The sequence below is a fragment of the Corapipo altera genome, unplaced genomic scaffold, assembly GCF_003945725.1.
Source record: "Corapipo altera isolate COAL_440 unplaced genomic scaffold, ASM394572v1 114, whole genome shotgun sequence".
Taxonomy (NCBI): Eukaryota; Metazoa; Chordata; class Aves; order Passeriformes; family Pipridae; genus Corapipo; species Corapipo altera.
The window spans coordinates 498847-557634 of NW_020885009.1; the positions used below are offsets into that span (position 1 = coordinate 498847).

General features: G+C 38.3%; 2 protein-coding genes across 10 annotated transcripts; both read right to left on the minus strand.

Annotated features, from left to right (window-relative positions):
- Positions 1-7741: 7741 nt before the first annotated feature.
- Positions 7742-17811, minus strand: LOC113958848 (actin-like). Its single transcript, XM_027667423.1, has 5 exons — positions 17698-17811; positions 14225-14305; positions 13853-13981; positions 11000-11096; positions 7742-7822 (listed from the first exon to the last, which is right to left on the minus strand). The coding sequence occupies exons 2-5, from the start codon at positions 14276-14278 to the stop codon at positions 7812-7814; spliced, it is 291 nt and encodes a 96-aa protein (XP_027523224.1). The 5' UTR covers positions 14279-14305; positions 17698-17811; the 3' UTR covers positions 7742-7811.
- A 902-nt stretch (positions 17812-18713) lies between these two features.
- On the minus strand, positions 18714-56369 carry LOC113958849 (golgin subfamily B member 1-like). Of its 9 annotated transcripts, none has more exons than XM_027667426.1 (30): positions 56296-56369; positions 52915-52972; positions 52133-52276; positions 51210-51356; positions 50177-50299; positions 49428-49595; positions 48889-49074; positions 47905-48027; positions 47618-47731; positions 46446-46767; positions 45981-46090; positions 45522-45639; positions 44901-44992; positions 44267-44417; positions 40535-40644; positions 39826-39949; positions 38848-38978; positions 38035-38082; positions 37639-37748; positions 37181-37349; positions 36750-36854; positions 25944-36473; positions 25416-25567; positions 24585-24744; positions 23176-23328; positions 22479-22646; positions 21388-21485; positions 20926-21060; positions 20193-20307; positions 18714-19388 (listed from the first exon to the last, which is right to left on the minus strand). In XM_027667426.1, the coding sequence occupies exons 2-30, from the start codon at positions 52957-52959 to the stop codon at positions 19230-19232; spliced, it is 14310 nt and encodes a 4769-aa protein (XP_027523227.1). In that variant the 5' UTR covers positions 52960-52972; positions 56296-56369; the 3' UTR covers positions 18714-19229. The 9 variants fall into 9 exon arrangements, with proteins under 9 accessions (XP_027523227.1, XP_027523226.1, XP_027523232.1 ...); XM_027667425.1 differs by having other exon boundaries at positions 39859-39949; positions 40535-40688; positions 44266-44417; positions 56296-56361; XM_027667431.1 differs by having other exon boundaries at positions 26643-36473; positions 40535-40688; positions 44266-44417; positions 56296-56361.
- Between the last annotated feature and the right edge of the window lie 2419 nt (positions 56370-58788).

Consider the following 58788-nt stretch of genomic DNA (forward strand, 5'->3'; position numbering starts at 1 on the left):
AAAAGCAAGCAATAAATTCAGAGGTGTTTACTATTATTCCTCCTTTTTCTAATAAGAGAACTGAAAGCATCCCAGGTCAAAGTAACAGTTTAAGTTAAAAAAACCCCACCAGTCAAATTTTGCAGCAACAGTCATGGCTTAACAATTGTCCACCAGATGCTGATGTGGAAAAAGAGAGACACACTGTTACGACCCGCCCCAGGAAAGGGGGGGGGGGGGTAACCCAGGTTCTTATTAATAAATCCCTTGGGGTGGATTAGAGTGAAACAACATTAAATAATCGGTGTTTGAAAACTTACATATGTAGGGTTTATTTTAGAACAATTTTGTTTCAAAGATAAACAGGTATGTTGCCATTTTGGGTGTTATCATCTATATCTCTCATCTATAGCAATATGGCATAAAGATAACCTTTAGGGAAAATGCATTAAGGAGAGAAAGGAAAGACAGGATAAGGGTAAGGGAGAGTAAGGGAAAGCAAAGATGAGAGTGGAAAGATGTCTATAGTCACCGCCCACGGGGTCCAGCGATGGAACTTGGTAGTTGCAGCTTCCATGTCTGTGAGTTGAAGTGGTGGCCTTGATCCATTGGAGTGGGGGAGGGAAGCCCCCGCACTCCAAGAAGTTATGAGTTATTATATCCATGGATGGTGTCCCGGGCCATGCCACGAGCCTCCAACTTCTGCTGGGCCTGCGCAGAGTTCCCGTGGGGGCCTCGTAAAAGGGTTTTTCCTGCCTTTCAGGATTGGTGGGGGGAATGGGCTTTGATGGGCATACCATCAACCTCCAACATCTCGGACAGCCCAGAGCAGAGTTCATGTGGAGGGCGCGGTAAACACGGCTCTTCTCGCCTTTTCAGGGCTTGACACCTTCAGCAGCACTGGAGGGGGAGATGGGCCCAGCTGCCCATCAGAGGTATAATGCAGAAGTCCTGCAACAGCCTGCAAAAGTCTCCTGGCAATCCTAGAATGCATAAATCATTAACCGTTTCAGTCTCTGACACTCACAGAAACAGCTTCATGCTTGAAACAGAGAACTGTTACCAGTTGTTATGATGGCTGTTTTCAGATTGTTTCTTTAAGAGCTTGGGCAAGTGAAAAAAATTAGCCTGCATCTGTAGAAGAAAAAAATCAGACTGGGAGAGACCTTTGGTGTTCACCTGGTCCAACATCCTGCGTGACACAAAGCCAACTTGTAAATTAAATCAGATTGTTCATGGCAATGTCCAGTCAAGTTTTAAAAGTCTCTAAAGATGAAGATTCCCTCCAGTGCCCTAGGCAGCCTCTGCCAGTGCATATCCACACACAGGATAACAATTCTCTCCTTAAATCTAACTGGAAGTTCCCTTTTTCTTGTCTGTGACCATTGCTTTGATCATGTCCTTTGGTTGTCCTGAGAAGGGTTTCCTTCATCTCTGTTACCCACTCATTCCTACCTTTTGGCAGTCCTGCTCCAAGACTATAGAAAGAGGTATTACTGGATTTTGGACACAGACAAGAACTCTTGTTTCTCAGCATACACCACATTCTCTCCCCTGATGCTGAAGATTCCTGAAACAGGAGGGCAATGCAGTAAAATACTGCCAGTGGAAGGGGCAGCCAACTCCCCCTTTGTCTGCTCTCACTTGGCATCAGCCTTGACGGTTGCCAGGACTGTCGAAAAGACAATTCAACTCACTAACCCATCTGGAAGCTAATTAGTGAACACAAAACAAAAGAGGTCATTTGTTTGACCACCGCAGAGCAGGCAAAAGGAAAGGGAGGGAATTGAAGAGAGGGGAGAAAAAGCCCCTGCCTTTCTTATGGCAACAAGCCAACAGATCAACTAGGACAACTGTGAAACTGCAACCTAAAAACCACATACCTTTAGGATCCTAGAATAGTTATGATTGTTAGCCCAAGTGGCTATAGTTTTAAGCACAGAAAAATAATCTTTTAAATGGTTTAAAAATGGTCAGATGAGGGAAATTTAAGTCATCCTTCTCTAGATACTGAAGGAGATGAATGATGCATGCAAGTTCCTAAGCTATTTTGCAAAAGTGAACCACAGGCTGGTTTGTCAGGCTGATGCACAGTATTCCTCTGTCAAGAATGCCTCTTAAATATTAACCAAAAGTCTGCAGCAGCCTTCCTATCATGAGCACCCAGAGATGGTTTATTTTTTCTGCTCAGAATTTGAAGTAAAATTTCAGCTGAAATGAAATCATGTGCAAATTGCCATCTGTGTTTATTCCAGCAGGATTATCATTCTGGATTGTTTTATTGTGGAGAAAAAAAAGTCGGGTAAGGATTGTGACTTTAAGGTTGCAGCATGTACAGACTTCAGGAGGTGTTTTAAACTGCATTTCTTTGCCATTCATTTGTGAAGGATTTTTATTCCTGAGACCCTCACAGCTGTTTCACAGACTTTGTAAGCAGGTCTATATGTTGTGTTTTATATTTTGTAAAAATCTATAATTTTGCTTCTTTTTTTTCCCCCCTAAATTGATCCCTACTCTTCATTAACTCCCTTTTCAACCTTTGTACTTTCCTCCAGTCACCAGTGACATCAGCTGTTGTCTGGGAAACACATCTTGTGTTCTCCTGAGCATCCCGGCCCTGCTAATGAAAGAAATCCCTTCGCATCCCTGGGTCACATCATGTTAATTCAGCAGCTCTGTGAGAGAGCCAAGCAGCTGATTTAGCGAGCAACCTGCAATGCAAAATGCTCTTTACAGGACTCCCAGAGAGGAAGAGCTTCCAGAAGGAAAGCTTCCTGACAATCCCCAAGCAGTTGCCTGGCCAGGGAATTGCACACATTCAGAGAATCACATCTTCTCTCACTCACCAAGGACAACAGCAAAACATGCAGCAACTGGAATGGCCATAGGAAAAGATTCAGAGTTAGTGGTATTTTCTGCAGACAACCACCATACAACCCTTTGGAAAATAAGTCTGTATAAGAGATCAGAAGAGGATATTTTGTTGCAGAAAAAAAACCTTACCAAAAGTAAAATAAATTCAAACCCAGACCACAGCACTTAATTAATGCTTTTCAGCTAAAAAGTATGACAAAACTCTACCCAGTTCATCCTTCTCCACCTTTCAGCAGGGAAATAGGTAGATCCAGAAACAGAGCTAAGACTATAACAGCAGAAAGTGGGCAGATAGGATTGTCATTTGGAACTTGAGTAGCACAACCCAGGCAAGTTTAGGCAGACTGGAGCCATTCTTCCTTTTTTTCTTTTCTTTTTATTTTATTTAACTAAATAAAAGTGACACTTCCAAGGTCAAACTGCTAGGGAAGGTCAGTTCTGAAGGTGCAAGCTCTATGAATGGTATTAAATCAGGGGGTCCACTTGGTCAAGGTGTTCTCTCAGCTTGGGTATTTCACAGACCAGTGGAGGCCAGGACTGGATGAAATTCTTCTCTGATTTAATTAGAGGCTTTGAAGCCCTGTAAGAACCTAATTTTCTCTGGGCCAGATAGGAAATCAGTAAAGAGAGTAAACCTGCAAAATGTACACCTGGATCATGAACAGCTCTATAGAATACTGCTTAATATCAGCATCAACTTCAGTTAAACTCTGTATTAATTCATGGTTAAGAAAGGTTATTTGCCAACAGCCTAGAAGGAAAAAGACTGCTATAAAAAATGGCCTTCAGAATGGATGTCCTGTGCAAACTGAAAGTGGAAAGATACCCCTGGATTGTGTAAAGGCTAAAGGGGGGGAGTGTTCATCTCATCCCACTGCCCAAAAGAGAGCAGATTTCTGAAAAACATGGCAGCAGAAAACAGGAATGGATTTCAAATAACTTCCTTTTGCATAACTGTATTATTTGTTGTCTGTACCTACTGACATAACCTCTGTGATTTTTTAATGATCCACCACACTCCTGGTCCTTTGCTCCAGGGAAAGCAAGCCTGCATTAAAATGATAATAAAATAAAAAAAAAAAAGCCAAAGTCCTGGTGATTTATAGTCTCTTACTGAGGTGTGTAAATGATCCACTCTGCTCAGAATATTAAAGCTATTTGCCATTCAAACCCAGACCCGATTTTCACAGAGGACCTCTCCCATTAATTGAAGGTTAGATCAATATCGCTATTTCTAGGGAGTTTGAAATACATGCCAGGAAACATTTCCATATTAAAATTCAACAACATATCACACGTACAAACTTGCTCTTGCCTGAGGCAAACCTTAAGCAGGAGATATTTCAACCCCTTAATCTCATTCTCCTCCATATCAGTTGTTGTTGGGCTCGGCTTCCGCCTTCGCACATTTAATTCACGTCAGGCCTTGCAACTCTCACTGCTTGCTGTCACTACATTACTGTTCTTGGCTTCTTTCTCTCAGGACTGCTGTTTTCCAAAATGCTCTGTTAAACCAGCACAGAGTAATGGGTATTTTGAATGGTTTTCACTATTCCATGCTTTGGCCCAACTCTGATGTGATGAAGACTTGGCCTTGCTGTCACACTTTCAACATAACCCAGCACATCTTCCCACAGTTTCTAGATGAAGATTTACAGCAGAAATCAAGAGTTTTACCTAAAATTGATGCAAGCAAAACAGATTGAGTTACAGCAATTGCTAGTTAATGAATTGGGCCCCAAATTTTGTCCTTACCTTGACATTCACTGCAGTAAGACATGCCTCAGCCAGCAGTGGGATGGAAAACAGCCTGGATGACCCTTAGTGGTCTTTTATACTTCTAATAAGAAGAAAATGCACTGGGAATAGAATCAGAAATGTAAACATTGTCCACTATAACCTTTTAAATGTGTCAAGTGTCTTTTCCACTCCTCTTGTGGGATGTGAATGCACAATCAGGAGGCCCAGGTAATGAGATCTGCAGGGTTCACTTCTTACAGAAAATGCTCATCAGTATCATGTGTTATTAACCTCTGCAGTAAAAGATCACCAGGTCCTTTTCCTCTTTCATTAAAAGTTTCGCAGATAGAAAAAGGGGTCGAGTTCACCCCAACTGTGGTGTCCCCAGTGGTCTCAAGAAGTTTTCCACAAATGTGATTTGCTTTCATCACTCCATGTTTTTTTCTCTTCCCTCCCTATTCTGCATACATGAGGTAAAGCAGATGTAATTTCTTTTTCAAAGCCCATAACCCCCAATTAAAATGACCAACAAACACTTTAATCAGAGGTTAATGACTAGTTTTGGGATTTTCCATTTCCATCTTCTATCTCCAAAATGCTGCTTTTTTAAAATAGATTTTCCTGTATTTAGAGTTTCTTAGAACGTCAGCAAAGCCCTAATACGGAGCTCACTAATTCCAAGACAATACTATTTCATCACAGACATAACATTTAACTCCGAAGCAAAAACAGAGGGAAAAGCCCCCAAAACAAATCTTTAAAATGCTGCTTGTATTTTAAAAGTGAACATCAAGAACTGTGACATACCTGACCACAAGTGTCTCACACAGACATTATATCATTTAACAGGAAAACATTGCTGATGGGAAATGCAGAATTGAATTGCAGGAGACTAAAGTCTCAGAAATCACTTACAAGACAGCATTCCCATTTAAAAGCTAGATGTCAAATATTCCATAGGTTTAGTAAATTCCATGATGGTGACAATTTTTCTTTGTTAAAATTAATACAGGAGAAGGGGTTGTTTTGAAGTGACACATTATTTAACACGTTCCCAGGAAACCAATTTTGAGAATTTTAATGGAAATTTATTACTAAATTAAAAAGAAGCAACTAAGAAGTTCAGAAAAACTTGGAAAATTTTAAATTACATATGAGACAGCTTCTTGGACAGTCTGAAAGGAGCAGGACTCTGAAATAAACCGCACACACTAGAGAAGGACACCATATATATCTATTATATAACACCTAGTACAACCTGACTGTAAAAGGTGCAGCACAGAAAAAAACACCAAAACCTATAAACTGGTTCCTATTCATAAAAACTTTTTAATCTAAGAAAAGAGATAACACTGATGTGGCAAAAGGCAGGGCAACATCTGATAAGGACCATCTGAGCCTCTGAGTCTGATTAGGCTCAGAAGCATCAAGGCCTTATAAAGTTTTATAAAAGTATATAAGAGGATTGGAGTTGTGAAGATGTTTATAGGGAGCTGCTCCATCAGGGAAGTAAAGTTTCTATTTCTAGCTGTCAGCTAGAAATAGAAACACACCTGGCATTTCACTGAGGTGTTGGTTTAATCTGAATGCCAGTCCTGGGAAGTTTACATATTGCACTGTTTTTTGCCAAAGATAAGGAGCTGACCAGACAGAATCCTAGGAATACGGTTTGAGCTTTAAGCACTAGACTTCTAAACTAGTTTAACACACTCATTTTGACAGAGATGTGTGCTCCACAAAATCCTGATTTCCACCACTACATTCCTGATAGTGACCATCACTGAGCACCAACTCTGATCCCTGACACACTTCTGGCGCCAAATCCCTCTGTCTACTAAAGAGAATGTCTCCTGCTGAGGCTCAAACACTCAACTTGGAGCTACATTAATGCTTAAATAGCTTCATTTCTGCACACCAACATAGCTGACTTCACCATTTAGCTCCATGGAAATGGTGCCAAACTGCCTGCAGCCATTTTGTTCAGTCCTCCAGAGGGGAATTTAAGTGGGAAAATTGTGAGGGGCAGCAGGAGTTACTCACATGGAGTGTCAGTCATCCACTGGATAGAATGGGAACTGTAACACTACAGATAAAACTAGTGGAAAATAATGTTTGATTTGATTTTGAATTATTAAATCACAGATAATTAGACTAAAATGATAAGCTGAAGCATTATCTAGGTAAAAAAATCCACATAAACAGCACTGTGCAGTTCTGTATCAGCCATTCAAGATAAAAAACACAATCTCATAGTTTTACACACTCTACTCCATTTATAAGAGATTGAAACTATCTTGGGCTTCAGGTATTTCTCATCTGAAGCATCTTTTTGTCCAGCAGCAGCAGCATCCATAGCTTCTAAAGAATTGACTCCATTTGAGAATAAATAACTCAGTTCCTACAGCTGAAGGTTGTCTATACTTGCTAAAAGTTCTCCTTTTCATTGTCTGCCAAATCCCTAGAAAGAAAAGTCCTGTCCCACCTACAAAGGATGCCTGGATGGGAGTTTCTGAAACTTTCTTTCCCAATAGTGAGAACTTGTTCATCAGGAAGCTCATGGCTCTTTTTAACACAGGAGGAAGAAGCAGCAGTTGCTGTTTCATTTTCAAAATCCAATGCCACACAACAAAACTTTTCCTTGATGTCTCTCACCATCTCCTGTTCTGCTGCAGGCAGCCAAGAAGTTTTTAATCAACACACAGTGTGACGGTCAGGACACAGATTTTCCCAAACCCATTTTTAAGACAAGCTCCAGCACTTTACAGACGTGAAGTCATGTTCAAACTGTAAAAAAACCCCCCTATTTCTTAATAAAAATGTGAATCTCTCATTAAAGTAAAACACACCACTAGGAAAATATAACGATACCTGTGTAAAGCCATGTTATTCTTGGGTAGGAAATGAAGCACATGTTTTCCACTCAAAATGAATAAGGCATTTCTGATACACAAATAATTGAATTTTAAACATAAAACAAGTATTTATGACAGTCATAATTCCTGTAAGCTGCCCATCTTTGTATACAAAATTATATCACGGCATCAAGCTACAAAGGCCTGTGGTATTTTAAGTTTTTTTTCAAACTATATGAAGACTTAAGACTTCAAGAGAAGGACAGGTGGAAAATCCAACCCCCAGGAAGACTCATCAGTCATTGGTCCCAAGGCAGAGACAGCACTGCCTGAATTGCTCCACACATGGCTGGCACACTGAATGTTTTAAACAGAATCTGGAATGAAGAGTGGAAAAAACTTTCAGATCTACACTTAACAGGATCTGAAGAGATGGTAAATTTTATTTCTTTTAAAATTAATACTGACAGTTACTACTCCTGAGTCCCCTCCTGAACCACAGCTCTTCTGTGAACAGCATGTTATATTTTCTTTGGGATTTCATTTAAAAAGAAAATCACCAAAGCCAGTGGATATCTTTCTATTAACCCAGGTCAGATTTTTGCTGACAACATTAATTGAAGATGATACCCCTGGGATAATTTTCTTACACTGATGGCAGGACTGCACAGTGGAGAAATCTAGTTTTTGTAGTGGTTTGAACCTTGTTTTCCCCCCAGAGGCTAAGAAAAGTGGTAACCCCCAAGGGGTGGAAACCCCTGGAAGTTTTGAAGTTCTGTCCAGTGAGCGCTCCTGCAGAAATGTAAACATACCACAACCAGACTGGAAGAGAGGAGTTGTAGTTTGGTAGTAGTAGAAAGTAGCCATGTTGTAGGAGCCACGAGGAAAGGGGCCCGGAGCCCCTCGGGGCCTCTGGGGCCCCCCAGCCCCAATTGGGGGCTACAGAGACTTGGAACAGTGTGACGCTGGACTATGTGTCTGTAGCTGTGAGCTGGGAGATGTTTCCATCGTGAGTGAGCAGAGACAGAGCAGAAGTGGCGGCAGCGTCCAGAGGTTATGGCTAAAAGCCAACTGATAAGACCTGAACCAGAGAAGCAGCAGAAGCTAGCAGCAGAGCTACGGAGTTCTGGGGGTAAGAACTGATACCAGACCCCCCAAACCTCCTTTGAGACCTCCTGGAGAGGAGGAGGATGATGGACTATTACTTGAAAGAGCCTTGAAGTGCAACATGCACTGCAGAGAAGAGCTGAGAAGCTCAGGTCGTCCTGAGAGCTAAGCCAGGACGATGTGGGAGGTTGGCCTTGGGGGCCCTCCCTTGCTGCAAGCTACAAAGAAGCTCGCAGCCTGAGACAGGGCACAGAGGCCCTGCAAGGAGCTTGAATCTCCTGGAGATACCAGACCGTCACGAAGACCCCCTGCGTCTCGTGATATGACGTGGTGGAACGGCCTTGTCTGGGGTTACGAAGCCCACGGAAGACCCCTCGGTTGGTTGGCGACGGGGCCGAGGGAGCTTGGATACCTCCCTCCTGAGTGCTGGCAGAGATCCAGCAACAGCTGCATGCATGAGAGAGAGAGACAGACTGCTTCTGCTACTCTGAAGAAGCTGCTGCCCTGAGAGACTGGAAGGGATCTGTCTTTCTTTCCCTCCTGGACTTTTATTTGGAGGGGAGAAGAGATCTGATCCATTGTAAATACTATATGTCATGGTAGAGATAGTTGTGATCGTGTGTATAATGTGCTATAGTATTTATTTGTACAGTCATTGTAATATATTCCCTTTCCCCATTCTGAGTCTGGTTGTGTTTTGTCTGGAAAAACCCATCTCACATTCGGTTGAGATGTGGGAGGGGGGATGGAGCTAGAGAATTGGATTTTGGGGCTATCTCAAACCATGACAGTTTTATATCTATATATCTACACACACATAAAAAATGCACAGAAGACACAGCTGGAAGAAGCCATGAGGAATAATCTGTCTATTCCCATCTCAAGGAATAATAAGCCATTCCTCTAAGATCATTGAGTCCAACTGTAAACTCAACACTGCCAAGGCCACCACTAAACCATGTCCTCAAGTGCCATATCTAATGGCTTTTAAATCCCTACAGGGATGGGGACTCAACCATCACCATCAGAGCTTCTGATGTGAGGGGGTTAACTCAAATTTTGGATTTCAGAAGCTAATATTTTTGCCAATGAAGCCAACATTTAATGGAAACTATGCTTTCAATTAAAGGTTACATGAATTAACAATATTTCATAATTATGGTGATGAATTTAATGCAATCAGCAATAAACAAGAAGCCTTTAAACAATCTTGAAAGCAAGATTTATCATTACAGTATAATGACAGAGGAGCAGTCCTGGACACGTCTGTTGTATGAGCCACATCTCCTGGTTGTTAAAAAGTACACTGTTCTTATGGTCTGTTGTAGGTTGCTATCTCCCAGTTGTATTCTCTCCCAGTAATTCATTCTGTCAAACTCACTACTTAATTAATTTATTTACACTGTTGCTAAATTGATGCATAATCTTCCAATTAAATATATGCCAAAAGTTGGAACAAAGGGAAGTGCAGAGTCACATCCCATTTCCCCAGGTGATTCTATACCTATATCTGTATTTAAATCACATTTACTTCTCTTTCTATCACTGGTTAAACTTGTAACATGGACTTTTGGCCATAAAGTTGCTCCAAAATATATAAAACTTCAGAGGTCTGCTTTTTGTTCTGATTAAAGTTGGCTAAATCAGACTAGGTATGTCACAGGCAGGAACACTTAGCAAAGCATCATTTGCTAAGACAACTCACTTTCCCAAGACAACACAAACATTCCACTTTTGGAACACTTTTCCCCTGACCCCTGAAGAGGTGCTCCATTTGGAAGTTCAACAAAGTCATGTGCTTCATTCTAATCTTTCAAAACTCACAATTCTGGTATGACAAGTAGTATTTTGTCTGATGCAGAAGTGCTGATGAAGGGACAGTGTCAAGGGTAGAAAGCAGGAGCTGAGGAGTTGCGCTACAAGTTGAACACTCTTGGTAGCCAGAGGTGGGCACCTGAAATGTGCCACTGATCCAAAACTCACACTGAAGATTCAGCTGGTTCACAACCAGCACTTTCAAACCTCACTTTTAAATACATCAATGACTCATCAACTCCAACCAAAAAAAAATATCACATAATCCTGTGTTATCATTATCTAGATACACACCAAAACTCAGCATCAGAAGCCTCTTGGCTTCAGCTTTCCTACATCCAGAACTGAGCACAGTCTTGTGAACACACACACACACAAAAAATCACTCCAAGCTTTTAAAAGGATACCTGTGCATGGCAGTGACATATTTGCAAGTCTAAAATGTTTCAGGACCTTGATAATGCAAGAGCAGCAGCAACTCTTGCTCTCTGATCATGGCTTACCCATCTTGCCACACTAACCATAAGGGATTAGCTCCCAAATTAAGAACAATATTGAACACCCGGGACTATTTATATTTTTTAGCTGCTTCCATGCAGGAATGATCCATGGCACAGGTTTCAGACAATTACCTGAGTAATTTTTTCCATGGTTGGCCTTCAGATTCAAAAGGGTGGGATGTTCCTCCAGCAAAACCAGAGTTTGCTGTAGGAAGAATGATGTCAAAATCTAGAAGTGAAAAAATGTTTTAGAAAAGTGTCTCAAAATGGTTTCCTCTGCCCACAGAACTACAAAGAAAGCTCTTCAAATACAGCCTGAGTAATGGATTTTTAATATCTTTTTAGTAATGTATTAAATTATATGAAATAATATTATATTTAAAATACAAGTGGTATTATCATACAATAAAAATTGTTATTTATATATTTTATTTTATTAGTATTTTTACAGATATTAAAATAGACAGAAAGCATGCAAGTGCAAATCTGCCAAATTCACCTCTATTTTAGAACTGAAACCACTGTGCTGCAGTTTTATTCTTTTGTTTACCTCAGCTTTGCCTGACCCAAGGAGCTTATTTTTGAGCACAAAACATCAGGATAGTTTTATGGGTAAGTTTATTTGAAGAATATCTCAGAAACAAGTATTATTACGCTCCAAAATGAACTTAAATGGAAGAAAGATCCTCTTTTGTGAAGCACCTACAAAGTTAACAGCTGTCCAGAGCTGGAATTACTCATTAGGGGGAAAAAAAAAAATCAGTCCTAAAAAGAAATTTCAGTTCCATATCAATCCCCTAAAAAAAATGAATAATCAGATGTTTCCAGAAGTGGGGTTTGGGATGCCAGGCCATCTTCCATTTGAAGGTTTAGAATAGAAATGCAGGGAGAAGTTGAATAAACCAGAAAGTAATTATGTAAAAGTTTAAAAATATATATCAGTCAGATATAATTTCAGACAGGGAACACATAAGGGAAGAGAAGGTGCTTACATAATTTACAAAGTGCTGGTGATTTCAGCAGTGAGGAACAAACCTGGACTCATACAAAGCAGGACCCTGTCTAAATCTTGGGCAGTTTCCAGGTTTTCCCTCAAATCCAGGCACTGCACAGCCCTGTAACCACAATGTTGAGGGATAACGATATCCCCCAAGAACCAAAATAATTCAGTGTTGATTTTAAAGGCCATGAGACTCAAATGTGAGGAGCAAAGACAAATTACTGAGGAAGAACTATCCCAGATTACCCCAACACTTATATTAAACATTTATGTTGTCACCAGAGCCAGAAAAGCTCCATCCCTCCCACATGTTGTCAGGTCAGTTCCTGGGAACAAATTAACAGGGATGGACAATGCCCTGTATTATTATCCAGCGGAAAACAGAGCAGGCCCAATTTGAATATTGTGAATTGAAGCACGGGAGAAGAGGAATGTGCTCCCCGCTCCGCTCCCACATCCTGCAGCATCCCTGCTCCCACTTTCCACTCACACTCAGCCTCCTTCTTTGGTGATCCCCCTCTTTCTGCACCCTGTGGATGGTTGGGCACTGCACTATTGTGCCTTTGTCCCATTTTTGGCACATTACCCAGTAATTCCCTTGTCTCTTCTGCATCAAGATGCTTTTAGGAGTATGATTTCCAAGCATTAGAAATAAATCTGTGGCTTGGATCAAAATCATGCAACTGGTTTGGAAAATTTTGGGGGAAATATATATATATATATATATATATATATGCACATACAAAAGATATTCCCTTGGCATCAAAACTCTAGGAATTTTATTTCAGAAATTCTCTCAGCCACAGGAGTCTTTGTGTTTGTTACAGAACTTCAGGGGGACTTGAGATACATAACTGAATCACAAACGCCTGTATATAACCAAATATACACTTTTTTCCTTATTTGCGATAATCATAACAGTCATCAGCTCTGTTTCTTGTCTCTTCCCTACCAGAAGAAGGGAAGCTTGGAGACCCACTTCCACAAGTGATTTAAGTGACAAAGAAAAGCTAAAGCTACAAGGGCCCATATAGTACCTGACCATTATCTGAATTACAGCACGGCCTGAAGCCTCCTTCACATTACACCTTAAAACCAATCTATCCACCGATGAGTTCACACTACAGGAAAGCACATGTCACCTTTTTAACCTTCTCCAATTCCTTTTCCTAATTACATTTTAGATAGTCTGTTCTTGCATCCAGCATTACCCAGAGAAGGAACACACAGCAGTATGTTGTTGTGCACAGGACAATTTCCAGATGCGGGAACAAAAATAGTGACCTCCAATTTTTATTTTTTTCTTCAGCAAAATATAATTTCTTGCTGAATGCAGACAGCAGGAAAATTATCAGGGAGCAAAACATAATGGGATGTACGAGGTAGACAGAAAGGTGTCCTCACAGCAAACAGTGCAAGACTGAAATCCAAATATTGTGCTTCCACCTAGTGGAGTAGGAGGGCAATTTATTTCCAGATACGAACTGAGGAAGTCCCATTGCTCCTGTATCGACTTTGGTTTGTTCTCTGGAACACTCTGCACTCACCAGTTTGGGTTCATGAATACGACCCAAGAACTGACTTTAGATACAGAGATTATAACTGCACACACCTCATCCTGGAAAGTGTGAGTACAGAACAACCCCAGCCCCTTGTCATCCTTTCTGTGGTATTTTCCGTAGGAAAACATTACCAGGAGAATATCCCTGTGGAATTTTCTCCCCAGGCCATTTCACCTGCAGACAAGGGACCAAATAGCAATCCTGTCTCTAAAGAGGAGGAACAATATTTCCACATACACACTCAGACACTTCCCCAAGAGACAAGGCCATATGGAATATCTGAGATATTTAACAAAGTGAGAGTGTCCTTTGGAATTCCCATGCCTCTCCAGTTTCTCCTGCACTTCCCAAAGAGGTCACTGCTCTGGCCACACACCAAGGAAGCTGTGCCTCAACAAAATTACATTAAAAATAAACACCCACCTTTCCCATGTCACTCCAGTTACTGATAACTCCGTGTTCAATGGGGTATTTCAGGCTCAGGATCCCTCTTTTACTTGGTGCTTCAGCCTCTACATTGCTGTCTTTTTGATCCACTCCAACCATAACATCCTGCAAAGGATTTATTCCAATATTAGTGCAATATATCAGGCACATCAGAGATAGAATAACATTTTTAAGTTAAAGCTTCATGTGAAATACTGTACCTGTTACAGCCCTCACACAATGTACTCCCAAAACATGTAAGGAACTAAAATGTGAATTCATGGGAAACCACCTACTCTGGAATCATTCCTTCTACAAATCAACCAGGAAGAGCAAGGCAGGTTCAAAAATGAAAGAAGTATCACATACTTGGTCCTGCCCACACAGGAGTCCAGCCAAGGTGGGCACTAGCAAACTCATCATTCTCCATCAGAGGTGGGTCCTTTGTCACTGCACAAAGGAATAAAGGGAAGGAATTATAGGTGGAAAAGGTATAATCTCTCTAGATTTACTTATTTGGTTGTTCTTTCTGTCTAAGCAGTTCCATTAATGCCTTGAAACAGTGAGATTTCCCGTTGTTGGAAGAGAAATATATTTCTAAAAATGTACATTTTGGAGGGGGAAAAGTATTAACTTATTGCCATAGGTTTATTTGTTCTAAAAAAAAAAAGGGGGAATTTTTTTTCTTTCCCCTGCATCGCTGTAAAAGAAAGATGTTGAACGAGGGAGAAGTAGAGTGTTTGCCTAGGGTGATTGACACACACAAAAGAACTAGCTAGCAGGCCCACATTCCAGGCTGATAGCTCGCAGAAGACTTGAGGGGGGGAGGTAATGAGGTTCTTTTTCCTCTCCTCGGGAAACAGCAGGCATTTCACTTTTACCCTGACTCAGGGAGTGGATGTGTGTGGAAGGACTCTGAGCTCGCTTTGGTTTTGGCCGGGTCATCTGTCTGCTTCTGGCCCCGGTTCGCCTCCGTTCTCCTGCGCCCTGTTCTGCCCCCAGCCCAGACTTGCTCAGATTTCATCGGAGAGGCTTGACCCTTCTGCAAAGGAACCTTTGGGGGAGTTCTGGCCACAGCCAGCCGCTGACAGCGTGAGTTCGCGGGAAGAACCCTTTTTTCCCCCCTTTTCCCCTTCCCCTTCTTAGTTTTGGGGGGAAATCTCCATTTTCGGCCTCTCCCGCACCCGGGACCTCACGCGACGACTGCCAGAGCCCAACAGCGCCCCCTGCTGGCCGTGCTGAGAATTGCGCCAAAATTGGAGGGGACTTTTGGGTACAGGATTATTGTTTAGTTGTTTTTGTGTTCTTTTGTTGTTCTGCCAATACACATATAGCCTTTAATAAAGGGCTGTTAATTTTTTTTTCTCCATACTTCTTCCATTGGAGCCTCTTAATTTTGGATTTACAGTTTCTTAGAGGGAGGAGCTTGGTCTTCCTCATAACTCATCCTCCTTAGCAAAACTCTTCAGTCTCATTAAACTGAGACACTTATATATAAGACAGATTTTCTTTTAAAAAACCCTCACTTATTAAATAATAGTTTTACTAAGTTTATCACTTTTGCATTAGGAAGTGTATCACAATTGCCCCAAATAATATAACAACATATGAGGTAAAATATTTTTCATGACACAGAACTTCAGGGAAGGGTTTTGACAGTCCAGAAAATTAAAATCTGGCTCAGATATGAACAAAACAAACAAAAATCTGCATCTTGTATTTGCAAAGGAACTTTTAGAAATCTGATTAAGCAGAAAGACCCTTTTCAAGGTCAAGAAAAGCCACAGTTATCCTTTCCAGTCTTATTTGAGTTTATAAAGTGATGTGCTGGAGATCCTCTTTGGAATTTTATTGAGCCATACTGTTGCTTAATGGAACAAAAAGGGAACTTATCACTATTATTCATTTGGTTTCTCATGTTAGCAATGCTCTGCCAATGTTTTTAATTTGCACTGATTCAGCAAGTACTAATTAATTGAACAAGTTGGTTTGTTTTTTTTCCCCCAAAACACAACCATCCAAACCAAACAGAACTTTCATTTTGGTACCAACTGACCTGATGTCCAGGATGTTCAATGATGCATGGAAATAAAGCTCTTGGGGCATCATCTCCTGCAAACCCAACTTTGCAAAGCCCAGCACCACTGTCACATACAAGGGCAGTGGTTTCATCACCATCACACACAGTGCCTCATAATTTTGGCTGCAAAGCACCAATTTGGAGGGAGGGACACACTCCTCAGATGGGATGGAACAGGACAGAAGGAACACCCCATCATTTAGAGAGCAAACTCCTGTAGGAGGAGTAATGTTGGGAAAGAATAAACCTAAACAGCAAAGTCAGTGCTAAAGCTCTGATGTAACAAAGCATGTGAAGTATCCACACAAATTTCCACTTGAATGGGTTTTACCAAAGCAAACTAATCAGTCCTTTATTTTCAAAGGGGAAATCTGCTGCACCCCCAAGGATCCTGTGATATTCTGTTAATTGGCCTCATGACCATGGACAAGCTCTGCAAGAGGACACACAGTCAGCTCCACTTGGGCTTCATCATAAACCCCATCTCTTTCAAGGTTGAATTATCTTTTAGAAAGTTCATTTGTGCTGGTATGCACATACCAGCTCTAATGTTAGTAGTTCATGGTACATAAGAATCACCAAACTTTCATTACTTCAAAGATCGCAGTTGTTCCCTCATGGCTTGTTGAAATTTGCCTTTTTCTCAGAGGGTCACCATCAATCTCAAATGAACAACTAAAAATAACCCCCAGCAAAAGTTTCAGGGAAGCATTTGCTGTGTGTTTGCAGTGATAGCCACTCTGTAATGTGGAGTGCTCACTCTAGGCCCTACTTCATGTTTGTAAATGGTAAATACCTCATGGAAGTGGTTATTCTGGGAAAAAGAACAAGAGGCAGCTGGCACAACCACCCAGGAACATCTCAACTTCAGGAGTTGGCCATCACATCAAAGTGCTGATCTCCCTGAAATTCATGGCAAAATTCCCACCAAGAGAGGGCCTGGAGTTCACCAAGATGTATTTTGGATGCAGTGGTTATTTTTAGGATTGGACAATTGCTTCTTTAAGCATTTGAGAAGAGGGGAGGACTTTATTTTTCCTTTTTGGCAACTTCACTCAGTAAGGAAGGGTACTTCAGAAATGGGAAAGGAATGAAAAACAGCACTCATCCAGCAAAGTTCTTGTCCCTAACAGTGCAAAAATGGGATTTTATCACATGCATTTGCAAACAGCTTTAATAAAGGAATGTTTAACCATTAGTTCTGGTAGCTGGTATCTTTGAACATGAGTGAATGTTGCTGTGAATTGTTATTTTCTTCTAAAACCCTCAGGAAAAGGCTTAAGAGTGCAATAAACCAACTATTTACCAGTATCCAACATTACAGAACTGCCTGCAGATTCTGATTCCAACAATGTAAACTAGAAGGAAACTCAGCCCTTAAATACATCAGAAATTACATCACGAGACACTGGAATTTAAGAGTAGAGAATTTTAAAGCAGTTCCTAAATTTGCTTGATTTTAATTTTTAGTTTGTTTTTACTTGTCTAATTCCCAACTGCAAAATTAAATACAATTAACAGAGAACCTCCTTTTTGTTTTCTGATGTTCAGAGAGAAAACACTACTGTTCTTCCTCATTTCGTTTCACTAAGTTCTGTATTACCCTACACCAGCAGACCCTCTGGAATGCCTTCAAAGCCTCAGGTAAAAGGCATCCAAGTCCAGGAACCAGTATGTAATCCCTCAAAGATCTCAGACTAAGCAAAGCAAAGCATTTAAATCATGAAATGTAACATGAAAACACTCTCAGGGCAATACTCACCCAGGAAATGGTGATGATTTGTAGAAGCTGCTTCATAAATGACATGGTCTCACTTCCCAACATATTATATCAGCCTCTGGAATGGAGTTCACAGAATATCTACACATGTCAAGCCACTTGCAGAAACTTTTTTTTTCAGTTTGTGCTTGTCAGCGACAGCAAAAAGGCCTGGATGAATTAGGACAGAATTTCCAACACCTCTGGATCCTTTCCCACTCACTAACTTGCTCTGCCTCAGGACAGAGGGTTGTTTTCTCCCCTCAAGACAAAAATCCCTCACACAAGGTAAAACTGGAAGGACTGTAGGTCCAGTGTTGCCATTGAAAAGCATTCTGCTTCACTGTAACATAATTAACATAATTAGCTAACAATAGTTCAGTATCCTTCTGCTAACACCCATCTTCAGGCTGGAAAGGGATAAGTCAGCATGTACAGTCCTCATGTTATCCCAGTACTTGACACGAGGGCTGAAAACAGGGACTGAATCAGCCATTCAAAGGAGATGAGTAATTACTGTTATACAAAAAAAAAAATCATCAATTATATTGGAATAGATTGGATTTATATTAAAAAAATCAGACCTTTACTAGACTAAGAAATATTAAAGACCATCAAAAGAAGAAAGTTTACAGGATTTACCTACAGTGGTTTTTCTTTTCCCCACAAGATTCTCAGTTGAAAACTTACCCTTTACTGACTTGTACCTTGAAGCTCAAACATGTAAAATATGTAATGTTGTGCCTTTATAAGCTTGAATTTCATGTGTTCTGCAGCTGAGGAACATTTTGCACAAAGACAGGCAGTGACTAAACCCCACCAAGACAAGAAATGCAAGTCAATTAAAAAATTACCAAACTCCCCACAAGTTACAGGGAAAAAAATCACAAAGAAGAGAATATAAGAAGTTGAAGACATTTCTCTATGTCATCTCAATTCTTAATCTTTACTGAATCTTTAATCATCAGCTTACCTCATTACCACACACAGAACTGGGCACAAACTGAATGGCAAAGAACAACCTTCTTAATTCTTTTATTTTCAGCCAAAAAACCCTCCAAGCAATGAAAGAAAATCAAAAATTCAGTAGTTCTTCCTTTATTGCACTCTATAAAACTTCTTGTGATAATCAAGAAGCCAATATACAGTAATAGCTTGATATTCCTTTGAAATTTATAGTTTGACTCTTAAAATAAAATTTGTATAGAAAAGATATCATTTACAACCCATTCAGTAGTAACCAATCATTATGTACTCACAAACAATATTAAATAACTTGTATGCAGCAGTTTCTTTAGAGGGCAGGGGGGAATATTTTCTCCTTAGCAAATATAATATTCCACTGTGAAAGAGCCATTCAAGTCAACTTTGGAGCAAAGTGTGATAAAGACAAATTTCATTGGAGAAGCTAAAGATTCATGTAGTGTCACAGGAATATTTACAACTGTGTCCAGTGCATAGTGTAACAGCAGCATGTGAGGAGTCTATTATCCTAAATTGGCACACCAAAATAATCCACCCAGGAAATGCAGTATTCAGAGGACACCAGTGAGGCACAGGAAAACAACAAGGTGGAGAGTGACCAGGTAAGCGAGGAATAAATAGCGAGATTTTGCTCGGGAAGTCAGCAGTTTGGAACAGTAAAGGCTTCGCCCTCGGAGCCACCTCCGGAGGGAAAGGGCTCCTCCTTTCATCTGGGTAGGAAACAAAAAATTCCATATCAGTAATCATGAATACGAACAAGAAGCTCCACTGCAGCTTGGATTTCTGAGGCACTGTAAACCTGTGACATAGCAATTGATGCCACACCACAGGCTATAAAAACATAAATAATATAAAGTTCAAAAAACCAGCATTATTAAAAGGGGAGAGGAATGAATATCAGATATTTGTGTATTATGCAGTTACACAGACATACTAGAGATGCATACTGCATTTTGTGTATGCACATAATTAAATGCAATGCACATTTTATTTAATGGACGTGTGTAGTACAAATATGATTGCTACTATTTTAATTTTGACACAGGCAATATGTCTTATGATGCAGTTTACACAGCTGCTTGTATTTGACTCACAGCCCAAAGAGAAAGAAATTAAAGATGTTTTTTCAGTGAAATGGAGTTTCAGAAGTAGTTTGCTGCTTTGAATGATGGCCTGCCCAGCCCCTTGATACCAAACACACAGAGTACTTCAGTCAGCTTTTCAGAGCCAAGGCACATCAGACAAGTAAGCTGCCTTGTGCCACTGCTTACACATAAAGGGGACAACAAAAAATCAGTGATTTCCAGTCACTCAGGAGGGAAATTGCACTCCAAGAATGAATGACAGTTGAAAATAAGATATAGGAAAGGGAAGACAGAAAAAAGAAAGCAGTAGCATGAGGGGGATCATGAGCTGTGCCATTTCAATCTAGTATGCAACCAGCAGGATACAACATGCACACCCTTTTTAAGTAGCTGGTACTTCAGGGTTTTTGAAAGCTTTCATCTCCTTACCTTTCTCACAACAACATGTTCACTGGGATTGATTATTAAGGCTTCTCTCTCCTCCTCAGTTTCCATCTGGACAGTGTATTCAGTGGGTACAGATCTGTAACTGCTCACTTCAAATCTAGAGAAAAATTACAGAGAGACATGGAGTACTGAATTATCTCCTCTTAAGTACTGAATTCACACAAAAACATTATTTTGCATTCTTACATTACTAAGGGAAGGTCTCCACACAGAGCAGTCAGACTCACTTTATATTGCCAGGTCTTTTTCAGTCTCTATTTACAATCTACACTTAAGATGTTTCATTTATTCAGAATAAACACCAAAATTACTACCTGACTGAATAGTGATTATCAGATGATGGTTGTGAGGGATACTTTATGTAGGCAGATGGATAACGATATTTTAAATCTAACCAGTGGCTCTGCTAAAGCTGTATATGTGATTTTTTTTTCTAACTTGGAAAAAAAGAAATACCACTGAGCCCAACAGATGAAATTAAATAAAGAAAAAAAATCCAAAGCTTGTAACACTTTCTTCATCCAGGGTTAAACTTAGCTTTTTTTACACAGTTATACGTAGATTTCCATTGCTTTGGGCATTGTGGACTCAAAAGGAGGTTCTATTATCTGTTTGTTCTATTATTTGCTCACAAATCTAACACCCACAGGAAAACCTATCACTAGCCTCTCACTAAAAATAAAAAGCAAACAAATAATGTGACACGGTATTTTACCTGTTACTTGTCTCTTCAGAGAGCCCAAGAGCCTCTTCTGCAGCTTCTCTCCTGCTCTTCTCCTCTGCCAGTGTTTCTGTCAGCTGGGAGAGAGCCTGCTGCAGGGACTCATACTGCTGCTCAGTCTCTGCAAGCCTAGGACAAAACGTAACCTGAAATCAGTATTTTATGTACTTAAAGAATTACTTTTTTGCTCTTTTTTTATTAAGAAATCTTCCTTTTTCTGACAGACTTAATTATAATAAGATGCTTTAGCTTTATATTGAAATGAAGTAAGGTACAAAACCAAACCACAGATGGTAACAATTCAAGGATATGACTTATGCTTTATTTAATCCACTGTAAATCCACTTCTTTCCCTTCTCCACACAAATGCCTAGAGGGATACAAAAGCATTACTTTCACACTCACAACACAGCTGTCAGGAAAACAATATTGCTAATACATGCTCTGAGTCCTGACCTTTTCCTGAGCTCATTTAGCTCCATATTGTCTATCTCAACAATAATCCCAGATCTTTCCCGTGGCGCTCCAGGGGGAACTTCTCCTCTAGTTTCATCCTAGGAAATATTAAGGGAGGGGGGAAAAAAAGCCAGTCACCATTTTTCTACTTGCTAAAAGTCTTTATTTCAATTAAAGAAGCCATAAGCACCACAAAACAGTGGAACAAATAATTCTTTGATGCCATTTAATTTTTTGATTTCCAGAGCTGAAATTTTCCAGGCCTGTTTTCTAACAGAAAGTTGAGGAATGCTGTGGGACCTGAAGGATACAGGTACACCTGTTACCGCAGCAATCTCTGAATAATTCTGAGGGGAAAGAAATGCATCTATATCCACATAACAATGCAGCACTGAGTACAGCTTCAAAATATTGCAGCTATTCATTTATTTTTAATTTATAGTTCTCCTTGTTTGGGTTTATTCCCATTTATGGAAGAGTGAGGGTTGTTTACTATAAGTATCCACATATGTTATTTTAGGGCATTATATTAACTGATTGTTAATGAATAGCCAAGGCAGTACAGGAAAGCTTTTTAAAAATTAAAATCTCACAAAGGAATAATGATAGAATCATAAAGCATGGGCTTGGAGGGGACCTTAAATCATCTAGTTCCAGCCCTCAAATAATAACCTTATTGTTATTATTAACCTATGTGTATGAGGGGTTGGCAAACGGTACCAAAATGCTGAAGTGGTGTTATAAATCTCACTTCTGAAAATATTACTCAAACACCTTGCAAAACTATTCATGAATGATGTGAAATTATCACTAAATTTCCTGATCCATTGATAATTCATCATTCAATTACCTCTGCCAGTTGTGGATCAACTGAAAAAATATTCCAAAACAAAAGAAAAATCATGTATAAACAGTTTCTTTAAATGAAAAGTCAAATTAAACCAGCTTTACAACAATAAAGACAGTTATGTTCAGCACACATAAAGGGCTAGCAAAAGGACTGGATCGGTACAACAAAAAGTGAATTTTTGGCATGAAATATGTAAGCACAGAAGAAAAAACCCTAAAAGTATTTCCATAAATTTGTTTACCTGAACTGAGCCTTGGAAAGATGCCACTTGCATTGACTGATATTCCCTCTCCAGCCTTAAATATCGATTTTGCAGATCAGTGTAATGAAGCTGGTTATCCCTCAGAGTCTGAGACAGAGTCTTCAGCTGGGCAGACAAGACAGCATTCTCCTCTGCTGACTGCACAACCTGCAAGGAATTCACATTTAAAGAACTAAAAATTAGGAATTAGCTCCTCCAGGAAATTCCTACAGATTTGAGACCTGCTGTTTCAAAATTGCACAAACTTTTTGGCAAGGTCACAGTTTCGCTGAGGTTTAACTAGTTGTTTTATGAGACCAAATAAAGAAACATGAGCATTGATTTCCCCTGTCATCAAAATACCCAAACCAGAAGGAAGAATCTTGTTCCAGCCTGTTTCTGTCTATAATGAAAAATATTTTGAGTAGAAGTTTAACAATGCCTCATCAACAGCTTTAGAATGCAGAGTCAAATAAACCTCTCTGTCAAATAAGTCAGAAGAGCTTGACAGAAGATAATACTGACATTTAATTTGCAATTTCTAGTCTGACCCAACTGGGTTGTTTGGAAGAATCTGAGTTTTAAAGTAAAATTAACTGTCAGTCATGCAAGACACCACCAATTTATCAATATTTCTGTGTGATCCCAGCCCAGACTGCATGAGCTATTGAGGATCAGAGCTGTTGTTCTAAATTACCTTGGAATTAATCTGCTGGAAATGCAGGTCCTTCTGGTGGATCTCCTGGAGGCAGCGCTGCAGCTCATTCTGCAGCTGATTCTTCTCAGCCAAGACACATTTGATTTCCTCTGCTGCATCTCCACTTCCAGCAAGGGAGGCAGTTTCTAAAGCCTTAAAAAATATTCGGATATTCAGGGTAAACGGTACAGGAGTTCTCTAAATAATACACAACTCCAACACTAAATACACAGAATTTCCTTTGCACAATATAATACCCTTCTCACAATGTAATACCACATTTGCAAGACACTTTAAGTAGAAGATGGGGTCTTTTTAATATATAGTGTTTTCAACCTAAATATTTGCATTAAGAAACAATAAAAAACTACAATGAAAAGGCAACCTGACTTAATTTTTAATTTGCAAGTAGTGTGAGGAACAAAGAAAGGTGGTAAAATAGAAACATATTAATATAGAACACCTTTCAAAAATTATTATTATTCAAAAATTATTTTCAAGCTAAGAATGTCTTGTATTCATGACCTGCAGAACAGTTGTTTGGAAATATGGATTTTAAGCTGAAAGAGTCCATTTTGAAAAGAAAAACACACCTGATCTTATCATCAGTTTACAGCTTTGGCCTCCTTTAACTCTAATGCTTTATGGAATCTTTTTACCCACATAATCCTGAAATAAAGATTTTTATCACATACTCCATAACCCACAGATATTACTGTTCAATAGCTCTTACTTGTGATTTTAATCACAGAAAATGAACAGCATATGAAACTCAAACCTGACCAACTAAATGTTGGTTCTAATGAAATTAAAAATTCCTTCCTTTGGCACAGAAAAGGGAAATAAGAATAGTAGTTAAAAAACCACTTTCCTTGAAGCTTTAATGACAGTTTAAAAAAGCAGACAGCAATTGCCAGACTGGGTGTCAGCTGCTGCCTTTCTAAATCCAGGATTTTGTTCCTGGCAGAAGCCAATTCCAGCTGCTTCAGGGGAAAGGCAAGAGCACTTCCATTAGGACATCTCCCCTTTCTCCCTCCAGTTAGATCCTGCTCTAATCTGCAGGAATTAGACACTGATTTAGGCTCTGAAGAATGAATTTTATTAGATCTTTAAAATTTCTTTGCACCAACTACACAGATTGTGAAATTTGTTGTCAGCATGAACTACCAACCTCTTGATCCTCTTAAAAAGCATGTCCCTAAAAATAGGTTGCAGCCATAATAAATCTGAAAAAAAAAAATCCATTTAATTTTTTTTAACTTCTTCCTGTTATATTCTGGATTTAACTAACATAAGATAACACTTGCCAGATTGCTATCACGTGCCGCATAGTTCTCTGGAGGCTGCAAATTCAACACAATAAACTGCTAAATTCCATTCTACATTCCTGCTGCATTCCACTTCTTTACCTTGACTGGATAATTGCTGCCAGCAGGGACTGATTTCATAACAATCATGTCTTGTTGCAGCTTCTGTAGCTCTGCAATCTGTCGATCTTTCTCAGCAATTGTGATCTGACATTGATTTCTCAGTGCCTGGGACTCAGAGAGGAGGAGGGTTTTTTCCATTCTGAACATAAAATATTGTATGTTAAAGAATTATACACTACATACAAATCAATGAAAAGGATAAAGCTGTACTTACTGTTATTTCTGTAATAAATAATGGTAACTTTGGAAGAGTAATATGCATATATGTATATATTTATGCTGTTCACTGGTTAAGTCTACAAGTTAAAATGAGGTTTGAATATTTCATAATTTGCTCACATTTACAGAGAAATGTGGGGCTGGCCTTTTGATCTACATCCTCTCCCCTAAAAACTTGTAGTGTAAGATAAATAATACCTTACAAAGACTTTATAATTAGAGATCTAGAAATTGCACTATGGACCGTAAAATGAAGTGAGGCACCAGGATACTGCCTATGGCCTCAAATTCAAACAGAATTATTGTTATTCCACACCAAGCATACTCTTTTACTGTAGTTCCAAATACCCAAGCCACCAACAGAACAGAAATCATTTAAATAAGACTCTGAAACTTCACATAAACCAAGAGACACAAAAACACAAGGAAAACTGTGCACAAAGACAACCCCGTGGAAGTTGATGTCACACATTACAAACATTCTTATCCTGCCTCCTGCTAGTTCTGGGTGTCAGTTTTATGTTGGGTTGTGAAGTCGGTGATGAATTCTAAACAAGAACCACATGCACTATTTAAATTTAAAATTCATACCTTAATCCAGCCAGTTCATTCTGGTATGATGTGATCTCTCTCTCAGTTTCTGCCTGGAAGGCTTTTGTCTGATGCAGTGCCTTCTCCAAATCATCAACCTTGGTCTTCAGTTTTGTTATTTCCACAGCTGCAAGGTTGGCTCCTTCCTTAGCCTACATTTAATAAACATCATTAGTGAACTGGAGTGAAAACTCTATGATTGAAGTTTGATTACAGAATGTTGGTTTTCCCCATTTGCTCCATTTAACAGGATAACTAACCCCCAAAATTGTAAACACACCTTTAGTCACACAGTGCTATCATAGCACTTACACAACCTACGAAGTTAAACTTCAGAATCCACAATGTCTCAAAGCATTCCCTGAACAAAGAATAAAACTACAAAGTGATGTGGCTATTTACAACTTACCAAAGTGTTACCCTATTGCTCTGAGGCACATCCAAATTACTTTGACAGTAATTTCTCTCATTGATGCTGTTGCAATCAATGGGATATCGGGCTGTGCCCTGTCTGGTTTCAGAAGTTACCTTCTGATTGCTGAGTTCCTGCAGCAATTTGTCTCGGTCATTCTGGAGACTGGCCATAGCCTTGGAAAATGCTTCAATCTGCTGGACATAATTTCCACATTCAGATGAGAGCCTGCTCACTTCCATGTCCCGACTGACTAAAGTCCTACAGAGACTTCCAACTTCACCAGCAATCTGAGCAAGTGTAACTTTATCTGCAGCATCAAAGACACCCCAATGCAGAAGAGGATTTTCTTTAAGGATACTGATGAGATGTAATTTAAACCCCTCCAACTCAGCTTCAAGTTCATCTCCTCTCCTTTTTTCAGTCTTGAGCTCAGCTGTGTATTTGCTCTGAAGTGCCTTCAAGTCCTCTAGGACTCGATCTCTGTCATTCTGCAGAGCAGTCATTGCCTTCCCAAAGGCCTCATTTTGGGACCTCAGCTCATTGTTTTGAGACTGAGCTTCCAGCAGCACCTTCTCTGCAAAAGCACCAGGTTTATCTCCATACTGAGGTGTCAAAAGAGTCCTGCTGGATTCCTCACCTACATTTCTGCCTCTGCATTTCTGGAGTTCTTGAACCTTTTTCTGAATGTTTTCTCCATGCTGTCCACTTGACTCTTTTTTCTGAACACTATCACTACTTAGCAGTTTCTCTCCAGATTCAGAAACAAGTTTCTCTTTGTTTAAGGAGGCAACTAGAGATTCTAAATCACTTACTTTAGATGCCAACTTTTTATTTTCCTGTTCCAAAGACACAGCAGTCCCCTTCTGCAGTTCACTGGAAAGCTGCATTTCTTTTATTTGCTTTTGAAGATCGTATTTTTCACGCTCAAGGCTTTTGATACAATCTAATTTCTGCTTCAGTAAGTCTTTCAGCTGATGGTCTTTCAGAGACAAAACCTGGTTAAGATCTTCCCTGTACTTGATCAGCTGTGCACTCAGCATTGCATTTTCAGAATGCAGATCATCTATTCGATTGAGGAGTATCCTTAATTCCTGCTTCAGAGCATTATTCTCACTTGCATTGCCAACTATAAGCCCGTCCCTCTGATTTAAGACATCCTGGTGAAGATGCTCCAGCTCTCTGTATTTGGTAGAAAGCTCATCCCGATCATTCTGAAGAGATGACATTGATTTTTTAAAGGCATCTATTTCACTGGCAATGGCAGCCTTCTCTTGCTCTGCTTTTTCTGCTTTCACCTGGAGATTTCTCAGCTCATTTTCCATCCTCTGACAGGATTCCTCAGCTTGTTGTCTGTCCACTTGCAAAGACCTTAACTGAAGTTCATATTCTTTGATTTGATTTCTGTGTTGAGTTTGTACCTGAACCAGATAATCCGAAATTTCATCGCCTTTTGAGGAAATGAGTACGGAAATTTCTTTGTCTTTATTATTTAGCATGACCTTCATTTGCTCAGAAATGGTGATCTGCTTTTGCAACTCAGCATTCACCTTTTCCTTCTCTGCTAGAAGCTCTTGCAATTCCTGCTCCTGTCTAGTAAAATTACTTTCCAGAGCTTTTATCTCTCTTCCTGTGCTTTTACTATTCTCTATGAGATGATTAAGAGAATTATTTTCTTTAAGGAGTGCTTGCAAAGCTTCTTCTTTGGACTGAAGAACACTCTCCAACTCTTGTTGTCTGTTAAAAAAAAAGGTGTTTTCTTCCTTTATCCTGCAGAGCTCTTCATAGCGCTGCATATCAACAGATTTCTGCCTCAAGTACAGTTCATCCTTTGTTTCCTCTACTACAGAATATTTGATATTCAGTTCTTGAATTTGAGTCATTTTATCTTTCAATTCATCCTGTAAGGCCACTATTCTTTTATTACTGTCTTCTATCTGTCTCTCCTTATTCTGGATGGCCTCTTTGAACTGCAGTTCCCAGGTTTTCATCTCAGTGATGACCCTGTCTCTGTCATCCTGAAGAGAGGACATACACTTTGTAAAAGCAGCTAATCGTGCCAAGGCTGCGTTCAAATCCACCTGGAGTTGCTTGTTTTGAGAGTCTTTAGTGCTGATTTCCTTTTGCAAACCCTGGATCTCACTAACTGCCCGATCCTTTTCTCTCTCAAGGGCGCTGTGCCGTTCCTCTAGGTTTGAAAACTCCCTTTTGTGAAGCAATTTTAGTTGCTGAAGATGAAATTCCAATTCTCTCTCATATTCTCTCTTTTGGAGTTGCAGTTCTTCTTCCTTCTTCTTAAGTTCTTTTCTCCAGTTTAGATTCTCATCTTTAAGCCTGTCCACCTCATTCTTTGACTGATTCAACAAGTCCATCTGTGCTGAAAGCTTCCCCTTGAGATGATGGATTTCTTCATTTGATTTCACCAGCTTTTCTGATGCATTATTTAAGTCCTTTTCCAATTTTTCACTTTTTGACTGTGACACTTTCACAGATCTTTCCAAGTCCAGGATCAGCTCCTGGAACTTAATGGAATCCTTTTGCAAATGGTTGATCTCCTGTTGTTTCTCTTTTAAGAGTTCTTGCAATTCTTTTGTTTTGCTTTTAGTTCCGCTGTTATCCCTCTGAGCACTTTTCACCTTCTCCTCAAACATCTTTACAAGATGGAGCTGCTGTTCTTCCTTTTCTTTAACCACATGACATTTTTCTGCCTTTAATTCTTCCAGCTGCTGTAATAGCAAGTTATTCTGCACCTGTGCTGATTTCATTCTATCAGTAAGATGATCAACTTTTTTAACATGATTAAGCAACTCTGTCTCGAGAAATTCTCTCTCATTCTTTACTTTGTAAGAACTTTCTTGTACATTTTCTAATTCTTCCTGTAACAGACATTTATCATCCTCTAAAATCTTGACTTTTTCATTTAGACTAACAATTTCTTGTGTAAGGCTTTTACACTCCATATCCAGCTTTGTTAGACAATGATTTTTATGGGTCAAAGATTTTTCAGTTTCTTGTGCTTTTTCTGAAATTAATTTTCTTTCCTGTTCTAGGACAAGCACATCTTGCTCTTTTTCAGAGAGTTTATCCTTTAACACTTTAATGTCCCTTAACAGTGATTCATTCTCACACAATGCATCACTGATTTTAGATTGTGTATCATTTTGGTACACTTCCATTTGAACCTGGAGCTCTCCCAGGGCTGCTTTAGTTACAGTGATGTTATTATGAAGGACATCATTTTCATTCTGGATTTTCTCTAAGGCCTGCTTTAAGTTTTCAGAAGTTTGTTTCAGCTGCTCATTCTCCTCCATCAGCTGGTGGTTCTGCTCAGTGAGCTCATGAAGGCGATCCTGGTGTTCTTGCATCCTTGCCTCCTGCTCACGGATCTGCCTTTCTGCTTTGCTTTGCAATTCATCGACTTCCATTTTCTTGGATTCACTGAGTTGTTTCAGTTGACTCTTAATAACCTCATTTTCATCCATGAGATTTTGTAAATGCTTCTCCAGAGCCTCCTTCTCAGATTCTCCTTCCCTGAGTCTTTGAACAGCCTCCTGCTTCTCTTTCCTACTGAGATCAATAACTTGCCTCATCTCTGCCACTTTACTACTGATATTCTCATACGCCTGAAGAAGTGATTCATACTCCTGTTTTAATTCGCTATGTTTAGCCTTCCAGCCTGTCAATTCAACTGTCTGAGAATCTTTTAAGGTATTTAGCTGGAAAGAAAAGGCCTCTTTTTCCTGAACTATAGACTCCATGGTGGATTTCAGACTTTCACATGCCGCGCTGAGGTTCTCGTTTTCCGTCAGCAGCCTTGCGTTTTCAGAGACAAGGCTTTCCTCTCCAGCCAAGGGAGCAACAGCACTTGAACTTTGCTTTTCTCTGCCAAGCTCTAACAAGTGTTCCAGCATCCCTGCCTTGTTCATCAGCTCTTCTTTTTCCAACATCAGCTGATCAAGCTGTTCTTTTAGACATTTATTTTCTCTCAGGGCTTCTTTCCGTGATATTAAAGCCGCCTGTAGTTTCCTCTGAAGGCGCTCTTTGGATTTATCTTCTGTTACAGTTCTTTGCTCCTGGGGTTTAGAATCACTTATATTTGCACGTTTTCCCAGTGGCTCTTCCATCATTTGCATTTGTTTGTGCATTTCACATTCTGTTGCTTCTCTCAGTTTAGTTTTCCCAGAGTAATCAGCCTCTGATAGTTGAAAAATGGTGTCTTTACCTTCTAACCTCCCTTCAAGGAAATTCCTTTCTGAACCAACCTCTCCCAACTCCTTTTCAGTATAATTTTCTTCCTTAAGCTCTTTGCCAGACACCACAGGTCTACTCATCTCAGCCTTCTCACGCAGCAGACACAGCTCTTGCACGAGTCTTTTGTTTTCTTCACTGAAACGTCCTACCTCCTTTTTCATATTCATTAGTTCCGAATTGGACTTTTCTAAGCAGCTGAGAAGTTCTTCTTTTTCACTCTTCATTTCTTCCAGTGCTGTTTTGTAACTGTGGGCTTCGTCTTGGCCCTCCTTAACAGCTTTGCTTAATAATTCCTTTTCCAAATCAAGTTTACCTTTGAAATCCGCAAGTGAACACCTCAATGCTTCTATTTCCTTATTCTTTTCCGCAACCTCCCTCTCAGCTTCAATTCTTGACCTCTGCAGTTCCTCCTGGCTCAGCTTGTAGTCCTCACCTTTTTTAATAAGTGTTTCTTTCTCATTATTCACATGTTCAAGCACTGTCTTAAGAGCTACAATTTCAGCCTCATACACTTTCAGCTTTCTCTGTAGCTGCTTTATGTCCTCCAACAAGCTGCCCTGACATTGCTCCTGCTGACTCAAAGACACTAAGTTGACTTTTTCTTCTCTTTCATCACCAAATTCCAGCAATATTTTTCTCAGTTCTTTCCCTAACATTGCTGTTTCCTCCTCAAGCTTTGCACAATCACTTCTTAGCTCTTTTATCTCAGTGTCTTCACTTGCCACTGAATGTTCTTGTTTGAGCTGCTCAAGGTGGGTTTTTTGTTCCTCAAAATCTCTTGCAAGTTTCCTGTGCTCTTCCCTTTCTTGCTGAATTTTTTTCATATCTTCTTTCATGACCAAAAGCTCCCTCTGTAAAGCTTCTTTTTCTTTTTTTAATTGACTCATGACATCAACATCATTGTTGGGGTCCAGACACTCCTTCCTGTCCCCAGCACTTAAACCAGGTTCTTCTAAACTGGAATTCTTTGACAATTCTTCCTTCTTCTTCAGTTCAGACTTCACCTGTTCAAGAGCTAAGAGCAGATGAGAACGTTCCTTTTCATATGCACTTGCTTCTTCATCAAGCATAGACTGCATGTGAGCAAGCCTGCAGTCCTTTTCCTCTAAAGATTTTAGGTTCTGCTCACAAACATTTTGTTTTTCAGCAATGACATCATTTAGCTCTGTGATATTATGCTGAAGTTCCTCTAAATAAGAAGCTTTTGAAGATAAAATTTCAGTTAAATCACTTATTTTGGCATCTTTTTCTAGAAGTTGTTGCTTCAAAGTGCCAAGATGAGACTCAAAATCATTATTTTGTCCTTCAGTTAGTTTTAATTTGTCTGTTAACTCATTAACTTTCTTTGACAGCTCCTCTCCTTTTTTTTGCTCTTTTTCTAGTTCTTCCTGTCCACTCTTCTCTAGTTTTCCAACTTTTTGCATTAGATCTCTTCTTACTATCAGCGCTGCTTGAAGTTTCTTTTTCAGGTTCTCTTTTTCCTTGCCTATTTTCTCGAGGTTAAACTGCATCTCCTCTTTTTCACTCATTAAATCCTTAAACTCAGCTTCTCTACTGTTTAACAGAACCTGATTATGGTCCAGTTCTTTCTTGCAAACCTCAAGTTCCTGCAGCACTTGGTTTAGCTCTGCCACAGAACTCTTATGAACAGCTTCAAGGTCTTGCAGTTTGGCATTTAATGCATTTTTCTCTTCAGAGAAATTCAGCATTTCATTAGACAATGATTCCATGACCTGAGTAACAGAACTGTCTTTTTCCTTCAGTTGCTGGCTCAGACCAGAAATTAAATCCTTCTGCTGATTTACCTGGGAAGTTAAGTTTTTGATGAGTTGATCTTTTTCCTCCACTTCTTCAAGGAGACTTGCTACTTCTTTACCTTCAATCTGCAGCTTTTCTTGACTGGCTCTTATTATTTTTTCTGATTTATTTATCTTGTCTTGCAGAAATTCAACCTGCTTATTTATTTCTGCAAAGGACTCTTCCCTTTCTTTCAAGAGAGATTGTTGTTCATATAATGTTTCCTTGAGTGTGAGCATTTCTTTGGACAGACATTCCATTTCAGATGTGTATTCCCCCTTCATCTTTTCCATGTCGTTCTGCAGCACCTCCTTCTGCTTCTGAAGCGACTCCATACTTTTTAATTCCTCTTTCATGGTGTCTATTTCTTTCTGTTTTTCTAAAAGCAGGAGTTGCAGTTGCTCTCCTTCTGTTTCTTTGCTCAGAATCGAATTTATCAGAGCAGAGAATTTTTCCAGCTGAGTTTTACTATCAGTTGGCTTCAGTTCAGAATCTGAAGTCTGTGCGTTTTTTTCCATGCATAAAAGCCTACTACTAAGTAATGGAGACAAGCTTTGAGTTAATTTCTCTTTTATAAGATCCAGCTCTTGCTGCAAAGACTGGATTTTGCTATCCTTTGATTTCATTTCACTTTCTAAACTGCTCACTTGCTCAGTAAGATTATTATTCTGCAAATTTGCCCTATCAAGTTCTGTCACCCATTTGTTTTCTGACTCAAGCAGACTTTGTTCTAGAGTTTCACACTTAAGTTCTAATTTTGAAAGTTCTTCACCCTTCACACTAACCTGCATCTGTAACTTCTCTTTTTCAGTCTTCATATGCAGTTTGACAGCATCAATCTGCATTCTTGAGTAATGCTCACTGGTTTCTAGTTTTTCCTGGATTTCCTGGAGCTCTTCCAATTTCTTTTGCAGATCACTCTGAGATGCCCCAAGCTGCGTGTTTTCAGCCATCAGTTTACCAACATCTTCTTGTAACAGATTTTTTTCTTTCTCTAAAGACTCCACCTGGCACTGGAGACTGTTTATTAAAACCACATTGTCATGGCAGTCTTGAGATGATTTGGAATTTAGGTTGTCCAACTCTAACCTCAAACTTTCCAAGTTCTCTGCCTGCTCAGTGTACTTCACACGCAGAGACTCCAGAGCCAATTCTTTCTGCTGCAGTTCTTGTTCCCGTGTGTTTATTCGGTCTAGTGCTTTTTGGTGCTCATTTTTGAGAAAGTCAAGTTCAACAGTCAATGAATCAATTTTTTTCTGATTAATATCAAGCTTCTCATTCTTTTCCTGAAATTCCTCAGTGAAGTTTTTCATGGCTGTTGCACTTTTCTCTAATTTTTCTCTGAGAACCTCAATCTCACTGGAAAGAGCATTAACATTGCTCTCTGCCAACTGCACCCTGGCATCTTTCTCCTTTAAGGAATTAAGGAGTCCAGCAATAACTTCTTCTTTTTTCCCAAGAGCCATGTTCAACTCAGTTCTCAGTTCATTCTGTCCTTCAATGTTCTCCTGAAGAGATAAAACGGTGTTTTCTTTCTCGTGGAGTAGTTCTTTAGATTTTTGTAGTTCCTGTGTTAGTTCATGTACCTGATTTTGGAGCTGAGAAATTAAATTTGTTTTCTCTTCATCTTTCTTTGCTTTCTCCTCCAGAGTTTTGAGGAGACTTTCATTTTCCATAAGAGAGGATTCCTTTTCTGATAAGGACTGGTCCATCTCAATTATTACATTCTTCTGCTGCTGTATTTCTCTTTGGAAATTCACTCTCACTTCCTCCAGCTCCACCACCTGTTTCTTTAAGACATCACATTCAATCTCTTTCTCTTGAAGTTGCACCTTTAAATTCTCACTGAATACTGAAATATTGTTGATGGCTGATTCTTTTTCTGAAACAAGTACTTTTAACTGTTCTGTTTCAGAGGCTAAAAGCTGTAATTGTTTCTCCTGCAAAACAGAAGATTCCTGTACCTCAGAAAACTGTGTTTTTAAATTGATGTATTCATCTACTTTTTGCTTTAAAGATGCATCTTTCTGTACAATTGAATCGTTCAACTGGGATGACTGTTCTGTCAGGTTTTTAAGCTGACTCTGAAGGTCAGAAATAACCTCCATATTCTCAGACAGTTGAATCCTAAGTACATCAGACTCTTCAGATTTATCTTTTAATAACTTTAATTCTTGGGCTTGCCTCTTAAATTCATTTTCCTTTTCCTGCACTGTGTTTCTGAGCTGGCTAGTTTCAAAACCTAGGGTTTGTATTTGGTTTTGCAGATCTGAAATGATTTGCATGTATTGCCCTTCTCCTGCCACTTTACTGTCTTTCATTTGCTTAATCAAAGCCTCCTTTTCAGAAAGGAGAGTTTCTTTTTCTTCAAAGGCCATTTTTAAGTTTTCTTTCTCAATCAACAGGCCATCAATTTGGTCCTTGAGAGCTAAAATATTATGACTCTGTTGGGATAAGTGTGAAGTTAAAGCAGCTACTTCCTCTGACTTTTTCATTGCTGTAACATTAACTGTTTCAATGTCTGCTTTCAATTTTTCATTTTCTAGAGCTGCTGTTTGTGCTTGGTGCTTTGCTGAAGTAATTTCAGACTGAAGGAATTCACATTCACATGATTTCTCATTTAATAAGATTGAAAAGTTCTCTTTTTCATGCCTAAGCACCTCCACTTCTTTGCTTAATAGCTGGAGCTGATTATTTAACACTCTGTTTTCCTCCATTTTTTCAGAAACTTGCGTCTGGAATTTCTCAAGTTCTGAACCCTGATTTTTGACAGCCAGGTCTCTTTCCTCTACCAACTGAGACAGATTTGTCTTTTCATCTTGAAGATTTTTAATTTCACCCTGCAACTCTACAACACAAAGCTTGGTCTCTTCTATTTCCTCACACAACAAATCATTTTGAAGGTTTTTCTCTTCTAGTGACCTGTTTGCAGTTTCAAAATCCAAAGTTATGCTTTGAATTTGTTCCTGCAGGAGTAAATTCTGCTCCTTACTTTGGCTGAGCTCTTGGATTAGGTCACTGCATTCAGATAATTTATTATTTAACATTTCTCCTTTCTTTATTTCTTCACCTCTAATATCCTGCAGCTGAATGAGCAGTGATTGCACTTGTTCATGCAACTGTTGGGTCTGGTCCTTGCTTTCAGACAAGTGCTCAGCCAGCACATCACATTCCTTTGTTTTCTTCTGCAGCTGTTCCACAACTGAACTTTCCTTTTGCTCAGCAGCTGCTGAAAGTTGTTCAATCTCTTTTGCCAGAGTGTTTTTATCACAATTTAGTGCTGAGAGTGTTTTTTCGTACTCAGCAGTGCTAACAGACAACTTGTTCTCTATTTCTGCCACAGCCTGGGTTTTCTTTAATAATTCACACTCTTTTACATCCAGGAGTTTGGATAAATTCTCATTTTCTCTGATGAGCTGCTCCTTCTCTTTTTCCATGGTATCTATACTTTTTTTCAGGTGTTCATTTGCTTTCATTTGCTCTGCCAATTTTCCTTGTTTCCCTTCAAGATCTGCCTGTAATTGGTTATTAGCTGAAGTTTTCTCCTGTGTCTCTATTTGCAGTTTGTTAATTTGTTTATGTATTTCATTTAATTGGTTATTAAGTTCTTTGCAACACATCTCTTTGGCTTTCAGATCTCCAGTTAATTTAAGTTTAGTTTCTTCATTTTGCTGCTCCAAAACCCCAAGTTTCTGCTCTAAGGAAATAACAAGCTCTTGTTTCTCTTGCAATTCTTTTTTTACTGTTTCCTGATGTTCAGTATGTTCTACAAGTTTCCTGGATAACTCAGACAACTCTTCATCTTTTTTAGCATTTTCCAAACCCAGTTTGTTGTATGAATCTTTAAGTGATTTTAACTCATTTTCAAGTGTCTCTGCTTTACTCTCTTTCTCCTTAAGCAAATTATTCCATTTTTCCTTCAGAGCATCATTTTCCTCAAGCTGAGATTTCAAATACTCAGTTTCTTTTCTTTGTTTATCCTCAGTTTCTTGTAGTTTTTCAGATGATTTACTAATCTGTTCTTTCAGCAAAGTAATTTGTGACTCACACTCTGCCAGTTTGTTATTGTAAGCGACACTGTTGGCCTTAATTTCAGCTCGGAGATCCTTAATTGTCATGCTGTTCTCAGTGCTTTGTCTTATTAATTCCTCATACTCTTTGGTTTTAGCCTCATTCTCAGCTCTAACTCTCTCCAGCTCTCGTCTCATTGTGTTACTCTGCTCAGAAAGGACAGAGATCTTCACACTTGCATCTCTCACATCAGCTGTTTGTACTTCCTTCAGTAAATGAGTTTCCCTCTCAGCCTTTGACAAAGTCTCTTCCATCCCTCGCAATTCCTCCTCTTTGCATTGCACTTGGTGCTTCAGGATCATAACCTGCTCAGAATATTCTGCCATGTTCACAGACAGGACAGACATCTCCCTGTCTTTTTCTGCCAGTGCCTCTTTAAGATTATCAATTTCTCTTTCACGTTTCTGGAGATCCTGAATGAGCTGAGATCTTTCCTCTAAATGGCTTGAATTCAGTTTGTCAAGCTCTTCATTGGTCTGGTCCAGATCCAGCTGCATTGACTCCACCACACTGTCTTGTTTCAAGGTCTAAACATCAAGAAAATAATGTTACAAGAATATTTCAAACATGTTAGAGGGACAACAGAAGTTACATTCTGAGTGTAGATCAAGTACTTAAAGTAACAACCTGTACCAAACTGTAACATCACAAGGTAACCACGTTATTCTTTAGATTGTTTTTGCATACAGAAGGTTCAGTGTATAAAATTTAAAGCAGTTAATGCTGTTACTTCTGTTGACATTTAAGTAGGCCATGACAAAAAAATATAACATTTCTTCTCTTACTTTATTTTTAGGAGTTACCTTTTCTTTCAGTGTAGCAACTTTTTCTGTGAGATCACTGATGACTGTTTTCTGCTCAGTGTTCTCCACTTCATACACGCTGCATTTCTTTAAGGCTTCATTCAGCTTAGCATCAAAAAGAAAAATTCATGCGATAGAAATAAACAGAATTATATTAAAATTCTGATGTCACCAGTTATAATATTGAGTTTACACAACAGAGAAGTTTATACTTTGAAGTTAATAAACCATGATAACTTATCACCCCAATAAAATGTAAATACTTTCATGCAAAGCTGTGCGGGGTCTAAGAAATCCTTACACCAAACTTAGAGCAAAAATTTAAATGAACAAAACTGCAAAAACACAGCAGAACCTTCAGATTGGGAAAACAAAGTTATGGCTAAAGCTCATTAGTTTTAATAAATGAAATGCTAATAAATTTAACTTACTTTTTGCTCAGTATGTACAAACTTTTCACCAAGCTCTTTGTTGAGAAGATCCTTTTCTTGAAGCAGTTTCCTCAAAACTTCAATTTGCTCCACTTTTTCTGTTGTGCTCAACAGTTTCTGTTCTTTTTCTCCAAGTGAATTCTCAAGGAAACTATTTCTGTCACTTAATCTAAGAAGAAAATATTTAGGCATTTTGAAAACAAAGCTTAAGTTTTTTTAGACTTACCAGCCCCAAACTGTTTTTCTAAGAGAGTAATTATTTTTATACTTTCCATTTAAACTTTCAAGTACAAAAATATTATGACTGAAAACAACTTGCAAATACAAAAATAACATCATTGCAAACAGAAACATGAATCAATGAACTCTTTTTCAAGTGTTTTAAGTGATTATACTCCTCATTAGAAGTTTAAAAGCAAGCTAATCATGCTTGGAGTTGTAAAGAACCTTCATTTTACCCTTTAAGCTGCTCATTCAAGCCAGAGATGAGAATTTGATGCTTCTCCACATCTCGCATTTGTTGGTTGCGTAATTGGGTGAGTTGAGTTTGCAAACGTTCATTTTCATTCTGCAACAAAACAGTAACGAAGATTATTCATAATGAAGAGAAAATTAACATCCGCACAGCTCTTCTGGCTTTTTAAACACAGTACAAATCTCCTACTCTAGTCAGATCCACTGCACCAATTCAAAACTAAAACCACAAAAAAAAAAAAAAATTAAAGGAATTGTTCAACAGCAATCAAAAAACCAAAAGCAAAACACATCCAGAACCAACAGCAAATAGGACAAACATGGCACACTTGTCACCAGTCATGAAAACAAGGCGGCATTTTGGAGGAGGCAGAACACACCTGTACAGCCCTCAATAGCTGCCCTTCTTCCTCTACACCAAACGTTACCTGTATTGAAAGGCTTGGTTACAAGATTCTCAAGTAATAATTAATATAAGCTTGTCTTTCACTTGAAAATCATATTTTTTTATATACATACTCATAAAGAACTATGAGTAATGCACCAAGTGGTTGAGTCAGAGATCAGATGTGTCATTTAGTGAAAAAAGTTCACAAATTATCATTGTAATTTGTCAGTCAGGCAATATTAAGTCTTACTTTGAAAAAAACTTTGTGGGGTCTTCACTGAATAATTTTACAATATAAATATATGTCTAATATTGGAAATTTAGATTGTATATATATATAAAAATATTCAATTATTATTTTTCTATACAGTTTCTTTTCTATAAATGTGCATATATATATATATATATATATATAAATACGACATACACACTCATGGAAAAGAAACTTGAGGGACGTAAAGAAGAGGGAGTAACAAAATCTGATTCTGGACCTTCTGACAAAGGCCTCCACAAAGAATAATGAAAATTATGTAGTCTTTTCCTATGTTTCTACAACAAATAAAAAAGCTTAATCCTAAACATGTTTCTCCATGAGCTGAACAGAAGCAACCAGCTTCAACTTCAGAGCATAATGTAGTAAGTGTACACTCTCTACCAACGTAATTATGAGTATAAATTGGGCTTCAGCCATTTTTGTTAGCTGCAAATTGATGTTTGTCATACTGTAGGCTATGACTGTAAGAACATAAACTGAGAGTAAAATGATCCTCTAGAATCATCAGGTTTACACAACTCAAAAGCTCACCTGAAGAGCCTCCATTCTACCTTGAAGTTGAAATCTCTCTTCCAAATCCTGACAACGCTCTTCCAGAAACAGAATTTGTTCCTGCAGTTGATTCCTTTCCAATTCCAACTCTTCCACCACACTCCGTAAACCTACTCAAGTCAAAGGAGAAAAATTATTTCAAGAGAAGTCAACTAAAATCCCTGAAGTCTAGAAATGGTTTCAGCTTTTTGTTCATGATTCTCACCAGTGCTGGGCACACTCAGACCTCACCCATTTCTCGTGGAAATGCCTGAGGCCCTGCATTTCCAAAATTTAGATGGCAAAAGTACCCTTAACTGTTGAAAAACCAAAAGAGTTGCAGACCTCAAGAACTCAGAGAAGGAATATTCTTGTTATATTGAGACACAACTACTGTGGTTCAATCAATAGTGTGGCTCATGTTACTTAAACCACAAGTTAATCAGGTACTTGCAGGATCAGATCTTAAGTAATCATTACTAAACTGGTGTGTATCAAAATTTGTTAATGAACCTATTCCATCTTAACAATGAGATGTATTTGCAACCTTTACCACTGATATAAAAACATCAGCATTAAAAATCAAGAATTGTGGTTTTGGATGAAAAGCAAACAGCAACGGGATGCAATTCCAGTTTGCAACATAAGTGTGATATAAACTGGGAACACATTCACAGGTACAAGACTCATAACTTAAAAAAACCCATGATCTTGCCACAGAGGATATTTGATGGGCACCAAGGCTCATCCAATCCCAGTGTCCAGCCAGATCCATACGCTACTACTGAAGCAGAACTAGGCAGTTCATCCAGCACGCACATGCTTTGAAATGAAACGGGAGAAAACACAAGCCAAAAAAATTCAACAAAGATTAGAATACACCACAAATGGGCTGTTAGTTGAATTTGAAAACAAAAGTGGACACAAAATACAGATGCTGTGTGCATGCTTTAATAAACTGTCTAGTCGCTGTCACACCTGCATTAGGTGAAGGGTACTCTGGCCACCAACCTCCCATGTTCTCTCCTTCAGCTGAGTCGGTGCTGTCCAAGGTGACATTCAGCTCCTGAAAGCATTGTTTGCCATCGAAGTTGTATTCTTCCTACACATAAAACATGAGAATGAAGTTGAATTTAAAGGAGAAATGCAGCAAGGGTAAAACTGTTCTGTTACTAAAAGCATAGTTTCAATTAAAAGGCCTAAAACTCAGCAAGCAATTCAGGTGCCTAAATGCAAATATAGGGGATTACTGTGGACATTGGAGCTATTATTTCCAGAAAAGCCAAGTCTCCCACAGGTTTTTTAAGGTATCTGCCAGCTTTTAAAAATACCCTCAGGCATCTGAGAGGGCAATGGATAACTATGTTTGGATACCTTAATTGGTCCCCTGATTTCTAAAGATATTATAGTTAACTAATCATAAAATTATTCTTCCAATATGTTGATGTGACAATGACATCCTAATTCTTACAAAAGTTATCATTTTTTGTGCAAGTTACCGCACCAACTGCCTAGAAATCCACCTAAATGGACAGGTACTAATCATTCAATCGAGCTCCACCAAGAGATTGTATCTAAACCAAAAAAGCCTTTGATGTTTTGAAGTCTAAAGCACCACATAAATAACATCACTCCCCATATTTTTATGAACATACAAGTAAAAATAAACTTAATTCTTTTCACCCACCTGAAGCTTCCTGCTGGTCTGGCTGCCTTTCCTCCTGGGTTGCTGCAGCCTGCCCATTCCTTGAGCTGCGGCCAGTTCCTCCTCCAGCTCCTGCTGCCCTGAGACTATGGCTGGATTGGAGCAGCCAGGAAAGAACCAGTCATCCTCAATCAGTTTTGTGCCACAGGAAAGCATTTACATTTATATCAGACACTACTACATGAAGAGAGACCAGGGACAGGGTGAAGACCCTACAAATGACTGACAGGAAGATTAAAGATTAAAATCCACTGCGTTCACCTTGTGATTTCCCTCCAACATTGCTGTGTAGAACATAAAGTCTGAGTATCTCACTAAGGAGAAGCAAACTGAAGTCTAACTTCACTTCTTCACCAGCTCTAAATGAAGACTTTACACAGGAGAGTGGAAAGGGTGAGGTTATAGCAATACACAAAAAAAAAATTAAAATGCCAAATTCCACCTCAATTCAATTTACCAGGTTAAAATATATTTGTGTGATAAAAACCAGAGTTTTTTCAGCTGGTGACTGCATAATCTGAACAATCACATTAATTTTTATAGAAATGACGTGTCCCTTCCAACTTTGATTTTAGTATGAGCTATAAAGCCAGATAATTTGAGGGAGTCACAAGCACGTGTTACACTGCAAACTGGTATCAAACCACCTTATCACAAATTAGTTACATCACTCTTTTTAAGACAAATACAGAATCACTAGTAAAATAAACACACTGAATAAACTGAGAATATGAAAGTTTAGGTATGCATCCTGTTCATTGTTAGAAATGATTTGTCATTTAAAGGACATTCCCATCTGTTTTGTGACACAACAAAACATATTTGGGGGAATAGATTAGGAAATGGACGTTTCATGCGAAGCAGACAAAACACAACAGCCAGGGAAAAGAAGGGAAAGTAAAGGTGGCTCCATACTTAAAGGAAAATTAATTAGATAATTACAAATTTGGCTTTGATTTTAACCACATCAATCCACAGTTGTGCTCACAGCATGCAAAATTCATGGAACTTATGTCGATGCAATTGTGAAACTATTTGGAGATTCGGGCCTATCAGGAATACTCTGCTCTGAATTGAGTTGTCCAAGGATTACTTATCCCACGAATTTCATTACCACACAATTCTCTAACACCTGATAGATTTAAATTCTTCCTGTAATATTTCAAAATGACACACCTAATGTGTCGTCAGAAAAGATTAGTGGAAAAAAGTTAAAGAAAAAAATTAATGATTCTTTTAAAGTGGGGTTGATAAACTGGATTACACTTCTGATTTCAATTACACTTTGGCTTCTTGCACTGTCAATTTATCAGCATTTGTTTTACACACCTTTGTTTATTTTTCAGCTTCTACACTTTTTTATACTTTTTCAAAGCTGTAAAAAAAATGCCAAATGTTGACCACAGGTCTTAAACCTCTGCTTACAAGAGTTCTCAGTGAAAGAGTTCAAGGAATAAACATTATTCCAGATAAGAATTTAACCCCCTTCTTTGACACGGTCATTTAGGAATCCAAAATATTTAGGTTCCTAAGTATCTGATAATGAAAAAACCAAAATTACCATTGTTACATGAAAATGAAAGGCTAGAAATTGGAGCTTTAGAATGACTTAGAGCACTCAGACAACTGTTAAAACATTTCCAGTTAAACTGAGCATTGCTTTAACAACCATTAGTAATTAAATATATTTTCTAATGTTTTGTAGATGCTTAGGGGGGAGCTTTTCATTTGCAATTACATTAAAAAAATCTGAAAAATCTCTAGAATAACTTTTTTCAGATACACAGTGCATTTAAACTAACTAATGATGTGTCTGTATTTCCTTGTGTCACTATTCATGCTAAGTAGCACAATCTTTGGTGATCTGCAGAGGAAACAAGCCCCAGATTTATAAATGTAACTAATATTGTCATCCTTTAAGCTTTTGCAGCTCCCCACATATTCAGCCCAAAAGAGACAACTGTCATATATGGCAAATTGTCACAGACCATGATGGCATGAGTAGTGGGGTTATATATTGCTTAAATTATTGGTAACTAATATTAATGCAGCCAAGTTCTGCTATTTATGGAAGGGAATATAATTATGTGAGGGTTTTTTTAAAATATTACTGGATTTCAAGTACTACCAAAAATATTGAAGTGATTTTCATTCTTAGTCACAACCACTTGTGGCAAGCCAAGAAATACAACATGGATAATATATAAATATGGAGTCAGCTGTTCCCACAAAGAAATATGGAGATGATCTGGTTAATGCAAAAGAAGAAACAGGTATTGCAAGGCAGGAGAAACTGAAGTTAAAACCCAGCACTTGTTACAACGTGTTGCTAAGAACCACATACCATCAATGGCAAATTTTATAAGGTACTGCTGGCGATTTTCTCCCAAAAAAGCCAAAAAAGAAGAAATCAGCAGCAGAACATTACAATTGCCATTGCTGCAGGAACCTGCATGCACAAAACTGATGGGAAACTGTTGTCCCTGGCTGCCCAAATCGCAGCAGAGGGAGGAGTGGAGGGGGAAGGGACGCTGAGGGCTCACCAGGAACGGCAGGAAAAAAAGAAACAGAAAGGTCATGCTCATCCCAAGGGGAAAAAAAAAAAAAAATGTAAAATTAAACCTGGACTGAGGTAGAGGAAATTTTACAACTGTTATTAATGTTGCATGTGGCTCTGTAGGCACCACAAGTAGATTTAATGGAGGGATATTACTCTCTTTCAATCCCAAAGCATCACATGACAAAATCCCTCAAAAAGAAGAGTCGTGATCCTGAAAACATTTCTGTGCTTACACACTGAACTTCAATTATTTTCCATTTCCATGACCAATTTGCAATTAAAAAGAGAAGGCTCAAATTAACTAACTGCAGTAATTATGATGGTAGGTAGGCCCTGTGCATTAAAATTTGTCATTAATCCCCATACAGTTAACTCAGAGGACAAAAATTACAATATAGTACCCAGCTGGCATGGAAAAAACAGTAAAAACTACCTGAAATTTAACCAGACTTATAAGTTTTAATAGAAACTGCTTCAGTTTCTCATCACCTGATTAATTCATAATTTAACAAACTATAAAACCTGACATTACTTGAAATGTTATTTTTGTAAGTAATTTAATATTTTTAACTAGCTCCAAGCCACAGCCAGTTAATGTTATTCAGCTGGTCTATACAAGTGACACTTATTAACAGATTATAGAATATTCTAAATATAATTAGTAAGGAATTTCTTAAAGAGAAACTCCATCTCAAGCACATTTTTGCTAAAGCAACACCTTCATTCATCAAATTCGAACCAACACTACAGTCCCCCACACCTTCATCAGCTGCTCTAGGCAGGCAGCTTTAATATTTCAATGGGGAACTCTTTATTAAAGTTTTTTTTACCACTTTTATTATTTATCATATGCTGACTGTAAGCTTTTGAGGTCAGTTCAAGGAGTCTTACAGAGCAGCAGCTCAGATGGCAAACAGAACAAGCACAACTACTCATAAAAATTATTCAAAAAAAGACGAATGTATGAAAAACAAACTCAAAGAAACAAGAAAAAGTAGAAATTGCAAATTTAAGCAATTTCACTAACTATACAAATTATATGACTACAGAAATGAGTCATGGTGGTGTGCTATCAATTCAGCCTGAAGCTCAGCAGACACACACGTACATATATATAAAAACATGATTATCGTACTGTAAATAAAACAATTCACCTTCTCTCTCCTCCTCAATCTGAGCCATCCTCAAGGCCATGGCAGATTTCTCTTCTCTGACTTGATCCTGGGACTCCTCTGACTCTGGGACACTTTCCTGCCATTCCAAGAGCTGACTCTGCAATTCATCCACACTACCTGATTCACTGGCCTAACAAGAGAAATTGTGCATTAGAATATATTTACCAAACCCCACTGCAAATGTGAATAATACTTTAAGCTGATAAGCCATTATAATTCACCACTTTGCATAAAAGAAATCTATGAAAGTGATAATTGCTATCACTGATTATGTGAAAAACAAGCCCCAACACTTCATATAGTATCAAAAATATTTTGCCTACAAAATAACAGCCACACTTTGATGACTCATGTTAAACATAACTAAATAAATAGAAACTGCTTGGAAAAACGTAACTTAAGGTACATGGCAAAGGAGGTAGAAATTAATCTTTTTAAGTAATTCAAAAGCTGTCATCTTGTTATCCAATTGAACAGTTACTGACACTGACAGTTCCATCTATCACTAAATTAATTCTCAGCTCCAAAATCCAGCTGACACTTTTCAAAGTCCAATTAGCACCATTAATCAGTAACTCAGTACAAATCAGTACAAATCAATTTGCAAGTTAACCTGGGAAGCTGCTCTCTTTGTAACTTGATCGAGATCAGCCTGTAGCTTCCTTTGCTGCTCTTCATAGACCTCCAGCTTTTTCAGCAGTTCCTCTACAAAAACATAATAAATTTGGTTCATTAGGACACATAATTAAATGGAAGATGAAAATTTAAAAGAAATATTCAAAATGAAAGTTCAGAGCAAATGCAATATTAATAACAGAGCTCTACTTTAAACTACCTGGGGTTTTAAGCAAAAATTCCCTCTCAAATCCTTACAAAAGGAAAGATAATTCTTAATTTACTCACAACTCACTGCTCTCAAAAGTTTACTGTATACATGCTGATAAATATTCCAGGTATATTTGGTCTCATTTCTCCTCCTAAGATGCCTCTTCCTGAAAAGTTTACACCTATTCTGCCTAAGCCTGAATGCAACAAGAATTATGCACAGGTAGATTTAGGGAAGGCAAAGCTGAGCTGAAACTCTGACTTAAAACACTGTCTGCTATTGTTAAAAACTGCATGAAGTTACTTCAGAATCTGTTTTTTAAAAAAAAAAATACACTTGGAAACTGAAAATTCATTTGTCTCTTTACTTTGAATCAACTGAAAAAAGAAAAAGAAGATTTTCTTTTACCATTGTGAGTTCTGATTTCATACAACGACTGTAGTTTTGACTGCAGTTCTTTATTTTCGACTTCTAATTCTGAGACACGATTGTTTAACGCAGATACATCACTATTCTTTGAGGAAAACTAAAAGAAAAAATAGTTACAGGTTTTCAAATGCAGCAAAAGCACAGTGAAGTCAATGCAACCTTTTTTTTATTTTTTAGGAATATTTAAAGTGCAATAAAGTAGCTCATCTCTAACAAACTTACTCTTGAATGCTGGTAATATCAGTTTGTACTATTTTTGTTTAAACTTCATCTTGTATCAACATTTTTTGTCCATTCCATTTTTATACATTTATTCATATATTCTTCAAGTAAATTATTTTAATATTCTATTTATCCCATATTTTACTTTTCTTCAATCAAATCTCTAAGCACAGTAGTTTAAGACAGACATGGAGTACTAAAGAAAGTTACACATACATTTTTTAGTTCATCCTCCAGCTGTTTGATTCTTGATTTAGACCAGGCCTTCATCTTCAGAAACTTTGCTTCAGATTTGCTGGCCTCTTCTGTTTTTAATTTCACTTGTACTAAAAAACAAGAAGTAAAAATTATTTAAAATTATTTAAAACTATTTAAAACAGCAGAAAGATTAACTATGTTAATTCCTTTAGCAATTGGAAGTTTAGAGAAGAAAAAGGCATTTACAGAAAAATATAACAATTAGAAACGTAGTGAGAAATTTATAGCTCATGTGATTGTCTTGGTGATCCTCTAATCCTCATTATTAGAGCACTTGATCATAGATACTTTAATTGGTGTGGCAATAATATTCCACTAAATTTAATGTAGTTCTGCTTGCAACAGGTACAGAATTGGCCTAAAATACACAACAGTCTGAGGCAAAGAAACCCTTTCCATTCGACAACTGTTTAAAAAGGATACCTTCCAAATCTTCCATCTTCTCTTTGGTTATAGATTCCAGATCTTTAGCTTCTTTGGAGTTACTCTGTCCACTCCCACTCAATTCTGCCACTTGTTTCTGAAGCTGAAACAGGGCCTGATCCTTCTCTTGCAGCTCAGTTTCATGTTTCTCTTGAATTTCATGCAGTTCAGCATTATATTTCTCCTTAACTTTTGTCATTTCAAGCTCATGTTTCTCCATCATGTCTTTTAATTGGGCTCTCATTACATGTTTCTCAGCATCCAGTTTAGACTGGAGGTTTTCTTTTTCAGACAGGAGACGTTTCAGGTTTTCATTAATCTCCTGTTAAAAAATAAACACAACACACAAAAACATTTATATTTAAATGCAAAGTATTTTTGCTACCACTGTCAAACATTATACTGGTATTCCTACATACATTACAATCAAAAATTAGGGCTACCGTTGGTAACTTGGCTCTACTACAAAAGCTTCTCAGCTTTAACTTTCAAAAAACTTCATCTAAATGGCATCACTATTTAAGTGCACCACATGCAACCTCTCCCATAGGTGAAAATGTAATAAAAAAGAATGTTTGGTTCTATGAAATACTGAAGAAAAAGGAAAAAGGCTGAAGTGCTGGACCTGGCACTCCAGACAGGCCATAATGTGCCTGTTTTAGCTGAGAGACCGCAACATCCTCTTTCTACACTGTTGAACTGAAGCAGCATCATTCAGAGGTTAAAACGAGAGATCATGGCAGGTGCTTCAACACAAAGAACCTTGATCAGGTATTGCTTTTGCAACACAGCAAAAGGAAAGGCACAAAACTAGCAAAACACCGTCTTTGGCAGGAACAAAAAGCCTCAGTTTTGGGGCTCACTGCAGTCACTAACTAGAGAAACTGAAAACTTTTGACAGCAAAGTCTTCCCTAAGTGGGGGGTTCCCAAAATTATCAAGACAAAGTAAGAGTGAGAGCTGACAGTCTTATACTTTATGGACTTTAACTCTCCTTTAAGGTAATTTCCCAACTGGAATTAATATTTGTCTCAATAAGTACAGTTGCATTACTAGCAAATAGTCAAAGCCTCCCAGAGAACTGCCTAAACTAATCTTCATGTAAAACCAGACAGCTTTTTGAGGTTGTAAATGACTTGATGAATTTAGTTGTGCATTTATGCCATTTCTTACTTTCAATTGCTGGTCTTTGTCATCCAGTTCCTTTTGCAAGACATCTATCACCTGTGTCCTTCCAAGCATGACCTCCTCTTTTTCATGGAGTTTCTGTTTCAAGGCCTTTAGGAGCTAGAAAAAAATAATTAAATTAAATAATCAAGTAATTTATAAAGCAGTTAAAACTTTCAGAAGAGAATGAATAAGACTGATTTTTATTTTCCCAGCCAGACATCTGAACTGTGTCACAGTTCAGTAATTCCATGATTCCAAATTCAAGCTACTGAGTTTCCAAAGCAACAAACCTGTTCTAGGTCAGCGCTTGCATCAGATTTAGCAGCTAATCTAAAGAGCTCCTGCTCATGCTTTTCTCTCTGTGCTTCCAGCTCCTTTTGTTTCTCCTGGATGATTTTCTGAAGCACACGTACCTAAAACCACGAAGAAAGTAAGTAAATATGAAACCAGACCACAAAGGTGTAAGCAAACTTTTAAAAGTAAATGTTTATAAGTCCTTTTTGTAAGTAAAAGTACACTGCATTGTCTAACTAAAGGCACTGCAAGATAATGGATTCCATTTAAGCCTAAATATTACTTCCAGTTAACAGTAAATACGCTAAATAGTCAAATATCACGTTCATTTCTAGCAACTTTCTATCAATTAAGCCCAAATGGCAGCTTTGAAACTCAGTCGTCTGCTCCTCAAAAATCTGTTTTCTACTTCCAAGGTGTTTTTCAGTCCTCTTATCTTGCTAATGACATTTTGAATAAATTCACCTATGTCCTACCCAAATTTGTATCTGAGTGACATCTGCTCCCCAACATGGCTTTTACAGCCTCAGCTGTCTGTCTTCTCCTCTCTCTCCTGGATCCAAACTAATTCCCTGTGTGCTGCTGAACAGGTGTGGTCTGCTCAGGATCAAAGGTAACATTTTTGTTACAGATAAAATAAACTCAGACATCAAGTGATGTGGGAAACACTGAGATGAGTAATTTCATATGTGGTAGAACTCAAATGCTGAGAAAACACACATATCACATTAAAATCTGAGATTTAACTTCCAAAGGAGGTAGAAGAGCCTGGTAACATCAAGGAGTGGGTAACATGCTCCCTAGCTCCACTTTTTTTTTTTTTTTATTTTTAAGTATTATTTAACAATTTCATCTGAACACTATATAGATCATTAATCAAAAATTATCTAGAATGAAAAATATAATTTCCTAAACACTACAGCCAAGACACAACTTCTCTCACAAAAAATAATCAATATTTTTACAATATGTTTACTTACATTTTTCATATGTGAGGCTTCTTTTCCTTGGAAAAACTCTCTCTCCGTGCTTTGAATATTTTTAAGGCTCTCAATCTGTTCCTGGAACAAGCTACATTTTTCTTCACTGTCTACAACCTTCTTGGTAAGGTTCTGAACTAGAATCTCCATGCTTTGCAGTGATGACTCTTTAGCTGCTAGCTGATTCTTTAAATTGCAAACCAGAAGACAATTAGCAGAATAGACACCAAAAAAAAAAAAATAGAGCACTCATGAAGCCCTTCCCTCAGTTAGAGCAACATTAAACTCAAAACTGAGGTTGGGTTTTAATTGGAATTAAATTTCTCAGCATATTCTGAAGTTGCTACTAATTGGTGTAAGCGGTAATGACAACAGAATGAAGATAAATGAAACTATAAGTAAATATAAATGAAACTAATCAGTGAAGAATTTTTATTCTCACGAATTAATTGCAGAGGATTTGTGCTTCAGAGAGGCACCAGAATTCACCAATTCCTTGAAACCACTATGGAGAGTTTATATCTGAGGTGCTGATATACCTTCAATTCTTCACTGGGCAGGGGTATTTCATTGGCAGCCCCACTGGAGCCACAGGCCATCTGTAAATCCATGATATAAGCATCCCTTTCAGCCAATCTCTTCTCCTTCTCTGCCAGCATGGAATCCATCTCAGCCCCACGGCAGCGCTGGGCCTCCAGCTCAACACTCTGCAAGTGAAAACACAGCACTGCTTGAGATCTCTGCCTCCATCCACAGCACACGTGATTGCTTTGCATTTATTTCCTTACTGCCTGTATTAGGGTACTCAAAAAATTACAGTCAGATGTATAACTGGTTCAATTTTAAGTATAATCTTTACTTACTGAACCTTTTTCTCTGTGACGCTCACATTCCTGCCACCTTCCCGAGAGAACAGTCATGTCCACAGAACACATGTAATCAGCCCTTGCCCACATTTCTTCCTGCTGTGACTCATTTTTGCAACAAGAAAAACTGAAGCAAGCCAGCATTTTTGTTCAAAATACATGATTTAAATACCCACAAAGTTCATCTTGCTGTATCCTATTCCATTCATTCAGGATTCACTGCTCACTGAAGGCAAAATGACAGAATTCCACTGCATTTGCTCAGGGAAGTTGTAGCATATAAACTCCTCTACTCAACAGAAAACTCTCAGAATATGTGTTTAGTAGCATAGAATTAACTACATACTTAAATAAATATATTTAAATATAATCTTATACACAAATGTGGAAAGCCACACACTTGGCATCATGCAAAATGCCACCTTTTTTTGTAACTCCTCATTTTTCTGGGTGATCTGGGATTCCAGTTCTTCAATTCTCCTTCTCAGCACTAATATTTTCCCACGATTTGCTGCAGCATTTTCCTGGTCACCATCTTTTGATGCCTGAAAAAAAACCAGGGAGGTTTGCATTCCATTAATAGGGAAAACATGACTGCTTTCCATTAACAGGTAACACCTGGCTTCTGTACCTCTGCCTACTCAAATAATATTAGTGAGAAAAAGTGTTTCAGCTCTCTTATATATTCCATGTAGAAGCTGGACAAACCAGGCATAGAATTTGTATTAAGCTCGTAAAAGTCTCTGTATTTAAATTATTAATGATAATTATTGATGAGTAATTTCCATAGCTGTAACTGCTGGGTTATAAACACTATTATTAAGTTGTCGAGAGCAATTGCTAAGCATGTTTTATTAGCAAAATAGATCAGAATCATAAATAATGGCACTGCACGTTTCTGAGGACAATTAGGGACTGCAACAAGCTGTTGTTCCCTTTCAAAACTGTTTTAAAAAACAAATGCCCTAAAAATACCAAAGCCTCACTAAAGTTATTTTAGAAGCTGTATGAAGTCCAAATATGCTATTTTGAAGAAGTAAAAGTCTACTTGCACAACTGTGTTACTACAAACAGATCTCTGTTAACAGTAAAACACCTGTCACTTAAATGAAACATTCCAACACTTAATTTACATTTTGCTACCAAGGAGTTTTCCATTTCCTAAGGAATAAGTTAGGTTTTCATTTCTTCTCAAAATGTTTCCATCCTGATTCACATGTGTTAAAACTTTGAGCTGATAATAAGATGAAGATCAGTAAGAATTTTTTTTTACTAAAACAATTTGAAAGGAATGTACAATTTTCTAAATGTCTGTAGAAAAATAAAACTATTAAATAGCAACATAGATGAATTGACAGCACCCTGATCCTAATGTAAACTTTGGTTCCACATGGAGTCCAGCATGGCAAACTGCCCACAGGAATTATATATGGTCTAAAGTGTGAGGACACTCACCTTTTTTGGTTCTGCTTTTGCCTCTAAGCCTCCTGCTGCTGGTAACTGCTTCTTAAGCTCTTCCAACTGGGAGGTTAATGATGCAACCTTGGCTTTGTTCTGCAGCTTCAGCTTGGAAAGTCTGGCATCAGCAGATTCCTTCTCCTCCTACAAACATCAAAGTCATGAAGGACTAAATTAGCTCCATGGACAACTGCTTCCTTCTGTACTTCCATTAAAAAAAAAAAAAAGGAGAGGGAGAAATCTGAAGCGATAAAGAAAAAAAATCTCTCCCCTGATGAGATATTGCAATGTCTCATTTTCATTATTTAAGTTTTCTTTCTATCATTTAAACTTTCAGCACATGGTTTATTATTAGTGTACAGAATCCAGAGCATTATGATACAAATTTTCATGTTTTTTTCATCGCTGTACAGGTTCTGGACTTGATTTTTTAAAAAGAAGAATTATTTTTTTATGCAAAAAGGAAGACAAAATACTATACTTTCTATAATAATATTAATAATATTTTATAATACTATACACGTTTATTTCATTTTGTTTAACGAGATTACTTAATTCACAGTGGAGTTTTAAAAAATTCAATATTTTAACATTTGGCTGTTCACAACCACAGAAGGTATTTTATAAAAAGTGGAAAAATAAGTCTTGCAGGAACAGACCAACCTTAGGAGTGTTTAAAAAACAGAGAAAAGAATAACAACCCCCCCAAAAATCTTTAGGATATTAGATATAAATTCTTCCTAGTTCAATCCTGGAACAAAACACATGTTGGGAAAAAGTAGCAATGTCCAGAAACCAAAACAGCTCTGTGTGACCATGTTCCTTGTGCTACTGTAACAGATTTGTATCTACAAAAACATTATAAACAGGACTGAAGGAGTCTTTTAAATAATCTTTTTGACAGAACACACACTCAGTACCTTTAACTGAAGGTCTTTATTCTGAAGCTCAGCATCCTTCTCCCTGACAAGCTCCTTTAGCTGTGTCACCAGCTGCTCAGTGCTTGTCAGCTGTTCAGTCAAATCCATCACAGACATGTTTCCTGCATCCTGGGAGCCTGCAGCCTGCAGGGATTAATTGTGCTTGGATCAAACAAAATTCTGCAGACAACCTCAAAAAGCCTGCAGCTGGTGTCTTGAGTTTTGGGGTTTTTTTAAATTCAGCAAATCTTATTAAATTAAATATTAAAACTTACATTTACTATACATCCCTACAACAGGCCATTTTTAGCAAGTTTGATCCTCACATAGAACTGTAAATCTTGAAAACTGCTTTAGGAATATTAGTTTGAATTACAGCAAAACCATCAAAGCATTCCAGGTATCTAAAACTAAATTTCCTCATTCATTGCATTTGTGTTGTGACAACCAGCAGTGTTGGGAGATAAAATAAATATCAATAAAATATTGATACTGAAAATACTCTACACAGAAATACACTTGGGCTAAAGCTTATATAATTCCTGCAAATGTTTCCTCAAGGAAAGATAAGCAGAGGGAAGAGGAATACAGCAGCTGGGTTATGCATGAGAGATTAAACACCAAGTAGATAAGAAACAAGAACACAACCTGACTTTTAGAGTCCTAGAACTGTCATAGCAAAGCTAGTCAAACAACGCTTTTATAACAGAGCAAATATATACGATTAGTATAAGAAAAGTTAAATTAAATTCTTAAGATATTAAAAGTAATTCAGCACTTACTACTCTTTTGGATGGAGAATCATCTCCACTACCCCATTTCCACATAGCTCCACGACGGCTTTGAAAACAGAAATGAAATAAGAACACAGTAAGTAACAGAGACTCTCAGAGTAATTAATTCAGACTTCTCCCTATGTACTTCATTGTTAAATGCTTGAAACTCATTTGTTCACTCTGACAGCACCTCTGATCTCCACCACATTACCAGCTGTTGAGAAATAATGACATCATGTATGAAATATGTGTAATATGCCTTTTCTAAAAACTGCCGGGCAGTAGAACGTCACTACTACCAAAAATAATCCAAAAAAAGTCTTTATCATTCAGCACAGCTGCTTCTCCAACATATAAATAGAAGATACAAACCACATACAGTCTGCTAATATTTAACCTGACCTTAAACACTGCCTGTCACTGCAGGAAAATAGTGCGGATTTCTAACAAATCATACAGAAAGCTACAAACCACTAAAGAACCAACTGCTTTAATTGTTGTGACTGCTGCACATCTGAAAAACACAACTAGCACTGCACCTGCTCAGTAATTCTCCCTCTCACACAGCAACACCCAGAGGAAAATCATGTGTCCTTTGTAATCTGTACTGGAGACTTTTGAAATAGGCATTCCCAGGCCAACCCTGAATTTGGAGAGCAGTTTATAATCAACATTAGCACATGTCTTATCTTTAAAAGAATGCAGACCGATAGCAGAGGCTGCTTTTAAAGCTGTTTAGCATTTCCAAGCTAAACCCAGGAATCACAGGTTGCAATCTATGGCCCACATCACCTCCAAGGCCAAACTGGATTCTCCAGGGATCTTTCCTAACATTAAAACCATGGGCTTGGGGATGGGATTACAGAACCTAAGTAAAAAACTCCTCTCACAACTGCTCCAGAGCTTTAACATCAAAGCTGTTCTCAGTGAAAAGCTTGTTTTCACACACATAAAAGGGTTACCCGGGTACAAAGAGGACACAATGACTCACTAGATGTAACATGGTGGTGCATTTGTATTTCATTTATGAATTTTTTTAGCTCTTTTCCAGCCCTGACTGATGCAATCATTTTGTTTGCTTCACCTGCCAGCATTCCTACCCGAACACCTTAAAAACACAGCAGAAAGGAGTAGTTATTTACACCAATTACACTAAATATTGACAAGTTTTCCAGATCATGTTGGGAAATAAAACTGACCAGGCTTTCCTTATCCAGCAACAATGTATTTTTCCTATTTTTCTGGAGTACAGACAAGAAGTTATTTGCTTCTGGACCATTCAACTTGATCCCTTCTCCTTGAAGGACATCTAAACTCAATTCAGGTAAATTTTTGATCCCCATTTCCCTTTCTCTGGTAGACTGTGCCTAGGACACTCTCAGGCACCAGGCATAAGAGAAGCAGGGAGCCCAAATTTCCTGTGGCTCTCCTCTCTGAAGGTTTCAATGACAGATATTTGCCTTTCTTCAAGTTCAAGCTGCTCACTCTCACCATCAAGGTTTCACATTACTGCCAGCCCTTCATCCTGCTCATCTTACATGCCCTGCTGCATTGAGAACCATTCCCTGCATCCACCACACACTTCAGGCCATTGATCTCCTCACTGAAGAACAGCAGGACAACCTTATCTTCCACAAATTCCACAAGGTACAACAGATGCCACTTAATTTTATGAAACAAGTTTCTTCTGATGCTCAAAGTACAAGTGAGTTTTCAGCTCTTATCACAACGGGATGTTACCAAAAAAGAAAAGTCCCAATGGCAGCTTTGCCTTCATATTCATTCATTACCAGCTGCAGCCAAATCCAGCTAAAGAAAACCTAACAATGTATTATGCACCTGGGCACTTTCCAGCCACCTTCCTCCCCTCAGTCAGATACCACAGGGCCCAGTACAAGGGGCACATACAGATTTGGGCAGCAGCTCATTGTGCAGTGCTCACACAAGTCCCACAGCTCAGGGTGACCAACTACATGGCAAAACACTGAACTACAATCTTACAAATCCCTCTCCGGGTGACTACCTGGGCAGAGGAACAGTCTTCTGACTCTCACAGAACTCCTGGTGTTTGTCTAGCTTTTCACACATCTATTCCAAAATCATATTGATAAAAAAATGCCTTCAAAGAGCACTTATTTGAGTTCTCACCATCAAGCTGTTAAGGAAGGACCTTTCCCCCTTCTCTTGCAGAAATAGACTGTGGAAGAAAACTCTGAGGGAGAACTCTGCCCCTCACAGTACCAAGGAATATAAGGGCAGTTCCCTTCCTCCTTCTCTTTTACAAGCAGAAAAACAGAGTGTGTAAAATCCCAGCTAAGTCTTTTATTATTTTTAATCCATTTCCTGGAAAAACTCTCTGCTGTGAACACGCCCACTGAAAGCAAACCATTTTAATAGAATTATTTTCTCCTCATATCTGCACACTTTTGGATTAACCTTTGTCTGGATGTTGGTTCTGCTGAACAAGAAAAATCTGTGTCATGTATGAACTAAGAGCTCCTGGCCAAAACCAGGGCAAAATCTTGAGCAAAATCTACATGAACATATGACATACAGGCAAGAAGTACAAACTGGAGCTGTGTTAACCAAACCACACATACTCTGTAAAAATATAGTAATATATTTATGTAGCTGTTACAAGCACTATATCCTGATCACACTGACCACATTTAAAGAATAATAGTATATAATAGTATAAATATACATATAAAATATATACTATTTATCATATATAACATCTACTATATAGTATATATAAAATATATACTATTTTATAACAGTATAAATCATTATTCATAATAATTTAATAATAATATGCATTAGTATTTATATTAATTGAATAATATATACTATTTCTATTTATAGATTAAATATTGTATATAGATTAAAAAATAAATAAAAATAACAATAAATAATAAAAATAATAAATAACAAAAATAACATTTTTAAGAGTAGTCCAGTGATATATATTATTTATATTAATTTCTATAATAAATATGTATTATTTACTATAGATAAATAATTAAAACTACATAAAAGGTAAGCACTATTTTCTAAGAGTGGCCCGGTGATACCTATTATTTATATTAATTTCTATAATAAATACGTATTATTTCATATAGACATATAATAAAAATAACATACAATCGAAGCACTATTTTCTAAGGGCAGACCACAGCAGCGCAGGTGCATGGGAGGTAGACAGAAACAGAACGAGCCATTTCTATCACTCCCATCATTCCCATCCCGGCTCCAGCAGTACATGGGACTGGGGGTCCACAACCCCCGCGCACCTCACCCCTCCCCCCCCGCGCCTTTCCCCGAGGGACTTCACCCGCACCGGCCGAGGCTCAGCCGGGCAGAGGTTTATCCCACCCCCGGACTCACCTGCGGGGCGGCGGAGGGGCGGCCGAGCCCCCCGAGCGCCCCGAGCCCGCCCAGCCCCCGGTGCGGCCCCGCCGCCGCCTCTGCGGCCCCGCAGCCTCCGCCGCGCCCCGCCGGGAGCGGCACGGCCACGGCTCGCGCCGCCGCGCCCCCTGGCGGCCCGGAGGACTGCCCGCTTCCACATGGCTTTTGGGGATTTTTACCCTGTTTATGTCGCGTTATTCCTAAACTTCCTTCTCGTGAAAAAACCGGGGACACTCCGTACGAGTTACACACGTCTCCTACACATTGCTGTGTATTTATTATATGTTGTGTCGCACCTCCACCCACCGGGCCTGTGCTGCCCTCAGGTGGTCACGCGTCGCTTTGTGAAAAACGCGATGAGATTTAACACCTGTCACCGAACAAATAGTATCCCTTTAAAAAGGAGCCTGTGCAGCAGTGGGAGGATATTCTTGTTTAATGCAAGATGACAAGATCTGGGGGGTGTCCGTGTGTTAGAAAAAAAAAATTGAAAGTTTAGGGCCTGACGTGCTTCATTTCTTTTAGACCTGGGAGAGGAATTTATTTATTTATTGTTGTGACCTGGACACCAAGAATGCAGCTACCACAAAGACACAAGTTACATGAACCAGAGATGCCCTATCTGGGAAAAAGATAATAAAAAGATAACAGGAAGACTGGTAATAAAAAGACTGAAAATGTGGACTAATTAGCATAAGAAGCAAGAAACCGATAACTGATAGAAGATAGAATACTAATTAACAAGAGAACTATGTGACTTGTAAGCCATTGAACTAATTCCTGTGTTTGCTGAAATGCGTAAATAATTAAAAGGTTTGATAAGTGATGTACATGTTTTGTGGAGTGATCCCCATGTACCTCAAGACTGAATAAAGTAATGTCAACTTTCTATATTCCATCTAAATGTGTCTTTTATCCCAAACAGTAAGTATTCCTTTGTGAAGTGAGCTAATACTGCATGATTTGTAACAGAGAAGTTAATTGGAATCTGACTGTAATAAGAGTTAGGAACCTGAAAATTCCCCATTTTCTAAGTGCCTCTGTCTCAAGCAGGTTCAGCTGTAATTATTTTAGCAAGGTAGAGAGAGAAATCAGCTCCATCAGAAGCAAAACATTACAAGTTATGAAGAACAAAAATGTAACCCAAGGAAAAATAAAAAATGACCCTCTGAGACAATTAAAAAATGACATCAAGGTAATTCAGGGCAACAACATTGATTAAGGGACTGAAGCATCTCTTATGAGGAAAGGCTGAGGGAATTGGGGCTGTCCAGCTTCAAGAAATGACTGAGAGGGGACCTCATCAATGTGTATAAATATCATTAGGGAAAAGTGAATGACTCTGAAAAATTTCCTGAACAGAGACCCAGTTTCATTCAGTTGTGGTCTCAAAGTACCTCTTAGTAAAAGTATAGGTGCACAGCATCCCAAAAATTCACAACTGGCCTGTGCTGAACAATGCCAAAGTCTCCAGTAAAATTCCATCACCTCATTACGTTGCAGTGTATAATGTGAATTTTATATATATATACATATATATAAAAAAATAAAGTTAAAACACTTTCATACTAGAAAAACTGGTTGCTATATAGTTAGGAGAGCAATTTTCATAACAATAGTTTTATTGATCTAGCTTTCAGGGAGAGAAATGGATTGAAAATCCTTTTTCTAAGCAGAAAAAAGAAAACCATCTCCATCTTTCTGTGGTGTAGAACATACAAGTACAAAAGCTGTACATCATATCTGACAGCAGCAGCTTTTGTATTTTATCTTCTGTAATCTTATAGTCATTTTAGCTGTGTGCAAACTGCAGCTTTCCAGCAGTATCTGGCACTGGATTATGGGCTACAGCCCTAGCATTCCCCAGACAAGCATCACTTCATCCTATAGACCACAGAACAGAGAATAAACGTTAATTTACAGGAGCCTACAACATTAACATGACTGGGAGCAGGAAGGAAGAAACCCATCAGACTTGAAATGAAATTAGATTTCAAGATGTGTTTGTCATTTTAATAATTTTAATCTTTCCTAGTGCAACGCTGCAGACTCTTATCTTCATTTTTTTGGGATGCAACCTAAATGATTATACTGAGCTGTGCATGTTCTCACCCAAGCCTGGACCACTTAGTGACATGTCAGCTGATGATGGATGTGTGAAATTCTCTGGAAGACATTAGCATCTCTGGAAACAGGAGTCTGAGCACAGAATGAACTCCAGCACTGCAGGCTTGGACGCAGAGCCCTTCTTGGAGAATCATCTGGAGAATAAGGATTGTGTGGGATATAAATGGGGGAATAAACACCTTGTTGCACTGCTGGGCTAGTGAGTGATTCAAAAATATTGTGCATTTTAATGAAACCCAGAGGAAATTTGGATCCTTAAAAAACAATGGAAAGTTTTAAGCCAATATTCTCATTATTGCACTGTGCTCCTCACGCATCTAGCAGAGCACAAGGCAGGCAGCCATG

Coding starts and splice junctions, on each gene's coding strand:
- LOC113958849 (XM_027667424.1), bottom strand. CDS start 52,959: ATGTGGAAATGGGGTAGTGGAGATGATTCTCCATCCAAAAGAGTA. Junction 39,950..40,534: donor AGACCAGCAGGAAGCTTCAG/GTGGGTGAAAAG, acceptor TTTTATGTGTAG/GAAGAATACAACTTCGATGG. Junction 37,749..38,034: donor AGCTATTGAGGGCTGTACAG/GTGTGTTCTGCC, acceptor GTTTTGTTGCAG/AATGAAAATGAACGTTTGCA.
- LOC113958848 (XM_027667423.1), bottom strand. CDS start 14,278: ATGATGAGTTTGCTAGTGCCCACCTTGGCTGGACTCCTGTGTGGGCAG. Junction 13,982..14,224: donor TCCTGTGTGGGCAGGACCAA/GTATGTGATACT, acceptor AATCCTTTGCAG/GATGTTATGGTTGGAGTGGA. Junction 11,097..13,852: donor ACTGGAGTGACATGGGAAAG/GTGGGTGTTTAT, acceptor TTTCACTTCTAG/ATTTTGACATCATTCTTCCT.